This window comes from Papaver somniferum, chromosome 2, assembly GCF_003573695.1.
Source record: "Papaver somniferum cultivar HN1 chromosome 2, ASM357369v1, whole genome shotgun sequence".
Taxonomy (NCBI): domain Eukaryota; kingdom Viridiplantae; phylum Streptophyta; class Magnoliopsida; order Ranunculales; family Papaveraceae; genus Papaver; species Papaver somniferum.
In genome coordinates, this window is record NC_039359.1 from 157,668,917 (window position 1) to 157,741,005 (window position 72,089).

Genomic DNA, 72,089 nt, shown 5'->3' on the forward strand with positions numbered 1-72,089 from the left:
TATGCAGGTGTATGCTCAGGATACCCTATGAAGACACAGTCAACAGTTTTGGATCCTATCTTGGTTGCTTTAGGTTTAGGGATCTGAACCTTAGCCAAACACCCCCACACTTTAAAGTATGCTAAATAAGGTTGTCTACCTTTCCACAATTCATATGGAGTTTTATCTGATCGTTTAAAAGGTACTCTGTTCAGAATGTAGCAGGCTGAGAGGACAGCTTCCCCCCACAAGTTCGAAGGTAATCCTGAACTAATTAACATGGCATTCATTATCTCGTTAAGGGTGCGGTTCTTACGTTCAGTTACTCCATTCGACTGAGGTGAATAAGGAGGGGTAACCTCGTGTATTATGCCATGTTCTACACAGAAATCTCCTATAGGAGTCATGTACTCACCACCACGGTCAGACCTAATGGTTTTAATGGTAGTATTCAATTGGTTTTCAACTTCTAGTTTATACCTCTTAAATGCTTCTACGGCATCATACTTACCTCTAAGCAAATAAATATGACAGTACCTAGTACAGTCGTCTATAAAAGTAACAAACCATTTCTTACCGCCTCTAGTTTTAACTGATTTCATGTCAACTAGGTCTGAGTGAATTAATTCTAAGGGTTTAGAATTTCTATGAACATTTTTGCTAAAAGGTTTTATAGCATACTTTGATTCTACGCATATTTCACATTTGTGTTCCCTTTCCAAACTAAATTTGGGTATGCATCCCACATTGGCTAGTTTAAGCATTCATTTATAATTTACATGTCCAAGTATACCATGCCAAACGTTCAAAGACTCACAAACATAAGCAGAAGAATCATTATTATTCATTACAGCAGGGTTTACATTAAGCTTATACAGACCCTCAGTCTTATAACCCTGCCCCACATAATCCTTACCCTTAGTTACAACACATTTCCCAGATTCTATTACAATTTTAAAACCCTTATCATCTAAAACAGCACAAGAAACAAGATTTTTGCAGATGTCCGGAACATGAAGAACTTCATTCAAAGTGAGAGTCTTGCCAGAAGTGAGCTTGAGCCCAACTTTGCCTTTTCCTACAACCGCAGCTGCAGATGAGTTACCCATATAGAGTTTCTCTCCTTCCCCTACCTTATTGTAGGAGGTGAACATTTCTTTGTTCCCACAGACATGTTTGGTAGCCCCAGAGTCTACCCACCAGTCTCTCACATTTGTTACCAAATTTACTTCAGACACCGTGCCAGAAAATTCATCTTTGTTGTTTTCAACCAAATTAGCATTATTTTTCTTTTTAAGGTCCTTACGGTTTCTACAGTGAACCGCCATATGGCCAGGATTTCCGCAAGCATAGCAATCACCCTTAATTTTATTAATGCTAGATTTAGGTTTCTGAAACATACCTTTCTTGCCTGGAGGTTTCTTGGAGTTGTTTCGGTTCTTATCAGCATTGGAACCTTTGTGTTCAGTCACATGAGCTTTGTAAGACATGTCCCTTGAAGAAGATACATTTTTGTCCTTGGAGCACAACAATTCTTCAACTTGAATTTTCTTACCCAGTTCAACCATAGTAACTTCAGCAGTTTCATGTCTCAGTTTCTTCTTGTACTCGGACCAGGAAGTAGGCAATTTCTCGATAGCAGTAGACACTTGAAAAGTTTCATCAATCACCATACCTTCCGCAAGAATTTCATTCATAATTTGCTGGAGTTCAAGGAATTGATCAACCACAGATTTGTCATTCACCATTTTATACTCATAAAGCCTAGCTACCAAGAATTTCTTACTTCCGGCAGTTTCAGCTTGGTATTTCGCCTCCAAAGCAGCCCATAAATCAAAAGCAGAAAGTTTTCTTTAGCATTGTAAAAATCATACAAAGCATCCTCCAAGCAATTCAGAATATGATTTTTTAGACATGTAATTGTTCCTCTTCCATTCTTATAAAAAAGACTCACGACCAGCATCATTCAGTGATTTATCAAAAGGTTTCAGAACATATGAATCCAACTCATGGTAACTTAAAAAGAATAACATTTTTGACTGCCACCTCTTAAAGTCTTTTCCAGAAAACTTTGCAGGCCTTTCAACATTGTTCTTACCCATTGTTACAGACAGAAAACAGAAATATCGTGTTAATATTGTTGCGTCTGTAACAATAAAACACTCAAGAAAAATGTTAGAAAGATGTAAGAATAAAAGGATTAATTTCTGGAAAGTAAATAGACACTCAATTGGAATGCAAACAGAGGACAGAGTCACGTGTTCAACACGCTGTCCTTAACACGATATTTGACCGGTACGCCTCAAGAATGAGTGATGCCTATACCCTGTGGTCAAGTTCGTATCCAGGATAAAACTGCCTGTTGCAAGCATTGTTAGCACTACAGTACTTGCCCACTCTTACGACCTCAACAGCAATTGCGCACGGAATGAAAAATAAAGGACCACACAGGGGGAGAAGACGAAAAGAAGAGGATAGTAGCTCTTCTGGACACAAAACGAAATGAGAGAAAGTGATCGCTTTATATAGGGGAGAATAGAGAGAGGTCTCATAAACGCGCATTAAAACAATTTCAATTAATTCAGATTTTTTCTAACGGTTTGAAACGTTCATGCGTCATTATGTTTGATATAAAACGTTCATGCAAATTTAAATTTGAAGTAAAAACGTTCATGCAAATTTAAGTTTGATATAAAACGTTCATGCAAATTAATGTTGATATAACGTTCATGCATAGACATAAGGTCGCCCAAAGATTTATTTTGTTTGAAATCTTTTAAGTATTAATTCAAAAATTCAAAAGAAGTTTTGCCAAAAAAGATAAGTCTTGACCCACACCCGAGCCCGTTCCCTAAGTCCATTGCCTAAGTCTTCTCCGTCGCACAAAAGTGCTAATGACCCAAGGGCCACTCTAATATCAAAATTTTCAATATTTATAGAGAGGTATCATCTTTAGTTTTCCCTATGTGGGACTAAAGGTTCATTCACAAATAGTGAAAATGAGCTAGTGTCCTTACTGACCAATAGATCCTAAGTTCCAATCCCACCAAGACCAAAAACCAAACTATTTTATAAACTCATTTTCTCTAACCCTCCCGATATACATTTTGCCAAGACATCAGAAATTGGTGGCAAACAAGAAGAATTTGGTGCTCAGGTTAGTCTGGTAAGTAACAATAAAACTGCTCTTGATAACCATGTCACAAAATAGTCACAAAATAGTCAAAAGCTTTCCATCGGAAATAAAATAGTATTCCCCGAAGTACAAAAACAAAAACCTTTCACTAGTTACTAGTGCACAAATGTTCCACTCTACCACAATAGGTAGACTGTAAAGAAAAAAAAATCTACAGTCTACTAAATAAGTATTAAGTTGTAGTAAACATTATTAAGTTGTATTAAGTTGAAAAAAAAAGTATTACGTTGTATAAATTATTAATAGGCCGAATGGAAGTATTTGGCACGGTGAAAATAGAACCAAAATATTCGAAGAACGAAAGTGTTTCTGATAAGCAAAAATCATTTTCTATTTTTTAGAAAAAATGATATTTTGGTCTCTTAAAAATTATTTATCAGATGTATGCATGGTTAGAAAGTTCTGGATCTTGATCTTCTAGAAATTTGTAGTTTCTGATTTTGATTTCGATAAGAATGTGGAAGGATAAAATAGAATATATTGGAAAAAGATGACAAAAATGATTTGTAATGGCGCAGGATAAACTAGAAGGGAAATGGTGGTTGATTCTGGGAGGAAAATTCCAATTGGGTATTGGCCGAGTGAATTATTCCCCGCGTTTGCACTAGGCGCTACATCTGTTTTTTGGGGTGGCCGTGTTGTTTGTACCCTATTAAAATAGTGTACGTGCGTACCGCACAAGCTATTTGATATCAGTAAAATACGATTTATTATGAAAATCCGTGGGTTTATTGAGGAAACCTACATGGCTTATTATGGAAGCCCAATACGGTTTGTTGTAGAAACCGGTGGGTTTATTGAGGAAACCCACATGATTTATGGAAGCCCAATACGGTTTATTATGGAAACCCACAAGGCTTATTATGGAAGCCCAAATGGCTTATTATAGAAGTCATAATTCAAATCTTGCAGAGATAAATTTTATCTCTCAAGATAAATACAAATGTTGTGGGGATATACATAAAATCTTGAGATGATAATATGGATCTCTCGAGATATATAAATATCTTACAAGATAAATATGAATTCGCATAGAAATATGCAAATATTTGAGGATAAGTGTAAATCCAAATGGATATTCTGGATAACTGTGAATATAGGTCATTATCAAATCAGGGTTTTGTGCCTATAAATAGAGTCTAAAATACAACCCAAAAGGTACACAATTTCTATTCTTTTTCTCCACAACTCACCTGCTTGAGAACTCCCTCTGACTTTAGCATCAGAGTGTCTTTGCAGGTACCCCACCTTTTCAGCATCAATCGCAGTTTTCGTCAACAATTTTTGGAAGAAGTGGATCTACGAAGGAGATTCAATCCATCCACACACATCTCGAAGAGTGTTGGGGTAAATATTTTTGCACCAACATATTTTGGCGCCGACTAAGGGCACTACGAGTGAAGAATTGTGTTCCCCCATTGGGAGAAATTGTTTTCAAAGCGTTTTTGCAAATTAGGGTTACAAAAACACTGTGAAATAAAAGTTACAGAAACCTTATGAAGAAAAGTTGCAGAAAAATCTTACAAACGTTGTGAATGAAAAGTTGAAGAAGTTTCCAAAACGTTGTAAACACAGAGTTGCAGAAAGTCTCCAAAACTTTTCAAACAAAAAGGTGTAAAAAGTCTCCGAAACGCCAGGATCCAAAATTGCATAAGGTCTCGAGAACATCGCGATCCAGAGTTGGAGAAAGTCTCGGAAAATGATGCTGCTCAACCAAAAACTAAAAAGGAATCGGGGAAATTTTTAATTCTCAAGATATATATTTTTTTGTGTTGTCTGACAACATCCACCGATGAAAAGATTGGTTTTATATCTTTAAATTGTTTAGAACGGGGTTAAGAAGTATCCATTAGGCTAAGAAAGAATGGTTGGATCAAATAGTTGGATTCAGGGTCAAAGCTTACTTTTTTTTCCCTTGAACCATTACTCGAGGTGTTTTACAAGATTAACAGATGAACCTTGATTAATGCAAGGCTTCTGACCAGAAGTTAGCAAGCTGTTCAAACAGACGAAAGACTGAAGTTGGAGCGGGGCCGCTGGAGTATAACAAAAACGGAGGATTACGTGTTCAGAATCTGTGAAGAAAGTAGGCGCCGCCCAACAACGAAGCAGTAGTCTGTTCCACATAACTCCGTTATATTTTGCGCCCACTCATATAGACAGTGCATAGTGTCGTACGAGAAACAATACAGTACACGGGAAGTCGAGTTTAGTTGGAATCAAAATTCTCCAAGATACGTATAATGATTTAGGTTAAAGAAGTCAAAATGTGATACGGCGGAATCTTTGGCAATCACTTTAACTCATCGCGGGCCACGCGAACTTGAAAAATCACTTCCTGTTCCGTCTTTCCGCGGGCCACTATGGGGCACACTAATTACTAGCCTCAAGATACACACGGTCGTCCGCAAAGACTTGGGATCAGTAGCCAGCTACAAGTTCAAGTTAGGTTTAAAATGTAGAAAATGAAAAATGTTACCATGTGATCATATGGGCACGTTGTAAGGGAAATAATTTTTTCTTTTCTAACGCATTGATCCCGAACTTTCAAGGTTACAGGGGAGTTCACATACAAATGCCAAATAAAGGGATGCAGAAAGGGCTTGCTTAACATGTTAGAGAACATGATTTCTTGAGATGGAGCGGAGAAGATACATGTTAATGAGTTTATAGCCATCTAGTAGAGAGGAGTGGATATAATAGATCTATTTCCTGCTTTACCTGGCAGCGTCTTTGCTATTTGAAAATATCGTTACAGATAATGGGGGCGGCTAAAGTATTGCCAAGCACGGAATCCAGTCAGCAATGGGATCTGTGTCATAGTGCCATGTCAACATTTCCTATCATGTCAGCAGCAATGGTCCAGTCATTGATTGCCATGTCAGCATTTGGATCCAATCATCAATTCACATTAGTAGACAAAGTATAGTCGTCAGCAACCACGTCAGCCGTAGTGCCACATCATCGTATGCGATGCGTTTTCTGTAGTGGATCATTGTCGCCGCGCCACGCCAGCATGTTTGGTGCCACGTCAGCGTATAGTCAGCAGTCTATCCAGTCAGCGCGGGCATATCAGCCTCATCAGTCGCCATGTCCGCAATTGCGCTCTGTTATTAGTGCCACGTCTGCGACAGCATGCGCGCTTCCTGCAAAACTTATTTCGTCAATAGCTTCTTCGTTCTAAGTCCGAATTGAGTGATTTTTGGGACGTTTGAATTGCCTTTCGATTCCCTGCAACATGGAAGCAAAAATTTCTAATTTGAGAAACTTTTGTATGGACTTGGGACAACAACATGATTGAGTTCAAGGTTCGCTGACAGTAACATGATCGAGTTCAAGGTTCGTTGATAGTAACATGATCGAGTTCAAGGTTCTTTTGATTTATTGCTCGAGGTTCGTCAGCAATATAATCAATTGAAGATAAGCAGAAAAGCAAAGTTTTCATGTATGGCGAAAGGGTCCGGAACCGAGGGACACGCCACACCAAGACAACATTTTGAGGGCGATTCCAAAAGGAAAAATCACGATGAACCCAGAAATAAGATTGCAACGGAAAAGATATCATAAGTCCAGATCCATCTAGCAAGGGAGGATTAGATATTATAGATCTAGTTCCTGCTTCATATGGGAGCGTCTTTGCTATTTGGAAATATCTCTACAGATATTGGGGGCAGCTAAAGTGACGCCTAGCATGCAATCAAAATCAACATGGTTAAGGAAGTCAAACAATAGAAAACACATCATTTTCAATATCACTGGAAGTAATGGGGGCGACTAAGGTGGAAGGAACGAACACCTGGGGAGGTAAGTCTTCCCCGATTACATTATAAATCAAGTTTATAGTCACAATTGAGAACACTTTTTGCATGTATTTATTAAAGAAATACGTGCAATGTCTTTCTATAAAAGAGGAAGACAAAGACGAAGTATTTTGGTTATCAAGGGAATAATTGCAATGTCTTTCTAGTAAGAGAAAGACAGACGAAGATTGCATGTGTTTATTAAAGAAATACGTGCAATATCTTTCTATAGAAGAGGAAGACAGCGGTGAAGTATTTCGACTGTTAAGGAAATAGTTGTAATGTCTTTCTAATAAAGAGAAAGAGAATGAGAAGTATTTCAGTTAAAGGTGGGGCTAAAAATGAAGCGAAAGGAGCGAAAGGAAAATATTAAAAATTGCATGTATTTATTAAAAAAATATGTGCAATGTTTTTCTATGGAAGAGAAAGACAAAAACGAAGAATTTCAATTGTTATGGAAATAGCTGTAATATCTTTCTAATAAAGAGAAAGAGAAAAGGAATGTGTTACAACGTAATTAAGCTGAAGCTAAGATGATAGGTGGAGCGTTTTTCTATCGAAGAGAAAAACTAAAAAAATGAATTGTCATGCAAAATAAAATAGTTCTGGCAATATCTTACCAAGAACAATGGAGCAAATGGCAATAAATGTGCCCACGCAAGATCGGAATAGCTGGGCAATTAATGTGCCTAGTCAGGAACACGAGCTACCTGCGTTCAAATAAGGTAATTCTCTGAAATCAAAGTCTAGTTATTAATTTAATTCAGACACGCTAGAGTTTCATGAGCCTTGAGGATGGAAAAGTGATTAGAAGGTTTTTCAATTAAAGTGGAAAACGAATTGAGCAATATGAAAAAATAAAGTGACAGTTGGACACCAACTCGAAAATCCAATCGATTGAACAGTGCCAGCAAGGAGCACATCTGCGAAAGAAAACATTAAATGGTGCAACGAAGAGCACATTTACGAAAGCATGAAAGTGGGAGATCAAGATCCTAAAGAAGCCTACAGAGTGGCGAAATATTTTCTAAAATATCAACTACTCGTCACGATCGTTTGGTTCGTCATCTCCAGAAGGGTTCGTATGTTTCCTCATCACTGGAAGAATCATTGACGTGCCCTCCGTACCCATGAGCTCCAGAAAATAGCGAGGAGTCGTAGGAGTGATTGTTAGCAGGCGGCATGCACGATTTGATAATTCCACGAGCAACAGCGGGATCACTCACGGCAGAGTCCCTATAATGATAACAGCGCTGCTTGGCTTATACATTATAGGAAGGGGCCATCAGTGCCTGGGAGACGAGGAAGGGGTGACGGCATACGGGGCGAAGTTGCTAGAATATATTGAGGTGATCGAAGGATTTCTTCAGATTCATCATCACTTATAACCATTCATACGCATTCTGGGAGTATGTCATAAAGGACCGACATATTGTTTGAAGCGCCAATGGGATTGGTGGGTTCATCGGGAAGAGACATACTGTGAACAACATCAAAATGATAAATTCTTTTATAACGGGTGAAGTAAAAATGCATAGATATCTAATAAAGAGATATGTATATGTATACTGAAGCCGGGAAATTAGAAGAAGGAATAAGCAACTAAATAAAGGGTTAGCCTCATACAGTGCGAAACAAAGTGATCACGAGAGAAAGAGTGGTGATTCAAACCTTAATCAACACAAATCCTTGAGAAGATAATGTTGCTGCATGAAAGACATAAAATCCAGGAACATTCAGATGATTTTTCTTGTTAGAAAGGAATCGTAACAAAGGAAAAGGGAAAGGATTTACTTACCAGAGGAAGCTAGCGCGAGCAGAAGAAAACAGCTTCAGATGAGATTTTGCGGCAATCGTTCATCTATATTTATAAAGGAACAGTGTCGGGCTAGTAATTTTGGTTAAGAGTTTGATGAGAAACAGAACATGGAGTTTCAAGAGGAGTCAAATTCACGGTTCATTAAGTAATCGGATTGCTATCGTCCGTGGATACTGACGCTGATTGGCCACAGTATGAAACGTACCATATCTGGAGTACGTAAGGATTGGAAAACGTTGTCAACAGTGGCTGGTCACTTGTGTGAAGAGGTGGCACTAATTGGGTCATAAGGGGACATGTTTTTTCTGAAATGTAAAGGAAGAAGTTAGCACGTGGACTTATGACTAAGCCAAAGAATTAATAAGATTCCACTGTGAGAACAATGGAAGAGCTAAGAGCAACTGCACTGGTGCGAGTATAACCAAAGACCAAAGAGGAAAAAAAAGACCAAATTTTGGATTTAATCTGGTGTGTGACCCTATGGTGGAAAAACTAAATTTGGTCAGACGGACATTATACCAACGCCTGGTGTGGAGCGGAGAGTATACGTTCGCCCGGTGTAGAAAAAAAAAAGAAAAAAAGTGGGGCGAAGGTATTATGCCCGCCCCATGCATTTCAAGTTTGTAAAGAGTGGGGCGGAGGTATTAAGCCCGCCCCACACAAAAGATTAAAAAAAAAAAGACGAGGGTGCATTATACATTCGCCTGGTGTGGGGCGTGGACTATACGTCTGCCTGGGGTGGGACGTGGATTATACGTCCGCCTGGTTATGGGACGTGGACTATATAAACGTCCGACTATATTTGGGTTTGGTCTTGGTCGCAGACTAAATTTGGTCTGGATTTTAGTCTTTGATTAAATTTTGATTGATGGTCCGTCCCACTATGCCTATCAACTGGACACTATATTTGGGTTTAGTCGTCCATTGTGGACGCTCTAAGAAGACTTAAAGGACGTGTTAGCTTTGGGTCTCATGGTGATATGCACGGACCTGTCATGCTTCATATACTGATGGTCGCTAATAAAAGAAGTGATAAGGATTGTGATCAAGGAGGGGACGTGTTCTTTTTGTGATTAACACGTGGGCTCATGACACAAGTGGTGGAGTTAATAAGATCCTACCGAGGGACCGATGGAAGAGCGCATGGACACTTCAAGACTCGTATGCCGGTTCGTGCATAAATTTATATAAGAAATTTATTATTGGTACTTTGAAACGTGTCTTCAGTGTGCTAGGTACCTGTAGTATGCCGGTGCATGAAAATTTTAAGTATAATTCTTATACTTATAAATGTTGATATAAATCCGGACGCACTTCGTAAAGTTAGTTGCCCTAAATTCGCGACAAAATGATCGTAAAAGTAACAAGGGTCATCATAGGCACGCTGCGACGGATAGTCCGGATTATATTTTACTTAATCTATCAACAAGTTGATAATTAAGAGGGGGCGATGTTTGTACCCTATTAAAATAGTGTACATGCGTACCGCACAAGCTATTTGATATCAGTAAAATACGGTTTATTATGAAAACCCGTGAGTTTATTGAGGAAACCTACATGGCTTATTATGGAAGCCCAATACGGTTTGTTGTGGAAACCGGTGGGTTTATTGAGGAAATCCACATGGTTCTTGGAAGCCCAATACAGTTTATTATGGAAACCCATAAGACTTATTGTGGAAGCCCAAATGGGTTATTATAGAAGTCATATTTCAAATCTTGCAGAGATAAATTTTATCTCTCAAGATAAATACAAATGTTGTGGGGATATACATAAAATCTTGAGATGATAATATGGATCTCTCAAGATATATAAAGATCTTACAAGATAAATATGAATTCTCATAGAAATATGCAAATATTTGAGGATAAATGTAAACCCAAAGGGATATTCTAGATAAATGTGAATATAGGTCATTATCAAATCAAAGTTTTTTGCCTATAAATAGAGGCTAAAATACAACCCAAAAGGTACACAATTTTTATTCTTTTTCTCCACAACTCACCTGCTTGAGAACTCCCTCTGACTTTAGCATCAGAGTGTCTTTACAGGTATCCCACCTTTTCAGCATCAAACACAGTTTTCGTCAACAATTTTTGGAAGAAGTGGATCTACGAAGGAGATTCAATCCATCCACACACATCTCGAAGAGTGTTGGGGTAAATATTTTTGCACCAACATTGAAATCTTGTCAAGATGGAAATAGCCCACCAATGTGTAGTGGTCGACCAATAAGTGATAACGCTGCTGATGCTGGTTATGTTGATAATCTTCAGTACATTGACATGGAAGGTAAATTTTTAAAACCAGAAAGAACTGAAGATACCGTGGATTGTTCAGAGCATTATGAGGCAAAATATTATCCAGATCAGAACATTCTTCTCTTCGGAGGAATTGGTGGTCCCAAATGTAAATGAACTACGCTAGGTTTTAAGTGAGACTCTCGTGGTCGTGGGTCTGATGTGTGACTAGTGTTGGTTCTAGAGTTATTTAGACTCCTGAAGATCTAATCTCATTTTCTTCTTCTTTTTTTTCTTTTTTTTTTCCGACACTTAAACTCAGGTTAATTATAATTTTAACTTTAATAGAGGTGCACCACTTGTTATCCGGGGGTGTACATTCCTCCTTTGGTTACCGGTTATTTCTTTAAGAGCAAGTCTTATGGTGGAAGAGTTCCATCTTCCATCTTCCACACCACGTCAGCATTTGGAACCGTGGATGGAAGTGCAAGTGTAGCGGTGGAATAGTGAAAACGCTATTCTTAATAGCGCTAAAAAAAACGCTATTAAAAATAGCGTTTTTTTCTCAGCCGTTAGATTTCAACAACTCATCTAAATCTACGGACATAAAAAGAACGCTATTCTTATTGGCGTTTCCATGGATTCCACGAACCCTTCCACGAAACGGTGGAACCTTGCTTGGATTTTTTGTGGAAGACCCCAACTTGGAAGCCATTAGACTTGACATTTCATGATTTTTCCATATTTGGAATAGGACTTGCTCTAATACCGGGGTTAGTAATCAATACTTTATAACCTTTGTTGTATTAAGTCGGTATTTTATGGATGACCACATTTACGTAGGACCCACGTGCCCACTGTATGAAGACACATATACCATGACGTGTCTTGTGTGCGGGAATGCTTATCCCTTACATTGTCGGTTTAATTTCAGTCCCTCCGAGTATACTTCACCTATATATACTCCATCATATGTAAAGTTTAAGTGATGAATGAGAACGGAACTTTGGTTCCACCTTCCTCTCCGTTACATTATTTTCATTTAAGTTTATGTATACAGTGTCTTAGTACGAACCAGAAAATGGAGTGTATAGATGATGTTACAACGGCTGCCATTGATATTAATTGCCACTCGTTTATCTTTTTAATAGATAAGATTTTTGTCAGGGAAGTGTGGTTTCTTACTCCATGCAAAGACCTGATTGCTTATGATGCTAATTTGAATGTCTCCAAGACTGATTGGGTTTCCAAGTGGCTGTTTGATTCTTCTCTGAAAGATAAAGTTGTGGACGTCTTTACTATTGTTTGGTGTATTTGGAGAGATAGGTGTTCCTTCATCTTTCAGAATATTTCTCTTAATCATCACTCTACTCCTAGAACAACTCTAAAATTAGTGAATGATACTACACAATACCTCAATAGTGCTGTAACTCTGATTGATTCTATACCGGTACATCATGTTGGAAGGGACTATAATGATGTCGCTCGCAATCTGTCTGATGACTACACTATAGTATATTGTGATGCCTCCTTTGATAAAAATACTAATCTTTCTAGTATTGGGTTGATAATGAATGATGTTGGAGGGAACTTCCTCGGGTATAAAACCATCTCAGGTCTAACGAGAAACGCCGAAGAAGCTGAAAGCCTTGTTGTTTTAGAAGATGTACCATGGGCAAAGGCGGAAGGAAAGATTGATGTCTTCCTGATAAGTGATGCGAAAGTAGTTATAGATTGCTTGAATTTTAATAATAACCAATTAAGTTGGTTTAACAACTCTATTTTAGATGACTATAAGTCACTTATGGAATCTTTTAGTTCTATTAGATTTGAATTTTTAAATAGAAGTTTTACACACTTCGCGGACGTTGCTGCCAAACACTATAGAATTTCCAAGATCAATGGGGAATGGTTTGGAATTAAGCCAAATTTCCTCTATGAACAAATGAAATTCATTTCTGTTTTAATAAATTTATTTTTCCTAGCAAAAATAAATAAAATAATAGAGAATGGATCCCACTGGTGGTGGTAGGGCCCATCCCTATTAGTGACACGAGATTTTTCCCATTTTTTCCACGATCGACAAATTATTTCCGAAATATTAGAGCATTTGGCGAGTAGATAGAGGTTAATGTACTTCCGCTGGGTGCAACACCCTTTATGTACCAACTGGAATGGTGAAGCCAGACTAGGTGCATAAAAGAAGCTAGTTAAGGCCCCTTCCTATGCGGTGTGGAAAACATGATTGTTTTCCATTTAAGCATCCACTATGGAGGAGGCAAACTGGCCTGGCTAAGTGAAAAATTTGCCACTTAGCCAGGCCAGGTCAAGTTTCTACCTCTCGACCGCTCGGTCCAGTTTGCACCGTTAGGTGTTTGCTACACCGCTACCGGGTTTTATAAGACCGGCCGGTTTAGTTTGCACTGTTGAGTAGAATGTGATCCAACGACCATAATTTTCCCCCTATAAATACCACATTCCTCTACCATTATAACTCACACCTTCTCTTCTCTACTCTTCACATTTGTTAATCTAAAACAAATTTCATCATCTAACTATTTCATTCACTTGTATTGTATAATTTCTTTAATATGTATCAATCTAATACACAATCTAAACAACAAAAGAATAATATTATGGGTACAAAATTTACCATATCCAAAGATGAAAGTATTTGCACAAAAAAATGTGTTCTTTACACAAGATAGTATCGATGGTGCCAGTCAACAGTCCACCAAGTTGTGGGATAACATATTTGCTAAATTTCGTGAAGAAACTATGAACATCAACGAGCGTGATGCAAAAATGGATTGTCCGGTCGCTTTGTTACAATCAACGCCCAGGTTTCCTTGTATGTCACTGCTCTAATGCAAGCTGCTCGTGGTCGAGAGAGCGGTCTTGTCGATGTCGAACGAAAGTGCCGAACTGTTTGGCACCATAAACATGGGATAAATTTTGCTTATGAAAGTTGTTATCATATTTTGAAAGTGTTTCCTAAATATAATCCATAAGTGTTAGCAAACATGCAGAATGTACCTGCAAGTTCACCATACACTTCTTCACCTTCAACGCCAGCTTCACAACCATATCAATCATCTCATCCCCCTTTAGATAATCCATTTTCTTCACCGAAAACCACCATAAACAACAATTCCAACTTGAATGTCAATACTGCAATTAAGAGAAAATTATTAGGAAGAAATCATGCAAGAGCAGTGACAAAAGCTGCCCAAGAAGGAGAAGCAAGTGACGGAGGTAGTAGTACTATGGAAACTTTGATACAACATCAAAAGGTCGTCGAAAAACAAAGAGTTGTAGATCGCAAGTTATTGACTAAGGAGATGAAAAAACATCGACTAACTCAAGAAAAATTTGTTTCAGACTATGACAAGAATAAGATTCTAAATGCAAATACCGAAAAAATGAATCCCAGACAATTTATGGCATGGGAGATGGAGATGGACGGGTTAACATAGGAATTGGAAGAAAAAAGAAACAAAAGAAACATGGAAAACACAATTTGGGTTCAAGATGAAGATGAAGATGATGAAGACGACGATGAAGTAGTGCCACTTAATTAATTAATGTACCAACTTTAATTTTAATGAATATGTAGTAGTAGTTTGGTTATGGTGAATGAAATTGTTATGGTTTTTCCGTTACAAATTGTTCTAATTTTTTCATTACATTAAAATTTAAACTAATTTTTTTTTGCATTACATTAAAACTTAAACTTGACAACATCCATGAAAACATTATTAAGCCTAACATCCCATACGAGTTATTAAAAACTCCTTAAGAATTTGGTAATGCGCTTCGTATTCGAAATATTTTCGTTTCCATCTTCGCCACTCATCTCGAGTTCGTGGTCCCAATTCAGCATTGGTCTCACCTCTAAGACGGTATCAAGTGACAATCCTTTTCGTAACTATAAAATCCACAAGCTCTTTTTTGATATCCATGAATCTGCAAAACAAAGCAGCACGATCCCGATTATGAGGATTACCTGTCTCTGTGCAGAACGCATCGGGAATTTTACCCGAATAACTCATACTAGGTAAACTGTTCTTCCGTCGTTCTTCACCTCTCTTCCGGTAGTTTATTACGTAGTTTCTACAAAGAGATAAATCTTCATCTTCAGTGAATCTAGGATCATCCATAATTTAACCAGAAAGTAAAGAAGTTTTTGTAGAGAAGTGATGTGTGAGTTTGAAAGGAATGAAGTGAAGGATTTATAAGGAATGCTAGCAGTTGAGTCTAGACCGCTAGCGATTAAGTCTAGACCGCTACTTTTAATGACCGTTAAAAAATTTGAACTTAAAAACCAACTTCAAAACAAAATTATGGAACAACAACTGAAACTTAAACAATTTAAAAAATTAAAATAAATAACAAATGAAACAATAATAAAAAAACAAAAACAAATGAAACAAACACTACTCAATTCGTCCCCCATCTCTTCCAAACTCAGCCCACAGATTCGCTCTGAGATCTTCCCTCAACCTGTTATACAGAGTTCTGTTCTCGATATGACTGGTCATTTGCGCATAGTTCCTTGCAGGTAATACTCTAGCTGGTATAATCTCAGGCCTTAAGTCGTCATCTTGATGGTTAGCCCAATTCTTATTACGACAAGTCTCCTGGATAACCATGTTATGCATAATGATGCAAGTCAGCATAGTCTTATGCATTTCACGAGCACTTAAACTACGATAAGGCCCACAAACGATTGCGAACTTCCACTTCAGAATTCCAAAAGCCCGCTCCACATCCTTTCTCAGATTCATCTGTTTACTATTGAAATACGAGTATGAATAACCCATTTCACCGGCAGGTGGCCGACGGTAACATTGAACTAAAGTTGACCATTTTGGATACGTTCCATCTGCGAGATAATAACCATGAGTGTAGTGATTCCCGTTGATACTGAAATTTAGCTGAGGAGAAATTCCATACTTTAAATCTTCAAACAAAGGCGATTTGTGTAAAACATTTATATCGTTTTGAGATCCTGGGTGACCAAAAAAAGTGTGTCGTATCCAACAATCATAAGAAGCAGCGGCCTCAAGGATCACTGTTGGTTTTGCGTAATGACCCTTATAATGACCGACCCAATAGGGAGGGCATCCTGTCCATACCCAATGCACCAGCATTCCAGGAAATCCCATTTCCTTGTAGTTGCAGGAAATCCTACACTACACCCCTCATATGATTTTATTGTTAATCAACTCATTTTTAGGTTTACACTCTTAATTTTATTGATCAATCTTTGAATGTTTTTACAAGAAAAGATAAAGAAATCAAGAATGATCTCTGCTCTAGACTTTCTCTCTCCTATTCACTTATTTCTTACTAAAAAAGGATCTCCCTTTCTTTACAACTCGAATGACTATTTATAAGGAAACACATAGTGGATGACAGCTAATCTGTCCTTTATTTTCGGGTATGGTCTGCGACATTCTCGCAACCTTACAAATGTTAATTTCGGAAACTCTCTAATTTTCGCAGGACTATCATATATTTATTGTGATCTTAGATGACGTCATTTATTTTATCATTTCTGAAATTATTCTGCGACGCTGTTGTGCCGTGTCATTGATAATTTCGCTGAAACATTGTCATTGCGAGATTCTGATCCTACATCTTGCCTCTTCTCATATCTTTTCTGCGAAGTAGAGAATGATGTGAGAAATGTCGTAGATGTTCTCCTCTTCATATTCTGCATCTATCACACGTATTCTTTCTTCCATTTATTTCTCGACACGTCTTTTGTAACCGTTGCTTTTTAACCGCTTATATCTTTCCGTATTAATCGTGTTTATTTTCTCGAGGAGAAATTCCCTCTATATATATTCCTTCTCACTCTCTTTTTTTTTTTTTTATTTTCTCTGCAACTTCATCGTTCTTCTGCAAATTCCATTATTGCAACTTTTCTTCTTTCTTCTTCAATCTTTTTAAGTTCTTCTTCATCTTCATACTATTTCTTCTGCAAATCTTCATAGTTCTTAATTTTCTTCGAAACAATCTCCATGCTATTGTCTTCCATGGATTCATCAAGGTTAGTTTTCTTTTTTCTTCTTTATGAGTTTTGCTGAAATCGATCTTGTTTATTGCTTTATTTGATGTTGTTTATGTGATTCCCATATTTTTGCTATTTCAATAAAAGCACCTCCACCACTAGATTTACAGTTCAGAACCCCAACATTCTCAAATCGCAGCATAAGGTTGTTGCGCATAAAAGAAAGTCTGCGAATGAGAAGGTATTAAGAAACACTATCCTTTTCTAATAACAATATTTTGCCTATGTTTCTTATCTGGATTGTAATTCGCAGGGTGATAAAGATGTTAATAAACCTCTCAAGAAATCTCGCCACCTTAAAATTGTTCCAACTTCTGTTCCCTTCCACTTACTCATCTCTTCTAAATCTTCTGCGACATCTTCACAAGATAAACCTTTATCTCCAATTCGCGAAAAAGCTGCCTTAGACTTCATTTCTTCAGCTGACCTCTCAATGATTGAAACTCTCCTTGTTGATCCTGGTGTGAATGAAACCCTTTCTCTTCCCATTGAGAATGTTTCTCAACCTTCTATCTCTACCAATTCTCTACCTAAGTCTCTTCCTCTTTCGAAAGAAGCCGTGGAAGGGATAGATATTGCCTTCAAAGTTTTATCTGAAGTTCTGGATGATGTCAAGAAGTCTTCTATTGATCATATCAAGTCTAATATTTGCGAAATTCTTAGCAAGCATTTGGGTTCTGACAGGGCTGCTTCGCAGACAGCTTTGGAAAATAATGTAATGCTCTTCGTCTCGAAAATCAGAAGCTTCAGAATATTTTACTGGATCGTGACAATCTTCGCAAGAAGAATGATGAATTGAGAGGTATGATTTTCTTATTTGTGTCTTTAATTTGCCTTTTTAATAGTTTTATCCTTCCCATATTTAATTATCCTTGAAATCCTTCTTTCGCATGTTAAGCTTTAAACCAGAAACGAATAATGGAGAGATATCAATTTGAATCTGCTGTTGAAGAAGCCCGCGTTGATAAAGAAATCTTGATGGATCAATATAACCAATTAGATAACCTCTATTCATATTCTCTTGATCATATAAATAATCTCACCAATGAAAATACCTAATTAATTCAAAGACAATATTTATTAAGTAATGAAGTATCTCGTCTTTCTTATTCTTTAACTAAAGCTAATTTAGGGATGAAAACTTTATCAGATGAGAATAAAACCTTATCCCAAGAGAAGAGAACTTATTTAAAAAAGATGGCGATATCTTCGCAACAACTTAGTATTCTTCAAAAAGTATGTGATGACCAAGAACAATCTCTTCGCTCATTGAGAAATGAACTTAAAGAAGTAACAGAGTCATCTATCGCTGAAAGAGATACACTCATTCAAGGTAGAATATATTTAAGTGTAAAGGTGAATCAACTTAAAGAACAATATTCCAAATTAGAAGAGTCTTATTCTTCTCTTGCGAAGAAAAATGCCTTTCTTATTTCTAAAGAGAAAAATCTTCAGTCTCGACTTAAAGGTTTAGTTGGAGATAAATTTGATGACGCAATGGACCGTTGGGAGAATAGTTGTATGTCCTTGATTCAACACCTTATTTCGCAAAAGGAAGGTAGTCATAATAGTTTGACTGCCTTAATTATCTTTTCTTTGTCATATCTCTCTGAATTCTTTATCTTAATGAAATTTTGTATTCCATCTTTCGCAGAGTCTAAGAAGAATCTTCATTCTTCCATTTCTGTTTTGGAGGCTAAATATGCCAAAATTCGCAAAGAAAATGCACTGCTCGTCTCTACTCTTACTGGTTCTCGCGACCGAGCAAAAAGAAGACTTGATTGTCTTGCTTATTTTAAGGATATTCAAGATAGGAATCATCAGAGAGAACTTCTTCTCCAAGTTCATCTCCGGGATGAAGTCCTTGTAAATGACATTTTATTGTCCAAATATCTTCCTCCTACATCAATTGATCCTTTAGAAGTAGATGATGATGAAGTTCCTCGTCCTGCTGATAGTGATTATGATTATGAAAGCGGTGCAGAGGATAATTTCTTGGAAGATGAAAAAGAGTTTCCTTCTAGAGAAGCATCTGCTGGTGTTAATCATAATGAGAAAGAAATTTCTCCTGAAGAGGTAATTGCTGGCGATAATCAAGATGCTAGTCAAGGCGAAGATCAGAACGGAAATGAAGGAGAGGCTTGCGAGAATATTGGCGAAGAATTTCTGTTATCTCCTGCTACTGAAATTAATACTGAGGCTTTAGCTTCTTATCTAGCTTTGTCTTCTTGAACTTTCTTATTTATCACTTTTGCGAGGTACATTTTCCAACCAAATTTGGAGTCAACTTTTCCTTTTAATATTTTGTTGATGAGAAAGATAATGCTTCTTGTGTATTGATTCTCATACTTGCCTCTCATTATCTTTCTTGCAAAAAATAATCTGTTACGAATATTTATAAATATTTTGTTTCATCATATGGTCTTATTTTTCCTTCCTAATTAAAGTCTTATTATTCCACCTCTTTTCATTGCGACAAAATTGCAGGACGTCCTTGCACTTTCATGCAAAAACCCATTGATCTTGCCTTAACTTTTTCTTTTGTATTACGGCCTCTTCAGGAATGTTGCAACAATATGACAGGCCTAAATATTCTTGCGAAAATGAAGCCCCATGACATTGCCGTCTTGCACCGAAATCGCAGGACGTCTTCGCACTTTCATGCGAAAACCCATTGATCTCGTCTTATCCTTTTCTTTTGTATTATTGCCTCTTCAGGATTGTTGCACAAATATGACAAGCCTTAATATCCTTGCGAATAAAAATCCTCATGACATTTGCGTTTTAAGACACTTATCAGATCCCTAATGGAGGGTGTCGCCCTTATCTCCCCCCTGGTTGCCCCTTAAAGGAGGCGTACTTATACGATACAAGGTTAGCTCATCCCCTTCAGTCTTAACAACAACCAGTTGTTTTCGCAGCCTCTTATCCCTTTTACCTATAGGGCTTATGGTTACGAGACTACGTCCTAAGTGTGGTTTTCTTCAGGCCGAGTGCAGTATAAGCCAAGACTTGTCAAGAATGGCAAAGTACCCTTCAAACGCCTCTGGCACTCTTGACTCAACCGTGTACCTCGGCGCCTTGATCAGATCTGCACTCCTTGGGAGAGTCCTTATTACCTTAGTCGCCCAACCTAAGTCATATGCTTAAGCTGAGAATCCAAGGTGCCTCTCCCGGATGGGCTTTATTGACCCCAAATCTCCATGACTTAGGTTCCGGTGGCGGTGTAGCCTTTCCATGAGCCATGCAACAGGTACCCCCTAATATGACGTACTTTAGGTCTTACATTTTCCTCTTGCGAAATTTTATTCGCGAACTAGGGTGTACGCCATAAAGTTTCACCCCTTTCTTTTATGTCATTGTTCTGTGATTATCTCTGCGAAAATTTCGCACATCATGATCTTGTTTTGATATAAGTAATCCTGCGATTATTCTTTCAGAATCCATAACTTCTCAAAGCTTCTTACGGATAATATCTTTTTAAGTACAACCTGTTCTATGGTCTGTCTAATCTATGACCAACATCTCTTCCTTCTGGATCCATTAATCTATAAGCTCTTGTTCCAACTATCTCCTTAATGATGTAAGGTCCATCCCATTTTTCGCTAATTTTCCACCATTTTCTTGCTGATATATTGGTGTTTCTCGCAGAACTAAATCTCCTGGTTGAAATTCGCGTATATTGACACGTTTATTATATTCTCGGGCTAATCTTCGCTGATAATTCTCCATATGTTGTAAAGATTTTTCTCTTCTTTCTTCTTATTCATCAAGTTTATTTAAAATCAAGCCTGCACTAAGATTTTTCTCCCAAGCTTCTCTTTTTGTTGTCGGAATAACAACTTCTGTTGGTAACACCGCTTCAACTCCGTATGTTAAACAAAAAGGTGACATTCCAGTAGCTTCTCTTCTAGTTGTATTATAAGACCATACTGCATTATGTACTTGTTCGCACCATGCTCTGTGATGTCCTTCCAATTTCTTCTTTAATATATCTGCGATTGTTTTGTTTGTTGCTTCTACTTGCCCATTAGCTTGTGGATACAAAGGAGTAGACTTTCCACATTTTATCTTGAATGCATTAAGTAGCATTTCTATATTCTGTCCTTCAAATTGTTTCCCATTATCAGATACCAACTGTGCAGGAATTCCGAATCTGCAAATGATGTTTTCGAATATGAATGTAAAGATATCTTTGTCGCGAATATGCTGTACATCCTTCACTTCTGTCCATTTTGTGAAATAATCTGTTGCGACTATTAAGTATCTTCTTTGTCCAGATCCTGGTAAAAATGTTCGCACAATATCTAAGCCCCACTTTCCAAAAGGCCACACACTGGTTGATGATGACAATGGTGCTCCAGGTGCATGTATTTTCTTTCCATGCCGCTGACAGTCTTCGCAACGTCTTGATATTTGTTTTGCATCTTCATGCATATATGGCCAATAATAACCTTGCATTTTTGCTCTATGTGCCAAAGATATTCCTCCACTATGATTGCCAGCATCCCCACTCTGTAACATTTTTAGCATCTTTTCTCCTTCCTCTCGTGTCAAACATCTGAGTGATAGTCCATTAAAGGATTTTCAGTATATCAACCCATCTCTTAATTCATAATTCGTTGCACGGATTTTTAACTTGTGTGTTTCCAATCTATTTCTTGGTGTTTCTCCTTTCGCCAAATATGCATGAAGTTCCATTCTCCAGTCTGCGATATTGTTCATTTGTTCTTTTTCTTCATTGTCTATTATCATCGCGTCCACGTCTTCTTCTTCTTTATTGTTTGATGGTGACAGAAGTGTTTGTATTTTTATGCATCTCGCAGTTGGATCTGTCATCATGCTTGAGATGAAAGCAAAAGCGTCTGCGAGTCTGTTATCCTTTCTTGAAATGTGCCTCCATTTTATTTTTGGGATTTTCGCGGACAATTCTTTAACCAGCTTCTTGTATTTCTTCAAGGATGGTTCATTTGTAGTATACTCTCCCTTTATTTGGCGAATAGCTAGCTGCGAATCACTAGTGATCCTGGCATTTTGTAGTTTCATTTCTATTGCGAATTTTAAGGCATGTATCACAACTTCATATTCTGTTTCATTATTAGTGGATGCAAATTCCAATATGAATGAAAAAGCTATTTTTATTCCTTCTGGCAAAATTAAAACAATTCCAAATCAATTTCCTTCTCCATTTGATGATTCATCTACCAATATCTCCCATCTATCTGGCTCCGTTAATAAATCTTTTGGATCTCCATTTTCTTCTTCTACATCCATCATTTATTCTACTGCTTCATCTTCTTCTAAAGGAAATTCTTCCAAGAAATCTGCAACAACTTGTGATTTTGGTGAAGACAAAATTTCATATTTAATATCAAAGTGGCCTACTTGTGCATTCAATCTCTCCACTCTTCCTGATCTTTTAGAATTCTTCATCACTGATTCAATTGGTACTTTTGTTAATACCTTTATCTTGTGTGCTTGAAAGTATATGCGGATCTTAAATGATGCATAAACTAATGCTAAGATTAACTTTTCAATCTTTGAGTAATTCTTCTCGGCAGTATTAAAAGTTTTTCTAATGTAATAAATGGGTTTCTCCACTCCTGCGTCTACTCGCAATAACACAGCACTTAATGCATGCGACGTCGTCGCAAGATAGATCAATAATTCTTCTCCTGATTCTGCTTTTTGTAAAATAGTTGTATTCATAAGATGTTCTTTGATTCCTTGAAAAGCTTTTTCACATTCATCGGTCCATTTGAATTTTGCACCCTTCTTGAGTATATCGAAAAAATATTTGCATTTGTCTGATGATCGCGAAATGAATCTCCCCAGCGAAGCTAGAATTCCATTCAACTTTTGTACATCTTTTATTGTTGCTGGTTTTGGCATGTCACGAACTGCTTGCAATTTTTCTGGATCAACCTGTATTCTTTCTTTTGACACAATGTAGCCTAAAAATTTTCCCGATGCAACTCCAATAGTACACTTCTCAGGATTCAATTTAATGTTATACTGTCGCATTTGTTCAAAAATCTCCCTCAGATCTTGTACATGATCTTTAGCTTCTTTACTTTTTACTAACATGTCATCTGATGAGTGCCAAATATTGTATATATTTATCCCTTTTTGTTGGCATTTAACTCATCTTTTGTGCAGTAATTCTACATTTTATCCCATATTCTGTATTTTCATTGTTTTCAAGAATAAATATTTTTCTTACTTAATTTTGCATTTTTAGGTAATAAATAAAGTCTGGATGACTTGCGGAGCGGAAAAGAGCTAAAGAGTGGTGAAAAGCCGGAAGAAATTACGTAAGGAAGCCGCAAAGAATGGTGCGCACAAGACCAAAAAGCTAGGAATGGGCTCAAGAAGGAAGAATTTTTCTTAAAGAAGATATGGGCTTGGCATACCCAAGGCCCAAAACCCTTACCCAAACCCATTTTCTATATCCATACCCGCTTCCATTCTCCTGTAGCCGTCAGATTGGATCCATATACATCCAATGGTCGCAGCATCGTCAGTGCATCGAGGGTCTGAAGCTCCTGCTTCACACTACAGCAACCTAACTCCATCTGGTGCCGTAATTCGTTGTATCTCGCAATCCAACAGTCGCTTAATCCCGTATCCTTGACACCGTTCGATTCCTTCCAAATTCCACCATCCACCGCTTAGCTTCGCCGAACATCGAACTCGATGATCTCGCTACACACCATAGTGACCGAACCCTATAACCTAGCCAAACAGCCCCTTCTTCCCATTCTATCGACCTCCTCCTTCTTCTCCACCCTATTTGCAGACCTACCACCACCACCATACCTCACCTGCTACCACCTCGCCACTGCCATCGCCACCACCTACTCCATAACCACCTAACCACCCCTACACAGCTAAACCCATCATCATTATCGAGTTATACTTCTCCATCAACAACCAATTTCTTCTCCTCTCACGCCACTGCCCTAGGTGTGAAGTAGGTGAAATAGGTTGATGAGAATGAGAAATTGAAGGCATGGAGAGGTAGAGGAGGACAAATAGAAGCATGGGTCGACATCAAACTGGAGTGGTTGTGTCAAATTGGGTGAGTAATCCCTAACCCTAGCCTCAACTGTTTTGGGGGGGGGGGAGTTTGGGGAAAAATGTGTAGAACTATAAATTGAGCGCTGGGGTGTTGAAGAAAACTGTTCTTGGATTAACCAAGTAACCAATTAGGGTTAAATTTCAGTTTTGATATTTTAATTTTAATTCAATTTAGTTCCAGTTTCAATTTAGGTTTGTTTTAATTTTCAATTTCAATTTCAATTGTTATGTTTTAATTCCATGTGTGATGTTTAAATTCCTGTTTTTATGGTTTAATTTCATGTTAGGGTTAGTTTTAATTTCATGTCAGGGTTAATTTCAATTTCATGTTATGTTAGATTTTAATTTTAGTTTCAATTTCAATCTTGTGCTATGATAATGATAGACTGTTAGTCACTGTTTAGGGTTATGATCATGTTTAAGTATAACTGTTAGTATTATGTTAGTGTAAATATCACTCTTCTTTGCTCAAATGTTAGGCTTAGTTTACTGTTGTGTGTCAATGCTAGGTTAGAGCCTTAGAGCATTGAGTTGATTGAGCAGTGGGGAGAAACTAGTGCTCACTAGTGACTGTGAGCAAGCTGGTTCTCTTCCCACTTTAGATGAATGCCTAAAGCCATTGCCTTGGCTTTGCTTTTTTTCCTTTTTTTTTACTTCACTGTCTTCTTCACACCCCTGCCCTTGGCTTAGGCCTTGGTTCCATTGTTCTTGTTTAGTTTCATTGTTCTGTCACTGTCACATTTACTTCACTGCTTTGGTTTTTCTCTTTGCTTCATTTCCATTGTCTCATTATTTCACTACCATCTTCATTGCTTTGTAAATATCACAGTTTCACTGCCACTATTTGCTCTTGCTTCTCTTTTGTTTCTCCTGTTCTTGTTACTGCATTCACTGCTTTTACTACTTGCTACTGCCTTGTTCTCCCCTAGTGCTCTGCTGCCTTGTCTCCCCCTGCTGCTGTGCACTTGCCCTTTGCACTGCTGCTGCTCTCCCTTTCCCTGCTGAGCATCTGCTGCTGTGCACTGCTTCTGCTGCTGTAGAAGCCACCACTGCTGCTGCTGCTTCCTCTCCAAGGCCCAGACCACAGTTCAGGTTAAGGCCTAAGGCTCAGTTCACTACACTGAGCCCAAGCCCAAATTCAAAATCAAAGGCCCAGTTCACATTACAAGGCCCAGTGCAATTCCAAAGGCTAAAAGCCCAGGTTTATAGCTAAAAAGCCTAGCTCTAGTTCACGGCCCAAATCATTCAAAAGCCCACTGGGCCTAAAGCACTTCATCATTACAACAAACCCATTAAGCCCAATTTACTCAAAGGGTATTCCAAGCCCAACAGTTCCAAAGGGTATTCATAACCCATTGGTACCACAACCCTTTGATACCTAAAACCCAATATCCAACTAGAACCCAAAATAGCTAAACACTACAAAACACCCCCAGTCTCTGTGGATCGACCCGTACTTGCACGAGCTACAACCGACAACCGTGCACTTGCGGTATTACTGTAGGCCCGTTTCATTGCGCTTAATTTTACACATCTCCGGGCCCACCATCATCCACGTATACTTCTAATGTTTTATGTATCCATTTTGCTTACACCTTCTCTACCATTCTTTGGTATGTCGCTCCTGCGTTTCGCAAACCAAATGGCATTTTCGTGTAACAATATAAACCTCTAGGGGCAAAGAAAGCAGTATGTTCTTGATCTTCTTCAGCGAGAGGGATTTGGTTATAGCCTTTGTATCCATCTAAAGACGATACCCTATCATTTCCCGCTGCGGATTCCACCATTTGAGGAATATCTGGTAACGAAAAACTATCTTTGGGGAAAGTTTTGTTTAAATCAGTGAAATCTATGAAAATCCTGATTCCTTTGTTTTTCTTTGGGACAATGACCATATTCGCTATCCATTCTGGGTATTTAGCTTCTCTTATGATTCCCGCCTCAAGCATTTTCTGTAGTTCTTCTTCTATTTGGGAATGAGAACTGTTAACTTGTTGCAACTTGTGGCATGCAATTGATGGATCTATTCCTGGTATCTCATCCATGCTTCCTGCGAAAACATCTTTATATTCTCGCAACAAGTTAACAGTTCTTTCTTCTTCCATATCCATTTTGGTTCCAATTCTCAATATTAGAGGTTCCTCTATAGTTTCAATATTTATTTCTTTTGTTGGTTCTGCAGCAGTGTAACTGGGTTTAGGTTCTCCCATTGGTGTTGGTTCTTTTATTGTTTTCATAGGTCCTTCTCCTTCTCCTTCTTCCGAAATTTTGCTGGGTTTGCCTTCTTTTGCCCTTATCATATATACTTTAAATTCTTCTTCTTTCTTTGCTTCCTTTGCCAACTTTCTGCGAAATTGTTTCTTTTTTGCTTGTCCTTCATAATGCTTTACTTCAATCTGATGACATAATTTCGCATTGTCAACATCTCCTCTGATTTCACCTATTCCATTTGGTGTGGGGAATTTAATACATTGATGCAACGTTGATACCACAGCTTTTATCGCATGTATCCATGGTCTTCCTAATAGCATATTATATGGCGATTCCATATCCACCATGCACAACGTTACATGTGTTTCGATTTCTCCAAGTGGAATTCGTACCACTATCTCTCTTTTAGGTTTTGTTGTGGATTTTCCAAAGCCGTGAACAAAATATGTTGAACTGGACATTTCTTCATCTTTAAATCCCATTCCCCGGAATGCGTGATAAAATATTATATCCACTGAACTTCCTGCATAGATTAATGTTCTGTTCAATATCCATTCTCCTGTGGATTTTGTCGTTGTCTCCTTCTCTTTTCGCGTAATAGGAACTGTGATAAACAACGGAGATGTGTGATTCAAATTTTCTTTTGGTATTTCTGCCGCCATGAATGTAATTTTTTGCCTTTGCCAATCTTTCAAGGGTGATGTCTTTTCTACCGCCATAACTTTCCTTCCTTCAAAATTTCGTTTATGTATTCTTCCTTTGATGTTTTCATGGAATTCATTAATCATCGTTTTTGTTATCATATTACACTCCAATTTTTTGTCATCTTCATTAATTCTATTCATCTTTCTTCTAACTGATTCACTGATTTATTAATCACTTTCTTTATTTGAATATTCTCAACAACAATCTTCAATTTTCCATCTTCGATTCCCTGTTTCTAGCGCCATTATCTAGTTGCAGGAAATCCTACACTACACCCCTCATATGATTTCATTGTTAATCAACTCATTTTTAGGTTTACACTCTTAATTTTATTGATCAATCTTTGAATGTTTTTACAAGAAAAGATAAAAAAAATCAAGAATGATCTCTCCTATTCACTTATTTCTTACTCAAAAAAGATCTCTCTTTCTTTACAACTCGAACGACTATTTATAAGGAAACACATAGTGGATGACAGCTAATCTGTCCTTTATTTTCGGGTATGGTCTGCGACATTCTCGCAACCTTACAAATGTTAATTTCGCAAACTCTCTAATTTTCGCAGGACTATCATATCTTTTTTGTGATCTTAGCTGACGTTATCATTTCTGAAATTGTTCTGCGACGCTGTTGTGTTGTGTCATTGATAATTTCGCTGAAACATTGTCATTGCGAGATTCTGATCCTACATTCCTAATTCATGTTTAATATTTCTCTAACATCTGCATCAGTTGGTTTTCGTAAATAGGTAGGACCAAAATGATTAATCATTGTTTTGCAAAACAACGCAAGATACTTGTATGCAGTTGTTTTGCCAATGCGAAGGTACTCATCATTAGAATATGGAGGTCTGCCATATCCTAAAATCCTCAAAGCCGAAGTAACTTTTTGTTCAGTGCTATGACCCCTAATATTCAGTGCAGCATACTGATAATTAAATTGAGGTTCTACCTCACAAAGCTCACCAATAATCTTTAGCACCAAATGTCTGGGCATGCGGAATCGTCCTTGGAAATTTTCATCAGAGAACACACATTCAGGAAGAAAATAATCGTGCATCAGCTTCTCGTGCCATTCATCCCGACCCCGGTACGTATATCTTCTTGTGAAGACTTCTCTTGGCTCTGGATCTCTAGGTATTTTCCCCGATGAATATAGATGCATCAAGTTGTTGGTTAGTTTTCTATCTTCATCTGACTCATCATCAATTTGATTCAACGCCTGAAAGAATATTCGTTGTTGTTCTTCAAATCGATCCATATGAATACGCACTCGTAAGATGATTAAAGTACAAAAGAGTTGGAAAAAAAATTAAATATATGATTAAGGTACAAAAGAATGAGTAAGATAGAGTTAATGAGAAAATTAGGTGTGATTAAATTGAATTGAATGAGATGAATTTATAGGGAAACATGGGGGGGGGGGAATAGTCGTTATTTCACTATTTAATAACCGACCGGTTTTAAAGAGACCGTTAGCGGCTGAGACTGGACCGTAACGTTCGAAACTCGACTGCTAGCGGTCTTTTTAAGATCGGTCGGTCTTTTCTCAACCGTTCGGTGGAGACTCGACCACTTATGTTTTCTCCCATAATGATTCGTCCAATTTACCAGGCCAGCTGGCATGTTTAGCCATTTGCCATAGGAACCGGTCTAAGAATTTAAGATCATGCGACAGAAAGGTAGCCGTTCGTTCTTTTAATATATCTTGTTGATCTTCATCTTCATTTCAGTCATAGAAAGTGAGTGGGTACCCCTGACAAGAGTATATCAGACTTTCAATTACTTTCCTGACCTTGACTATAAAAGAGAAACGTAACGGCACACAGTAAATTTACGGAGACAATGAGTGAACTTTTGGATTGAGGTGAAATTTTGAGTTATATAAATACTCTGTATCTTAGCAGTAGATATCGGTTCAACTTTTTAACCTTTGTTGCCGATTGAGGCACTAGGACGGCAAGAGTTCAAGGTTTCCCTTTTCAAACAATCCTGTTAAAGTGGCGGCATGATTTATTAGAGGGGCGGTAATCTAATAAGACAAAAAGGGTCTTTACATGGTAATTCATGCCACCTTTATCAAAAAAAAATATGGAAATGATCAATTAACGCTTATTATTAATAATCAAGATTAGTGTTGATAATCAAGATTAGTGTTGATAATTAATTTTCACTTATAATAACTCTAAAATCAGATTTTTAGAGTTGAAAAAAAAGTTGTGAGGAGAAGAAAAAAGACATTTTTGTGAAACCCTAGATTTTGATTCACTCAACCAAAATGAGTGATTCCGGTGACAAATTTGAGATGGGTGAATCTCTAAATTAGTTCCCATTAACTCAAAATTATCTAAAATACGTAAAAAAATCGAAATTTTTAAAATTTCAGAAGAACTTACGGTTGGAATTTAGCTCGTTACCAACCGTAACTCTCAGTTACGGTTCCAAAATTATCGAATACCAACCGTAACTGGTTCAATTTGGGGAAAACCCAATCGTAATACCAGTTACAGTTGGTAGAATGACAACATATAGCAACCATAACAAATTACGGTTGGTAACTAATGAATCGAGATCAACCGTAATTAACCTACGGTTGGTAGGGTTATTTGAGTTACAAGTCGTATCTCAAATACGGTTGGTAACAGTGATGCAATTACAAACCGTATGTAAAAAGAAAATAAAACATCCAGGACAACTTACGGTTCGTAACTTAAGTAACGAGACTACGTTTGGAAAAAAATTCGTAACTGAATATTTTATCTCAAAATCAAGAACTTACGATTGGTATTTGAGTTAAATGAACCGTAACATCAACCCAAATCTATAGTTACGGTTCCAATTGGAGTTATTACCAACTGTAACTCACATGCAACACAGAAATTTTAATTTCAATTTTGATCCAAAACCATAATTTTTGATACAAAACTAACTTAAATCAAACACAATAAACAAAACCCTAACTGGATCTTTTGGAAATATAGTTTTGAATCAACGATTATCAATTTTTCAAATCGCTGATTAATCGAGGACGATGAAAATTTCAATTTTAATGGAGGAGGAGAGGAGAAGAGAAGAGAAGATGAAAAAAATAAAAAAAAAAACTGTTTTGATTTTTCTGATTCCATTAGGTTAAAAATAGGAGTAGGGTAATCTGATCAATTTACATCCCTATAAGACATCCCCTAACCAATAAGAGGGACATTGCTATCACCCTTGTCGGTCCTCCAATGGAACATACCGCCACTTTAACAGGATTGTTTTCAAAAACCAAACCGGAGCCGGTTTTCTGTTAACGCTGGTTATGGGACCAAATCGGTGGCAGTCTCTACATTGGGTTAAATGCATTATTATATACAGTAGTTACTTCCCCTTATTATTGAAACGGGTTTCTCAATCTTGGTCACACACCCCTTAAAGTTTAGGGTGTTTGTACCGTTGTACGTGTCTTCCTTAAAACGTGCCTCATTGCTTTTTTTTTTTTTGAGTGATGTTAGACGGACCGAGATTTTGTACCGCGATTTGCACCGAGTGCAATCGGATAGCCACAGTTGATCGTGCAATGCATTGAGATGGTGGTGCGGGAGGAGTGGGCCCACCACACACTCACACGAAGCACTTTCGATTCTTCTTTCTTCGGTCAATTAATCATTTTCGTTTTTTTTTTTTTTTCCTGAAGAGAGATCTTTTTGCTATATTCTGTATTCTTGCTAGTTTCTCCATTGTACTTAACTTCGAAAGTGTAAATTCCCCAAAATCAAAATCCAGTGCATCTTTGTTCTTTTTTGAATTTGGTTTTTGATTTAGGGGAATTTAGGCATTTCTGGCTACAAGATGTCCTTCTCGATTGATTTTCCTGCTAAACGTAGTGATTTATGTGGGAGATGGATCAGGCAGGGAACCCATCACAATCTTAATGGTTTCCAAAAACGGAAAGATGAAAAGGGATGTTTGATGTTTGTATCTGAACTACTCTTTCTTAGAATTAATTTGAATTCTAGGAACCCATTCACTCTTTCTTCACTCACTCTTTCTCACTCTCTCTATCATCACCATCATCAATAGTTTAGATCTGTTTGTGTTTTAAGGAGGAAGAAGTGCTGTTTGCTCAGAGATCTTGATTTTCAAGTGTAAGAAACTTTTGATTCTTTGATTTACTCGAATTTTTGCACGTTTTAGGCTTTGATTTTGTTAGCATACTGAGTATGTTTGTTTCTCCCTATTCTCTTGTTGATTCTGAGTTGGTGTGCTACTGTTGCTTGGAATTCAGAGTTTGTTTAGTTTGATTCATAGTTTGTTCCTCCTGATTTTCACACTAGTTAAGTATGATTTTGAGTATGTTTAGTAGTATTTTACATGGAAAATTTGGGGTTTGAAATCAAACAAATCTTTCAATAAGAAATCTGTAGTTCATTGGTTTATGGAGACTACCTGTTCAGTGCTTTTGATTTGCACATATGAAAATGACTTCAAGGGATTAGTAGGAGCATCTATTTTAATTTGTAACTGTGTGATTTTGTGTTTATTGAGTAACTTGTTAATTTTATTTGCTCGATAGTGTTATAATTGGATGCTAAATTAGAAACTATTTTGATTTTCAGTTCAGGTACTGGGATCTGCATTAACTTGAGAGTGAAGAAAAGAAATGAGGTACTCACATCTGCTTTCTCCTTGGGATTTTGGTTAATAGACATTAGAAGAAATGAGGTACTCAGGATTATCAGTTTGTTGTTTTCGGTGTTTTTAGGTTTCAATTGTTCATCATTTTCATGGTCATGAGCTTCATCGTGGCGGCCGGTTCGGTTGATCATGTAAGCAATCGTCTGTATTCAGATAAACTGAATTCTAACTCTGTTAAATTGAATTAAATATTCGGCATTTTTATTCTGTAATTTAAATGTTAATCCTAGGTCAGAAGGAGATCATAGCCTGTATTTCCTTGTTGAAGTTAACAGATTAATCACTAGGGTACAATTATCAAACATAAGTCTTATCACCAGGGTACAATTGTCATCGGGACAGAAAATTTGCTTTAATTCAGTAGATAATGTTGCTCAACAGTATTATCCAAAAAGTTGCTTGATTAAAGACTTAAATATCAGTAGTTACATTTAGCATTGTTATTATGGGGGATGTAATGTTCTTTTTAGGGTTGCTTCTGTTCTTTATTGGGCATAACATGTCTAAATTATTGCTTTCTATTCGAGTATTCTTAGATAGAATTATACGAATGCCCGCTAATTCGGTTTTACATTTAACACACAGAATACTAGTTGGCATAATGGCGAAAGTAATCAGAATTCACCAACTTGGAGAGAAGAAAAGGTAATGTTGACCTATTAATTACATAGAAAACCAAACCATGCTGTATAATTCTAGGTTATAATTATCATGGGAACAAATAATTTTTAGTAGATCCACATGGAATCCAAACACTAAATTTTTAGTTGGGATTTAGCAGACAATATTTAGCATGGCCAAAGCGTCCCCAGTATGCGATTTTTCTTTTGCGAAAACCTGAGTTTTCGTTTCTTTATGCCAAGTCAAGGGATCATTTAACTTCAAACATTCAACCAAAAAAAGCATTGCTTTTTCTCAAGTTTCGATTATGGTTCATTGGACAGCTTGAAGCAAGGAAAATTTTGAAATCATTCCAAGCCGCAAAAATTACTTTTTTCCCGGAATGGCAAAAGCGATTTTGTGTTTTACCATAGAAAACTGATTTGTTTTCACTTGTTCTTTAGTTTCTGCTATAGTTCTATATACACATTTTGAACGACTTATGAAAAGAAAAAATTTGTTTTTGAGAAGTTCTGTAATGGGTCGCATGTTTATAACCTAATTAGTGTCTGTAATGGATCGCATGTTTATAACCTAATTAGTGTCTGAGTTGTCAAATATGCTCTTGATGCAAAAAAAGCATAGACTAACCAAAAATTGGTTTACCGTTTATATTTTTACTAAACTACCTTATGAAAATGATATGTGATATTTTTTTCCTTGCATATATTTAAAGTTTTTATTAAAGGGTTTTCTGTTTATGTTTAAGTTTTGCAAAAGGGTCAATAGCTTGACCAAATTCAAAACGTCACTAACTATTGACTTGACAGCCAGGGATCTGTCTACGATCCAATGTAGCACCTATGTATCTCACTAGACTTGCTTTGTGAAGACATCATAGTTAGAAAGCCCTTTTCTCACTTCCCGAAAGCATGATCAGATATCTCAATAAGGCAGTAAAATATAACCCTTTTATAAGATATCTTAAAAGAAAAATAATTGTAAAACAGAAGCACTTTTGTTTCTGGTACACGAACATGTTGTAGATTATTGTATAACTATTTTAAAAATCTTTGATGAACCGTCCGAATGGACACTACCAGAACCTTGTAGACCCAACCAAAACCCGAAATGGGGCCTCCTGTTTTTCCTGGTGGTGCGGGGGCCACCCATCATGTATCCACATGGTTTCTAGGTAGTTTAATTGGACGGTCTGTCCCGGTACCTTGACTTGGTAGTTTGCACCTTGTCTGGCGATGGCAAAAGGATAGAACAGAAACCTTACGGTCTTGGAAACTACAACAAAAATTATTATACCATATGCAATGGGGATATGGTAAAAGTAAAAGTTGTATTTAACTTTAAATTTAGGTTTGCATCACTAGTAGAGGGCAGCTAATAAAAATTAGCTGGATTCTATCGGAGATAGAGTCTCATACCACAGAGTCTCATACTACACTCACTCTCAAATCCAGCATGATCACATGTTTAAATGCTAATTTCAATGGAGCACCATTTGAGATCTAGTCTGCTAACCAGACTCGCTTCGAGATCGACTCTTGCGCGGGCGTGGCTCGCTCTCAAATATGATAAGATTATAATTTCTGATACTTGATCTCAGAGCATTGCTTTGTCAAAACTTAGATTGTTATTTAACTTTTGTAGGAATTGATTGTACCTTTTCCGTCTTTTACTAGGGGACCCCATGAGATACCAGATGAGGTACATCATGGATTGTCTACCAGGGATTGGCACTGCGATAGCTTTATGCGCCATAGCAGTTGGATGTGGAGTCTGGTTCTATTGCTTTCGCACTCGCGCTGCTTTGGGAGGAGGAGGAGTACCACAGCTACAGTTACAGCCGCAGCTACAGTTACAGGTGCAGCCACAACCAGAGTTACGACTACAGCCAGCAGCGCCACCACTAGAGCCAGCTGGAGGAGCTCTGGGAGACATACATGGTGGCGTTTCGGTAGCTGACAGTGAGAGTTCCGTTAATCGGCCCATGAGTAGCAGTACTAGCGGCTTCACAGGTTTTAGCGGACGCTCATAGGATTATAGTGGCTTCTTGTTTTCGGATCATGTTAATTCATCGCACTCCTTAGTACTTGTTGGTTGTTGCTTTTGGACAGAATCAGTCATTAATATGAAATGTTGGGAACCAAAAACAATGACAGAAAAATGATATGAGATACTCTAAACTTAGGGCCTATGAACTACTGTTTTGTTAACCTTATAGGTGCTTCAGGAGGAATTTTTCTCTTATGGAAAGATGGCATTCAGCTAGATATTGTAGATGCTACTACAAAGTTCATATTTCATTGTTTGTCATTCTCAAATTGATGCCAAAAGTAGTAAATCTTTAATAGTTCTCATGTATGGTGCTCTGAATAGTGTTGACATACAAGATCAATGGGACTTTCTGTATAGACTAGCTGGTGCATTTAGAGCTTCTCCAATGGTGTTTAGAGCTTCTCCAATGGTGAATGTGAATATTTCATATGTGGCATCACTTTTAAGACATCATTTGATCATAAAATCCTAAATATTTGGAAAAAATAAAGTTTTTTGTTGTAACCCATACAGTTTCTATTATTTGTTTCCATACAGTTTCTATTATTTGTTTACTTATTTGTAGGCATATAATTGGTTAAAAATCCTTTCGTTTTTATTTTTAATGACTTTTATTAATAAAAGTGTGACTAGGATGGGAAGGCATCCTCTAAGTCAGTCTAAAACTAGAGATTCACTTAGAGGATGTCTAATTTTTTTCTTGCCACATTATTTTGACATCAATAGGTTGGAAATTATTTTTTATAAGTATTGTTGTGGATCCTACGTGGATTAGGATTTTTTCCTTCACACACATCCTATTGGAGAGACTCTTAGTTGTCCTTGGGTGATTGTTTAGTTGTCCTCGGGTGATTGCGGGTGATGTCAATTTCATAACTAGAAAAGAGGATAAATTAGGAAGAAATGTTCCTCGTCATGTCTGACCTATAGATGCTACAAATGAGCACCTAAATAATTTGGATCTTCGTGGATTCCTTCCATAAGAAATCCTTATATACTTGTTCAAATAAAAATGGTCAAATAAAAGGGGAGAACCAAAATTTGATTCTAGAAAGATTGGGCAGGGGTTATTTGTAATGGCGAAAATGTGTAAGAAACCGGAAGAAATCCCGTGGCACTAATAGGAGTGGGTCCCACCACGTGGGAGAAACCGAACACGGTGGGCCCATCCCTATTAGTGCCACCTGATTTCTCCCAGTTTCTTTCATGGTCATCGTAGCACTATTGTTTGTAAAGATGATTGCTTTACATATTTTCCTTATGGAGCGGTTTGTCATCTTATCCCTTATGGAAATGACTATTGTCCCATCCTGTTAGTTTGTGATAGAGATATAAGTGATACTAGTAAACCTTACGGATTTAATAAATGTTGGTTTCTTGATGTGTCTTCTGTTGACCTGATTAAAACCCAATTGGGTAACTAATGAAAAAGTATCAACGCTTTTAGGTTTATTACATTTCTGAAACATGTTAAACATCCTTAAGGATTGGAACCGCAATAAGTTTGGAAGCTTTCAAACTCAAATTAGAGATGTGCAGTCTCAAATCAATAATCTGGGTGAATCTAGTAATGTCAATAGTACTAGTAATAGAATTAAAGTACTTGAATCAAAACTTGATTGTTGGTATCAAAGCCGGCATGACTCCTATATGCAAAGAGCCAAGGAAAAAATGGCTCAACTTTTGGTAATAGGAATACTAAATACATGACAAAGTTTAGTATAAGAAGAGAAGAACTCAGATCGAGTCTCTTTAGTTGGTGTTTGGCTAACTGATAGAAAATGTATTTCCACTAATCTTAAGAATCATTTTTCTAGTATTAATAACTCCACCAATCTACCTAATCCTAATGATATTCCGTGTGATATAATACCTTGGAATACTCGGGAGGAGGATGATATGCATATTAGGATTCTTAATGTCGGGGAGGTTAGAAATGTTGTGTTCCAAATGCAACCTTGGACCTCTTCAGGTCCAGATGGTTATGCTCCTAGTTTTTACCAGAGAATGTGACTTGTGGTTGGTGATGATACTGTTAAGATGGTTCAGTCTTTCTTTCATTTAAGCATATGATGAAGCAACTAAATCACAGTTTTATAAGCTTGATTCCTAAAACAGTACACCTAAAAAACCGCATGACTTTAGGCACATTTAAGTAATATGTCTTATAAGATTTTTAGTGAACTCATTGCTAATAGACCTAAGGCAGTTACACACAAATTTATTAGTCCTTATCAAGCTGGTTTCTTAATTTCTAGACAAATTACTGATAATATAGTAATTGCTGATGAAATTGTTGATACATGAGAAAATTTAATGCAAAAAAAAACTTAATGGCAGTCAAATTATATATGATAGAATGAGGGTTTTTTTTTGATAGAAATTCTTAGAAGATTGGGTTTTCATAATGAATGGTGATTCTTGAATGCATAACTATTGTCTCTGCTTCTGTGTTGCTTAATGGATCACCAGGTGAATTTTTCCATCCTAAGGGGTCTTAGACATGAAGATCTCTTGTCCCCCTATTTATTTATAAGTTTTATGTATTGTTTACTAAGACTTATGATTAAGGCTAAAGATGATATACTTTTTCAAGGTATCAAGGTAAATATTAATAGCCTAACTATTAGTCATTTCTTTTTTGCAGATGACTGTCTGATTTTTGCTAAGGCTTTTCTTGAAGGAGCTAGGAAGATAGTTGGATAGCATCATTAAAAACTTCAGTAAGGTCAATGGACAGTCTATCAATTTGGACAAATCTGGTATGGTTCTTAGTCCTAAAATGGATAATAATGTTAAGAGGAAAATAGTTGATATTCTAAATATTAAGACCTTAGGTCTCAAGGATAAATATCTAGGAGTTCTCATTCAGTCATTTAATTTAACAAAGTAAAATGGAAACATTTGGTCATTTACATGATAAATTTTAGGAAAGGCTAGTAGCTGGAAAGGTGGACATATGAACCAACCTATAAGAACTGTAATGGTTCAGTCTGTCCTAGGTTTATTAGCTTCACATCACTTAGTTGTGTTTCTAATATCAAAGAAGCTTACATATAAGCTTGATGGTATTCAAAGGAATTTTTGGTGGAATAAGAAACAAGGTGGTAAAGGTTTGTTTGTTAAGAATCGGGAATTTTTAGCTAAATCTAAACCCCTATGAGGTCTTAATATTAAGAAAAAGGCTGAATTAAATACTGTTCTTTTGGAAAAACTTGCCTAGAGAATGCGTGCTGAAACTAATGCTGAGTGAGTTAGGATCTTAAGCCTAAGTACTTTCCAGACCATAATCCTTTACATGTTAGTATTGATAATAGTAGTTCGGTTTGAAAAGGAGAATATTAGAAATTATTAGGAAACACTACTGTTGGGAGGTCGTGAATGGCCAGAGCATCGATATCTGAAAGGACATTTGGCTTCCAACCATTTCCCATCTTCTGAATTCTAGATTTATGTCTAATAATATGAAAACAGTGGATCAATTCTATATTTATGTCTAAACTCTGTTTGATCCTCATATTGTTAATAAAATTCGTAAGATTACAATTCATGTCAATGGTGAGGATAGGTTAGTTTGGAAACCAGTTGAGAATGGTACTTTTTCAGTTAAAAGTGCATATAAAGATGTTGATGCAGGTACTTATTCTGCTAATGGACCATCAAATTTTCCGTGGGTTCCACTCTGGAAAATGCTACTTCCTCCAAAAATTTACATATTCCATGGAAACGCTTGCATGGATGCTTTCGTGTTAGGCGTATGATTGCTTTGACTTTTGCATAATGTGGACACTAATTGCCCTTTGTGCAAGCAGGAAATAGAAATTGTAGATCATCTATTCTTAGAGTGCTCAGAAACTGAAAACGGTTGAAGGAATAAGGACAAGAGAAGGAATTAAGATTTCGATTTACATCTGCAGTAAAAAAACGACAAGTTTGGCTGATAATTAAGGTTTCGATTGACATTATAGAGAAAACTTTGGCTGCAAATTGAAACTTTGGCTGCAAAGAGTTATGCTCGAGATTTAAGCTCAAAAATTTCAGCCGAACCTAGGTATATTTTCAAAAAACATAGGTTCAGCTGACAAGTTATCAGCCGAACTTTATTCTGTAACTGATGAATTTAGGTTCGGCTGATTCAGATAAAAAATTGAACAACCGAACTTAGTGTATTTTTTAACAAAGTGTTCCGCAACCATTTCATTGTTTAATTATCATCCAAAGTTGTCATCAACACTTTCAAAATGGAGAACAATGAGCAATTCGGTTGATAATTCATTTCAATTTGCCGCCAAAGTTTTCTCTATAATGTCATAACACCCTGAATTTTTCGGTTTAAACCTAACAAATAAATCAAACACTAGAAAATAATACATGGGATTATAGGAAATACTTACCACATAACCTTACTCGATTTGATTTCTTCTTGTTCAGTTTGCGGGTTATATGAACAATTAAAGTGATTACAATTCTTCGTGTAAATCATTTGTTGCTATGTTTAATCGCCGATCAAAGTTTAATCAATTGAACGCGATTTGAAATCGGTATTTCACAAATAAGTTTTTTTGGGAAGACAAGATAAAGAAAATAATATTAATTTTGTGGTAACTAAGTTTATGATTTTAAGATTTTAAATTAGGTTTCTAATTAATAAAAAAAAGTATTTTTGTGATTTAAAATATTCAAGGATATCTAAGTAATTTACTACCTATAAATAACCCTTATCATCCCCACTATGTATAATAATTAATTTGTATGCCTCAAATTTTTTGAGTATGCCCCAAGACAAGAATTTATATCCTTGCTGGGTCTGAAAGTGCAATAAAATATCTTCCTCTTTAATTTGGCAATGGGCCTGATAGACATTATTTTGGAACGATTTTTTTGGGGCCATGGTTTTTTTGGGGGACCATGGTCCTATTAAGCCACCTACACTATAGTTATAAGGGGTGTCCTAAAGCATTGAAATGACTAACCTACCCTTAACCTAATTTAATTTAAAACCAACCCAATAACCACCTACATATATATATATATATATATATATAACCACCACCTCCTCCCACCATCGCCGATTACCACCACCACCACCTCCGATTATCACCACCACCAACCACCGATTACCACCACCGCCCACCACCACCGATTACCACCACCGCCACCTCCGATTATCACCACCACCAACCACCGATTACCACCACCACCTCCGATTACCACCAACCACCACCACCACTTTATATATATAGCTTAATTTAAAACATTAACAAAGATATTCTCACAAACCCATTACTTGTCATTCGTTTTTGGTTGAATAAATGAGAAGTAATCATTAAAATGAGTTGAAAATGGAAGTTGCAGAGAGGTTTAATGGAGGTTTTTTTTTCCAGAGAAAAGTTCGGTTATCAAGAATTAATTTTTTCTTAACCGAACTCAGAGTTCGATTGATTCGCAAAAAATACTTTTAACCGAACTCCTTGTATTAGAACAACACAAGTCCATAAGTTCGGTTCTTTCGCAAAATAAGGATATCACCGAACTTTAGCTTACGAAAATAATGAGAAGTCCACAAGTTCGGTTCGTTCGCAAAATTGTTAAGTTTTCTTTATAACCGAACTCTACCTTTGAAACTTCATAACCGAACTCTACCTAATTCTCCAAGAAATAAATTTCGTAGTAACCGAACGTTTGCCTAATTGCATATATGCATATATAAGCCCAGTTCGGTTGATTCACAAAATATGTTGAAGTTTGCGAACCAACCGAACTTCTAACACAAGATGTACCCAAATAAATTGTTAAGTTCAAAGTTCGGTTACCTACCATTTTATCCTAGGTAACCGAACATTACACTGTACGACCAAAACCTCCATTAACGAGCAAGTTCGGTAACCTGCGTGTTTGGAAAACGTAACCGAACTACACTTTCAGGTGTGTTTGGTTACATGTTCTTGACATATGGTAACCGAACTGGTCCAAATCTACGTAAAAAATTTCATTTTTTTTGAAAGTTTAGAGCAATTCAACCAACATTATCTAAGTTTGAAGCCTACCTGGGTACCCAAATACCCTTCCTCCGGTTGTGGTCTGTAAAATCCATCGTTTTTCATGTTTTCCTTCTTCATCTTCTCTAACTTTACTCTCTCAATAATTCGACTTCTTTAAAAAAAAACCATCTGATTTTTTAATCTCACTAATTATCTTTAAATTAATCATCTCACTAATCATTACACTAACTATTATTAACACTAACTAATCATCACCCAAAATTAATCAGGAGGGTAATTTAGGTATTAATATAAATATATAGATAAGGGGTGACCTAGATTTACTTCTAATGTCTTTACCCAAAATAAAATCATGGTCCCCAAAAAAATCATGGTCCCAAAAAAATCGTTCTTATTTTGAGGTTTGATATTTTAGGAACAATTTGCAAGGAATTTCACATACAATTTTCGGTTTTAAAAATTAAAATTAAAGATGAAGAGAGGGGCAGAAATGAGAACCGTGCTTCCCTACATACATTTTTCATCAGACGCTAACTAGTTTCGCGTTAAGTCAAGCATGAAACCATTATGCATTTTCCCAAGTTTTCTCGGTGCTAAACCATCTCGCTGTTGAACTGTTACCATTTGGCGCTTTTGCCTTCACAGCTTCACAGCCGCAAGACTCAAGTCTAATCTTCACAGTGAGCTCTTTGGTAGCGAAGGTTGATACATAAGAACAAGGGCCATTTACAAAAATGGTCATACTTTCTGTAATTCGGTTACAAAATGATCATCCTTTTGTAAATTGGTTACAAATTGATCCTACTTGGTCCGACATAACAGTTTTCCAGAAAAACGGGGTTAGTTGTCCCAAAATACCCTTACTCTTAACTCAACCAAATGTTAACCACAGTTAACCCATCGCTGACGTGGTGGACATCTCGCTAACGTGTTGGCAACTTGCTGACGTGGCAACAATTTTGTAACCAGACCCTAGCAGATTGCTCAGGCTGACTAGTCTAATTGCCAAGGCCTGAGCCATTTGCGTTCATCTTGCAACTTCCCTGTAATGCAACTCTGCTTCTCTATATCCCTTCCATCTATCAGTAAACACCACAAGAATCTCAAACATACTGCAACTCACTAAAACAACACTTCCATCTCATAGCAACATCAAGCTTAGCTGCGTTAAGACTTCAACTCAGCTGCAACCATCACCACTGCAATCCAGACCTTGCTCTTGTCCTCAACTGCAACACATCACCCATCTTTACATACTAGCACCAGCTTCACATTCATTTGTATTGCAACTCCATCTCCATCACCAGATTCATAAACCACTTTATAACACAATCACTGGCAAACCCATCCAATTGCACATTGGAGTCCCCATCCATCTCAGCATCACCAGACTTCAGCCTTGTATCACAACTCCATTACAGACAACCAAGCTCTTTTATCTACAGCTTCGCCAACACAAAGCACCGCATCAGTCACCATTAAGTTTCAGTTACTTCGCATTGCAGTTCAGCTCACATGCAAATTCTCCCCTGCAATTCAGCGCACACACAATCCCTAGCTCCATCTTCTTCTACACAGCACCACCATCAGCAACTTCTCTAAACTCACAGGGCTAGCCATTCACCATTTCAGCCACAGTTTCACCACCAACAACACCAGTTCATTCTTCCCTGTAACTATGAATTAGAGAAACCCACTGTCCTAAACATTCATCTATTGTTGCTCCCGCAACCATCTATTGTTGCTCCCGCAACCATTCTGCAACCATTCTGCAATCTCATTAACTCAGCTGCAACCATTCACTCAGACCATTAATTCATACAACCCATCAATTATCTTACCAGAAACATTAATTTCTCTACCATCTTCTTCTCGATCCGAATTCAATCATTATCTCCATCTCTTTCTCAGTTTAAGTAAGCATCAAATCAAACCCTAACACGAACTATGTGAAGAAAACCTCACTGTTGATGATGAAACTCACTCGAAATCTCTCATTCTTCACTCAATCGCCATTTTTGCAGAGCTTGAAGAATAGAAATAGAGGCGGCAAAAAAAATGAAGAGGAGATGAAAACCCTAACTGTAATAGGATTTGTTTAGTTGTGATTAATCTTATCCGTCGAAATAGTTCTTGAGATGTGATATAAAAATGATCTAAGGTAACAGATGTAGTGTAGTTAGGCTAAGGATAAATTAGTAAATGCACCAGTCCATTTTACTCTGATTTTGTGGGGCCCATCGACTTAACCGTGTTACAACGGAAGTACGACTACTTTGTAAATGGTTTGTAACACTATGACCGTTTTGCAAGCCGGATCTTAATAGTAGGACTGTTTTTTAATTCGCCCTAAGAACAACCATAAGACTCGGTCTTAGTATGGACCGGATATATCCGTGCATCCATACTCGATCATTGACCGGGTCTTTCACGAAATTACCTCATCGTAAAATTCTGCCTGTATTACAAATTAACACACCGAGAGGTTTCGTGCTTATATTCTTGTTGGGTTTAATTGATAGTGCAAGTAGGAATGTAAACACTGAAATAGTTTCCACTTAAATTTTCTGATGGGCCTAATGAACTTTATTTTGCAACAAGGTTTGACAAATTTAGTCATTCGGATTTAGGAACATTTTGCAAGGCATTTCATCAGATGGTTATATTGTTTTTTGAGTGTGCAAATTTTGAAGTTTCAAAGAGAAATGAGTCTCTCAACATGCAATTGGTTACTTCTGGGTAGTCAGGTGAGGCGAATAACTAGTCGTGCCATCCCTGGCATTGTTAGGAGAGGAGCTAGTACCGCTCAATCTAACCGAGACTATTCTACGGCATTTTCCGGTAGCCGTAAGTCAGATTTTAGACGAGATCCAGTTAGGTTAAATAGATTTTTACATTTATTAGTCTCGGGTGGACTTGGATTGGTCCCACACAAAACTTAGGTGGTCATGAATATACAATGAAGTTGCAGAAACCTTGATACATCGGTTCAGCACTCAATTTTCTGAAAATTAAGTACAAATTTGGATACGCCTAACAAATTTTGATACAAAAATCTCATTTGATACAAAAATCTCAAATCTGTTAAAAGTTTGACATTCTCTTAACTGCATGATGGGTACGTAAGATGATGCATCTCCATAGGATAGCCTAGTTTTAGTTAGAAGATCAACAACTACCCAAAAGCATATTTGTTTTCAGAAAGTCATGATGAACCGAGTGAAAAAACCACATAAAAAAAAACCCGACTGACTCATTATATGTGGCCCCTACTAAACTCCTAGAGGCGGGGCCTACTGGGACCGCAAAATTCTGGAAGTAATGTAAGAGGCGGTTTTTTCTTGGTGTTTTTTCCATGATTCGTATAGAAACACTGATTTCTTTTTTAGATTGATTTCCAGAAATTGCTCTTAATGGGGTATTGCCCTTTACTTTAGAGCAACTGCAGTGGTGCGATCAAAACCAAAGATCAAAGATCAAAAAAAAGACCAAATTTTGGGTTTAGTCCGTGTTATGACGCAACGGTACATGATTAAAATTTCGTCAGGCGGACTGTTATGGCTGCGCCCCATTTTACACTTTCATCAGGCGGACCTTAAAAGTCCGCCCCATTTATATTTTTTGTAACTTTCATCAGGCGGACTTTAAAAGTCCTCCCCATTTTTTCGTAACTTTCATCAGGCGGACTTTAAAAGTCCGCCTCATTCTTTTTCTTTTTTATTTAATTTGAATTTTCATCGGGCGTAATTTAAATCTCCGCCCGTTAACAAGCGTACTTTAAATTTACGCCCAGCAACAAGCGTACTTTAAATTTACGCCCGACTATATTAGAATTTGGGATTTGGTCGCGACCATATTTGGTCTGCAATTTGATCTTTGGTTGGGATTTGATCTTTACTCCGTCCCACTGTGTTACGATCTCATCCCAAATTTTTGGTTATACTCGTCCACTGTGGATGATCTTAGAGAAGGAAAATTGTGGGGTCTTTGAACTTGCATATTTTTGGCCTTCACATCTCCCCTCTTTGTGGGGCAATTTTTCTATGTTCTTTGTTTTGTTCGCGTCGCTAATAATTGGTTTTGCATTTAACAATCCACCATGTTCAAAAAAAAAAAAAAAGAAGAAAAAAAGGAAAAAAGAAAAACTTACATATATTAGTTATATATTTTCGACAAATGTATAGTAACCAAAATCTTGGGAAGCTAAGTCAAGTGGATATCATGTACCAAGTAAGAATCGGCCTCATGGATTTTATAAATATGAAGATTGACGAAGTTAACAAGCTAATTGCAGTTATGCAGTTGGGCATGCAGAATAGAACCGTATTCAGAAGCCAGTGATATGGGAAGAGGATGGAATTATTATCAAGATATATAAGTGGCAGGGAGAAGAATTGGAAATTCAGTTGTCTAGAAATACTAAGGAAAAGGAAGTGGCAGCGAAAGCAAATAAGACAAAAAGGAGGAACGATCTGATGATTCCAATTGAGACAATAAGCTCTGCAGAAAGGCGGGTAAAGAAAGAAAAAGATGCCCTCACTGGCAGGGTACATAAACTGAATTTATTAGAAGAAGATGGTGCTTTGTCGAGGCAACAGTTAGAAGAAAGAATTCATTGCAAAGTTAAGTTGAGAGGTATTGAAACTATGGAGGTGAGGAAATGGCAGCTAAGGGCTAAGCAAAACGAATTCAAATGGGGAGATTCAAATACAAGATACTTTCACAACATTTCCACTGCAAGAAGAAAACGTAATACAATTGCTAAATTTCAAGTCAGAGGGGATGACTGTTTTGATCAAAACGTTATCAAGGAAGAATTACAAAGTTTTTACATCAATTTTTCTCTCAACAGGACGAGGTAAATTCTTGCATGGAGAATCTTAGCTTTCCAAAAAACAAAGAGGAAGATAAATACCTCCTTGAGCGAGAGTTTACAGAAACGGAGGTATGGGATGTTGCAAGGAAATTGGGTTGTAATAAGGTTCCAGGACCGAATGGATTTACGGCTTAATTTTTCAAGAGATATTGGAGTGTGATTAAAGAAGATTTCATGAATCTCTTTAAGGATTTACACCACTTCGGTTCCATAGATTGGCATTTTAATTGCTCTTTTATCACCTTAATACCGAAGAAAGAAGATTCTTGTACCCCAAAAGACTTTCGACCGCTAAGTCTCATTGGCAGTGTATACAAGATCTTATCCAAGTTGCTCGCTGTCAGGTTCAAGAAGATGATGCCGGATTTAATTTCAGACTTTCAAGATGCTTTCATTCACGAAAAACAAATTCTCAATGGGGTTCTTATTGCCAACGAGTATGTTGACAGTAGATATTGAAGGCTAAGAAACCTGGATTTCTTTGTAAGCTTGATATGGAGAAGGCTTTCGACAATGTTAATTGGCATTCCTTATTTCTGATTCTTGAGAAGCATGAATTTGGTGTTAAATGGATTTCTTGGATCAAATGGTGCGTAACTTCTTCACTTCTTTCTGTTTTGGTTAATGACAGCTCTACGGAGAAATTCAAACCAAGTAAAGGACTTAGACAAGGTGACCCTTAATCACCTTATTTCTTCTTATTAGTTATGGAGGTTCTTTTCAAGTTGATAAATGATGTTGTAGAACGAGGACAACTTACTGGTTTTCAAGTTGTGGAGAATGGTACAATTATTTCGCACCTCCAATTCGCGAATGATACTCTTATTTTCTTAGACGCAAGTGTAGAAGAAGTGAGCAAACTTTTTATCATCTTGGAGGTTTTTGAATACATTACAGGAATGAAGTTAAATTTGGATAAAAGTACCATGATTAGTGTGGGAGCCGAAGCGGTGATTGAGGCGTTTTCAAAAGAGCTTGGATGTAAGACAGAGAAGTTGCCTTTCAAATACTTAGGAATGCCAATAGGTGAACATTGGCATAGTACTACAGTATGGGAGTACGTTTTGACAAGAATGAAGCAGAGGTTGACAACTTGGAAGAAAAGAACCCTAAACAAAGCAGGTAGACTTGTCCTAACTAAAAGTTGTCTCGCAAACTTACCTATTTATTACTTGTCTTTATTTCATTTTCCGGTGAGTGTGGAAAAGCAAATGTGAAGATTATGCGAAATTTTTTATGGGGTGCAGTGGAAGGAAGAAGAAAGCTTGTATGGGTTTCTTGAAAAAAGGTTAGTTTGCCTATAAAGAATGGAGGTCTAGGTGTAAAAAATCTTAAGATTACCAATAAATCTCCATCAGTTAAGTGGATTTGGAGATTCTTAAGAAACAAACATAGTCTATGGAGGAAGATTGTGAACCAAAAATTTAAGAGGAACAACAAATTGTTAATGCCGGATATTGATAATAATCTACAGTGCCGGAGTCAGTGGAAGAATGTTGTTAATTTGGTCCATGCTATTCATGATTTGGCTGTCTTTACAGTGAGAAACGGAAGGGATATTCGGGTTTGGAAGGATAAATGGATGCAAAGGGGTTTTTTGCAAGATACTTTCCGGTTGTCTACAAAGCAACAAGAGACAAGGAATCTCCAATTGCCGAGCTGATTGTCAATGGGAGTCGGAAATGTAATTTCAAGAGGAGAGTGAATGCAAATGAGAGACTTGAGTGGGATTTGCTGTTTCACGACGTTCCTGTTCCAACTTCGGAAGATGGTGACGACCAGGTGTTGATGGTGGTTTTTAGTTTAGGGTTAAAATCGTAAAACTGTACATCCGACATGACGTCACTATGACCATTAGCACATTTATTGAATCAATCAGCATGCCTACGTAAGAATTACCGGGGTACCTTTTTTTTACATGAGTCATGTTCCACGGCAAAACCCTTAATATTGACTAACATCATCCATGCGAAACCCTAATTCTCATGCTACCACGCCAAGGCATGCCAGCCGCACCATTGTGCCAATGGAAAACCATGCCAGCCACATCTTCGCGCCAAGGCATGCCAACAATGCCAGCCGCACCACTGTGACGATGGCAAACCATGCCAGCCACATCTTCGCGCCTAGGCATGCCAACCATGCCAGTCACATCTTCGCGCCAAGGCATACCAACCATGCCAGCCGCACCACTATGCAAAGCCGTACGCACCATTCAGCCTTGGCCCCACTATGCCAAGACCTTCCGCACCATTCAGCCTTGGCCGCACTATGCCAAGCCGTCCACACCATTCAGCCTTGGCCCCACTATGCCAAGCCGTCCGCGCCATTCACCCTTGGCCCCACTATGCCAAGTCGTCCGCGCCATTCAGCCTTGGCCCCACTATCACAAGCCGTCTGCGCCATTCAGCCTTGGCCCCACTATGCCAAGCTGTCTGCACCATTCTGCCTTGGCCCCACCATGCCAAGCCGTCCAAACCCTTGGCCCCACTATGCCAAGCCGTCCGCGCCATATGCCTTGGCCCTACCATGCCGGCCTTCCCTATGCGGCTACCAAAACGAAGGCGTGCGACGATCAACGACCACCCTTCAATCCTATACGCAAATCCTAACCGTCCAAGGTCGCCAGACAACGCATGGTAACCTTTGGCCCAAAACCCTAGTTTTGGCCATGCCAAACCGTGCCAAGGCATGCCATGTCATGCCACATGTGCCAATGGCATGCCAACCAACTTGCCACGCCACGCCATACCGTCCTTCCCTATGCGGATGCCAAAACAAAGGCCTGCAACGATCACGACCACCTTTTCATCTAAGATGCATATCTTAGCCGTCCAAGGTTACCAGCTAATGCATGGAAACTTTTGTCCCTAGTTTGGTCGCGCCTAAACAAAGCCAAAACCCTAACTTTTGGCCGCGCCTAAACTAGGCCATATTAAAGCCATACCGAGCATGCTTTCATGCCACTGGCTACCAAACGAAGGGTTGCAATAATCAACGGCTACCTTTCCTCTTAAGATGCAAAATCTCGACTGTTGAAGGTCACCGAGCCGGCAAGTCTCCCAAGCTCGACTTGCCAGACGGCAACAACATGCTACATGTTTTCCATGAAAACACTCGAGACATCAACGCATGTCACAAACTGGGGGATGCTCATTGGGTATTGTTTTGGCGGTTTATAGCGTGCGGCGTACACTACGCCCGTTATAAGAAAGTATCATAAGGATGAGGCGGTTATTAAATACAGGGAGTAATGGTGAAACGCTTTCTTTATGGAACATCAATTCCAGGCGTTACCGGTTACCACCTCCTCCCATTTACTCACCCGCTTTCCATTTCTTAATGAGACCAGAGTACGTTTCACTTCAACTTGTACAAATAGGCATTACCTATTTCCACCAAAGAACAAGTTCAGGTCAGGAGCATACAACACTCAGAAAATATTTGCTAGCTCTCCATCCGTTAGCTTCCCACTTTCTGATACAAGTCGTAGAAATAACTACTCTTCCAGAATCAACTACTCTGGTCTCAACACTTTCTTCGCTTCCCTCCCCGAAACCAACCCTTTTCCTTCACTTTGTGACCGAAGCAAGTCTGGAACGGCCATTTCTTGGTTTAGGACGGATTTGTACAAATTGATCTCTCGAATCTAAATTACTCCCTTGCAGTACATTGTTTAGGGTTTAAATTCCTTTCTCACCCACACACCCGAAATCACCAAAATCAGCAGAAACCGTTTTCACCCTCAAACACCTTTCTAAGCCCAAGTTCCAAGCTCCTCCACCATTTAAAGTGGAAGCACATCTATTGATTGTCCAATATTTTGCAGAAGCCAAAGAATAAAGCTAAGGAAATTTAGTAGCTAATAGTTGATCGCCTAACCAACGATCTTCCCAAAACAGTATCGAAACCCCGTCTCCCACCATGATAGACAAATTTGACTTAAAAAGTTGAAGATGCTTATAAATGTTTTTCCAAACCCCACAACCATGAGCTTGTTTTGGTGCTTTTGTTTCCCTATCAAAGCCTGAAGATCCGTACTTAGAAGCAATTCTTCATCTCCATAAGGCTTGTTTTTCTATATTGAAGCGCCGCCACCACTTACAAATCAAGGCCTTATTCAAACTTCTCACAGATTTGATACCCAACCCCCCTGTTGATAGAGGAGTTTGCGCCTTTTCCCACTTTACCGGGTAATGATTTTTAATGGTTTCAATCTTATCCCCAAAAAAATATCTCATCACTTTCTCTATTTTATCTATCACCTTCACGAGAGCCGTAAATAAAGAGAACATATAAATTGGAAAACTAGATAGCACGTTCTTTATCACCCGCCTTGTTCAAAACCGACTCTTTCCAAAAGGGAAGTCTTCCCTTCACTTTCTCATATATTACATCCCACTTATGATCTCCCAAAGCATTATCACCCAAAGGGAGACCTAGATTGTTAGTTGGAAGATTGTTGTGCCTACAACCCAACATACTTGCAAGAGAGTCTATGTTTGAGACTCCTGCCACTCCATGCATGCTTGATTTGGAAAACTTTATCCGCATGCCAGAAACTAATTCAAACAGAAGAAGCATATACCTTAAGCAATGTACTTGCTCCATACGTTCGTCAAGAAATACCAGTGTGTCGTTTGTGAATTGTAAATGACCAATTTTAACCCTGTAGGACCAAGTTTAAAGTTCCCCATTCTACCTAGATTCTGACTAGCTTGAAACATAAGATTAAGAGTTTCAGAAACAATCAAGAGAAGAAAAGGGGAGATTGGATCTCTGATAGACGACTGTATATTTTTTTTTCTTTAACACAGAGGGAGTATGTTTTAAGAATTCATATAAGAATTACATATCATTTTATTTATGATTATTCAGGAAATCCAGTAAATGCATAAAATACAGGGCAACGACGAGTCCCTTATTACAAACAATCGGATACATATATTGTGTACATAATGCAAAACCAAATTAAGCTATTTTGTTTAGTTACCAAACTTAGACTTTATGTTGGCGATGAGTTTCTCATCAACAAGGAAGTTCTTGGCCAAAAGATCATTAGGAATTTCTGGTGTTGAGCCAAAGAGGTTAAAAGGAAGTCCTGCAGCTCCAGGCGATTGACTATTGAACATAGCTACCACGACAGCCTTACTCTTTCCAACGTTCTGTACAAAGTGCACAAGTCCTTTAGGAATAATAGATACCTCTCCGGATGTAATAACCTTTGAGTGCAAAACGTTATTAGTGGTTAAAAACCCAAAAAAGACTTTCCCTTTAATGACTAAATTAGCTTCGGTTGCTCGAGGGTGTGTGTGAAGTGGAACAATGCCACCGGGTGCTAGGTCGAGTATGTTTATTGAAAGTCCAAAGGTGTTTAACCCAGGAAAGCTGGTAACATCCCCTGGCCTCACTCCAAGCCCGAAGGGATTCGCTGTGCTTGATTCATTCACCAAGCCGCTATAGAAGAAATCCTCTGTTGTAACTTGAGACATCGGTTTACACGGGAACCCATTCATAACAATGGTGGTGGAGTTCAAGTCAGCAACACAAAAGTCTTGTAGCTCGTCGGGATCAGCAAAGCATGATAAAGTAAACACGGTTAAACACAGAACTAGGAAGAATGATGATGTAGTTTTAATAGTGCACTTGGTAGCCATGGTTTTTTTTTCTTTGAGATTTTGGGTATTAATTAACAGGTTTAGCTAGATCGAAATGTTTTGAGTTTAGTATGAATATTATGTGGCTTATGCCATTATTTATAGTGTTTTGATTAACCCTTTACTAAGCAAAAGATCGATGTTGCTTGCCAACTTATTTAATTTCTCTCTTCTAATTAAAAATGTTGCTTGCGAAAATGCAATTGATTTCCAAATACAATGACACGGAAGATACACCGAAAACTCTGTCAAACTGACTATATTTTGGCAGACCACCATAATTTTAATCGAAAATATCACAGTAAAACCGAGGAGATCTTTGATTTGATTTAGTTTTTAGTGATTTTCCATGAGAAGACGTAAGTTATGACTAACCGAGGATTCGGTCGGGAGAAAAATCCCTGTAAGGAATTATTTATATGGTTTATAACTTCAAACTTTGGTTCAACTAGTAGAAGGTTATGCCATTGTTTATATCGTTCAAACATTTTTCAGTCAAAGGTTATGCCATTGTTTATACAGTTCCAACTTCAAACTTCCCCTACCATATCATTAAGGCAAATGTTCAAATTTAATTAAATTCAAATTCTAACAACCAATAATAAGGTTGTAACTTGTAAGTGCCAAACTTCGTTAACTGATCATATTTTATCAAGCTAACCATATCATAATCGATTAAGTAATAGTAAAAATAGAACCCATAATTGGAGGATACCACCAGAAAATAGAACCCATAATTGGAGGATACCACCAGAAATTGGGGATACTCACAGTTATATATGACTAGATTTTAGTTAGGGGTACTTTTTCTAGTGATGAAAAGTCAACAATGTCCTTCACTTTAATATAAACTAAAAAAGGATTATTAAAAGTATCCCCTTGTTTTCACGATTTCATCATTGGGAGATGACTTAAGCTGAACTGCAATCTATTTCTGCTTCCTTTTCTTGGCATTTTGGTGACAGAATGAGTCATTTTTACAAACAATATAACCAAAGACCAGTAGAGAGCAAAATGGTAGAAATCAAGGTAACAACTTTTCGTGATTTGTTTCAAGCAAATTCTTAAATTTGTGATCCGACTAGAACACGAGTTAGGTAGTTAGTGACCCTGGTGAAAATTAAAGCCAAAATAAGAATAATCTGCTTCGAGCACCAACTGCCTGCGACGCTTGAATACGAATAGATAAATGCTCATCAAAAATTAAGTTAACATTTTAGCTGTCGGTATTGTTTAGAGTATGAATGCAATACCAACTGGAACTATCGGTATTGATTTTGGTTTAAACTCAATATCAAATGCAACTGTCGGTATTGGTAGGTATTTGAAGCCAGCACCGAAAATTCTGTTTGACAATGCTGAAAAAGAGATTGAAATGAGGGTAATTGAATGAATACTGTTAAATTCACGCATTAGTTTGAAGAAGCTAGTGGATATGAAGACCCCATTCCTGGTATTGGATTTTTTGAAGGACTTGATGATATACTTTCTTAGAATTTAAGAGTGTTTATATATATTGCTCCGTCCAATGCTATCTAGTATCTAAAGGTCCTCACCACACAATTCAGCGAATTAGTGATACTCACGCATCAATTTGATGCTTGGTGAATCCTAAGTACATGCATAGTTTTGTAATATAGGCAATGTACATGAGTTGGCTACAGCTAGACTTACAAGGTTAAACTCGATCTTCAGTTTTTTTTCATCTTCTTCTCTCTCTATTTTATTATTAACTAAAAAGATAAAATCAATATCTAAAGTTTAATCTTAATGGGGATACTCAAGGGTGGTTTAGTCATTACCTATCTTTTGGATAAAGGTTTTTTTAAATTACTTCATAATGTTTTATTTTTGTTTTTTTAGTATCCCCCAATTTCTGGTAGTATCCCCCAATTGTGGGTTCTAAAAATACCTTTTTAACCAAAACTTAGGGAATTATTTATACACAAAATTGGTTAAAAAGACCAAAATCAACAATTCCTAGGTGAAAAGGACATTTAGATTTTGATTGTTTAAATGGACTAAAATGTAAAAATAGCCAAGTTGTAAACAGTTTAATCCTACCCATTTTCAAATACTTATTTTTATTGTTAATTTACATCAGGATGCATACAGTTTCATCCTTACTATCTTTTAAGTTTAAGTCAGGATGAATCCAGTTTCATCTTGCTATTTTTTTTGTGCCCGTTTCACCCATACTAATTTTTACTCGTCCATTTAAACCATATTTTAAAAATATTTGGACAAATGATCCATTTTCCGTTATTTATACGATAGATACAAGCCCTAGATACAAATATATTGTGAAATTCGGAATAAATATTACATGCTTGTTTTTTTCATTTTTTTTTTCTTCTTCTAATCCAATAGTTATCATTTGTTCTTTTTTCCTAAGCGCATAAAGTCTTGAAGTATCTTCCTATCATGGGAAACCCTCTTCTTATCTTCGTTCTCTCTCCGTAAATTGTAATCAAACAAAGAAGATACATTTTTATGGGTGTATCTCCTTTATCGCATGCACTCAAGATGATCTTTGGTGTAAGGCCTTGTTTGGTAAGATCCTCCGCGAGATCCTCAATCTTCACATACCATATACCATCTATTCTAGCTCTTGGATGCATGCAAAAGCTAACTTAAAGATTTTCTTAGAGCATCTCCAATGCAAAGGTAAAGGTCTTAAATTAGTATGATACCTAAGATTTAAGACTTTTTGGACCAAAGTTTTATCTCCAATGCAAGGATGGGGTCATAGAAAAATATGACATGGCTTATTGGGGGTAAAGGAGAAGGTGGAAATAAGACTTTCTTCACGACCCTAGGTCTTAAGTCCACATCATCTTCTATCTCTTAATTTAAATAAAAAGTGTAAGATAGTACCTTGGATATTGGAGATGAAAATTAGGTAGAGAGTGTTATTTTTATTTTATTTTTGTCATGTAGTGAATGACCCACAAACAAAAGGTATAAATAACACCTCCACATAGAATGATCCTGACCTCTAGCATTGGAGATGCTCTTAGTGGATCTCTTAGGCGGTCTTCGATATTTATTTATTGCGGCCGATTCACCACTTGTCTAGAAGCCGATTTAGACCTTGATAACCTGTTGTAATGATTTCCAATCATACAACTCACTGCCGTAGCTCCCTGCTTTTTTGTTGCTTTGTTCTCAATTATCTACGACCCAAAAAACTAATAAAAAGAGATGTTCGTAAATAGTTTTCTTAAGTACTATCAGACTGTTGTTCGTCGGAAGGTTGGGAACTATTAGGTTGTGTTTGATAGGAGTTAATTCCATGGAAATAGGCATCTTTCTATGAAAATAGCGTGTATTCCGTCGTTTGGTCAAAAATCTGTTTCCACGGAATTGCAATAAAAGCGTGGCCTAAAGTATATTTTAAACTCAATTCCGTGGAATTCCATGAAAAGTCTTTCCTTGCCTCCCACAGGAAACTGATTCCGTGAAAACACTTTCTATGGAATTGTTTCCTTTCTCTGTTATCAAACACAGCCTTAGGGTCACATTCGTCTAGATCACAGGAATCCTTAATGAAACCCAAGTTAAAAGAACCACCATTGGCATTGATTGATTCCGGAACCAAGTTCCTTGTAGAACTTATAGACTATCAAATTGGCAGCATTTGGTGTTTCGACATACCTTGTAAAATTTAAATTATGAAACCATCATGCGGAAAATAGTCCACGAGGCTCATTAGCAAATGCAAAGCCAAGGAGAATGCCACTTTTATTTATTTATTTTTGATGAGAAGAGAATGATATATTAAAAAGAGGAGAATTTACAAAGGTCTACCAAAGATAGACACAGCAAAGCAGGAAATAAAGAAAGAGAGACTCAGTAGAACCCGGTCTCCCAATTGTTTACAGAATTTGTAAAATTCAAATCTACCCTATTGCCAGAAGCACTTTCCCAGGACAGCACAAGAGACTTGACATCTACTACAATTTCTGAATCCGTCTTGAAGCTATAATTGTCCTCAAAGATGTGACAGTTTCGTTCTCGCCACAGAATCCATATGATTGCCAACAGGGTAAGATCCCAGCAGGGCCGTCTCTGAAGTTTCGGCGACCTTGTGCGAAAGAGATCGAAACGCCTGTCTATCCAAAAAAGAAAATTTCACACATAAATAGAATGTACTTAATAGCATTGAAACGAAATAATTTGTGTCGCAATTTAAAAAGAATGTATGATAAAAAGTGTCAGGAAGTTGGGAACTTTCCATCAAAAATGAAAAAAAACACATAACTACTTAGAAATAAACTACGCTGATTAACAAAATGAAACAAAAATAAAATTTGAGGACTAAACTCAGGGCCGTTCCTGAGTATTTTTTGTCCCAAAGCCAATATATTATGTTTTGCCCCGGTAAAGAGAATATTAAGCAGAAACTCGATCACATTCATATCATTTTACCACTGTGATTCACTATCATTATCATCACATTTGTTTTCAAGAGCTTCAAAATGAGTTTTTTCAATGTGCTTTGGCATGCAACGAATAAGTTTTTGTATACAAGGTTGGTACAAAAATAAAACTGAGCGACCGAAGTCCGCTCTAATATTTTTTTTTTCTCTTTAACGACAAGTATTTGTTACATATTGTTTAGTAATCTTATGCTGCACAAACGGCTAACTAATCGTAAGGATATAAAAAAATATTTATAACCTAAAAAAAATACTCACCAAAGCATCATGTATGTTAAAAAAAATGCAATAAATTGTATATTTTTTTCTAAACAGGAAATAAGACTATGCATGCAATTTTCTAGACAGTTTCAATCAGTTATTAGTAAATTAAAATTTCGATTCTCTAAAATCAATCAACCATATAAAATTAATGTTTCATAGAAAAAAAATGATTTTATTTTTTTTTAAAATTTTCAGTTATAATCAGAAAATAATAATTTGTAAAGAAAAACTAAAAAATGCAAACAAAAGATGCAATCAAATTAGGACGGAGGAGTATAACTATTTAAGTGCTAATTGACCTATTTTTCCCATTATATTTTATGTAAATTATATGCAGGTCCCCAATAATTATTTATTATACAAAGAACTCCAAATACTCTAAACCCCAAACCCCCCACTTGTATAAAAGATATATTTGGTTCCCCCTCACCCCTTGTTGCCCCAAAGCCCCACTTGTCCTGCTTACCCTTCCCTCCCGTCCCTGCTAACTGCATCCAAAAACAGACTAAAGCAAATAGCCATCAGCGAATACTCTTTCACTTCAAAATTTGCGATGTTGTTTTTCCGCTCTAGGTAGTTCTTGACATACCTGCAGTAAAAGAAGAAAAGAGCTCAAACAAGGAAACTAAAACGAAAAATGTTGCAGTCGACAAGTAATTAGTAACTTAATACGTACTAAATTGCAAGTAGATGATTGACCAACTCTAGTCAAGCATTTTATTTTAGCATATATCTCATGATCCAAGAGTATTAATTTAATAACTACTGTCTTCACAAATAGATATGAAATCAAAAAAGTAATTTCATCAATTACCTACATTTATTGTATAAAAGAGATAAACAAATAAATACTGTATGCACTCAACCCGAGTCTCAAAATCAAATCAAATAAGTATAGATGATAGATCACAATTAAAATTGAAGTACTAACCTGTTAAATTATGAACAAAGAGAAGAGACTAATCTGTTGGATATAATTTTCTCTTCTCTCTCTGGTGTCAATCTTGTTTTGAGATGCCTGTCGATTGCCTTCTAGGATTTTCGTTAGATTTAAGAGAACTAGAGAAGTTAAATTATCCAATGGGCTTTTTTAAGTTCCATTTCAACCAAAAGATATTGTGAATCAGTTGGCCCAATACTGAACACCGCATAAAAATACGCCTTCATGAATGGGACGCCTTGTGCAAGAGCACACCTTGCACTCCTTCAAAACCGGCCCTGGATCCCATACCACTTTTCCGCTGTTTGAAAGAGAATTACGAGACCATGTATGAGCCAGAGAAAACATAGTCTCCGGAAACACCCAAACCCAATGCTTATTAGGAGTAACAGCCATCCAAGTGTTGTAAGCAACTTTACAGTGCAGTAGAAGATGGTCCTGCGACTCATTACTATCACCACATAGAATGCAAGAGCTGTAAACGTCTATCCCTTTGCGATGTAACATGTCTAAAGAGATTAACTTACCATGAACAACACACCATAATAAGAAGGAGACTTTTGGTGGAACTCCATCCATCCAAATAAACTGATGTGGGAAGTTGTCAACACCATCGACAGATATGAAAGTCTGGTATAAGGTTTTAACTGAAAAACACCCTGAGTTGTGATGTTTCCAACGCTTAGTATCATGTAGGGTATCTGTTGTAGGGGGATTGCTTCCAATAATGTTGAGTAACCCTGCTAACTGGGCCACTTCTAAGTTATTTAAAACCCTCTTGAAATCGAATCTCCAGGCGCCGTCAGATGTAATGTGATCAGCTAGAGTGCCAAACTGAAGTCTGTCTAGCTTGCAAAGAAGATTAATATTATTTTCCAGAGATGAAGTACCCACCCACTTATCATACCAGAATGAAATCCTAGCGCCAGAATGGACGCACATAGAGGAGTTATTATTAATCAGATCACTAGTTTCCGAAATAGTTTTCCAGCAGGATACTCCGTGTGGGAAATAAACCGGACCTGGAACCCATTGAGAGAAGTTGCATCCATATTTGTCAACTATGAGATTATAGCACAAGCTATTTTTCTCTATCCCAAATCTCCACCTCCAATTTGCTAGAAGAGCCAAGTTCATGAATCTCAAATTGAGCACTCCTAATCCTCCTCTTTCTTTATCCGCATATACCACTTCCCATTTTATCAAATGAGAAAAACTGCTATTTCCCCACAGAAAAGTTCTCATTTTCTTTTCTAAAATCTTGATCACTGAAATTGGTGCCTTGAAAAGGGAAAAGTAGTACATAGGAAGGGAAGTTAAAATGCATTTCAAGAGAGCTAACTTTCCTCCTTTGGTAAGAGAAATCTGATTCCATATAGAAAATCTTGTATCATACTTCTATATAATAGGTACCCAAATTTTCTTAGAGTTAGGCTTTTCTCCCAGAGGCATACCTAAGTACATGAAAGGAAATGTATCAATTGCACACCCCAACTCTGTAGCCCACACATTAATTGGAGGGACATCTCCAATTGCAATCAGTCGTGTTTTAGATTTATTGACCTTCAAACCTGTAATATACTCAAAACAATGTAGAATGGAGAATAAGTTGGTAAGTTCATCTTTTTTGTTGTCAACAAAGAAGATAGTATCATCTCCATAGTGAAAATGATTAACGACAGAACCATTCTCCACCATAGAAAAACCATTGAATAAACCAGAGTTAGCAGCTCTATCAATATATCTAGAGAAACCTTCCATAGCAATGTCTAACACCTCTTGAACCGCTGAAAAAACCAAAAGGAGACCCATTAATGAGAACAGAGAATGTAGCAGTAGAATAACAATACCTGGTCCAATTGATCCATTTCCTACTAAAACCCATTTTTCTCAACATGAACTCCAAATAACTCCAGTTGATTCTATCAAAATCCTTCTCAAGATCTATTTTACATATTACCCCTGGCTTCTAAGCTTTTAATCTTGAGTATACCAACTCATTAGCAATTAGAGTTCCATCAATGATTTGTCTTCCCTCAATATAAGCACATTGTACACGAGAAATAAGTTTTGGCATTACTAACTTCTTCCTAGAAGCGAGTACTTTGGATAAGATTTTATAAACACTAGTAAGAACTAAGAAGACATATTGTCCTGCAATCTTTAATAGTTTCTATATGATATTTTTTAGGAACCGAAGTAATAAAAGTGGAGTTGTGCTTGGTGTCTATACAGCCTGTATCACAGAATTCCTTCATTGTTCCCATAATGTCAGTTTTAATGAAACTCCAACATTTATGAAAGAACATAATGGGGAAGCCGTCTGGGCCTGGCGCCTTATCATGTTCTAGATCTTGAATTGCTTGTAAAACTTCAGCTTCAGAGAAGTTAACATCCAGAATACCCTATTCAATAGAATTGATGTTATCAAAATTAATACCTTCCAAAACAGGTCTGATAATCTTCTCTTCCCTAAAAAGATTCTCATAAAAACTTACAATATGTTCTTGCAGCTTTTATCTGTCGTCAACCAAGACCCCATCAATGTACAATTGCTTGATTCTATTATATCTTCTTCTTGCACTTTCCTTCCTGATAAAAAAAGCAGTATTCTTGTCTCCTTCATGCAACCAACTAGTATTGGATTTAATCCTCTAGGAAACCTCCTCCATTCTTGTTACCCTTTCAAAGTCAGCCCACCAACTCTTGCATCTGTGAATCAGATAAAAAAGTACCTTCAGCCAAACTATCAAGATCTTGGATTTCTGACAACAATAGATTCAACTTTGTATTTGTGTTGCCAAAAGTGAGCTTGTTCCATTCCTTAAGTTTTTCCTTCAGTGCTTTAAGTTTGCACCAAAGGATTGTACTTAAGTTGTTCTAGAGTGCTTCAAGTTTCCTTCTGTGAATGCCACTTTTATTACTTTCACCTTATATATGTTTCACGAGTTGGATATACGACTTACATACGACATACCATTTTATCAATTATATTTAGGAAATTTGCTTAATGCATGAAGCAAGGGGACGATGAGTCCCGTATTACAAACAATCGGATAAATATACAGTTTACACAAGGAAGAATCACAATTAGTTATTTTGTTTAGTTACCGAACTTAGACTTAATGCTGGCGATGACGTTCTCATCAACTAGGAAGTTTTTAGCCAAAAGATCATTAGGAATTGCTGGCTTAGAACCAAAGAGGTTAAAAGGAATTACTGAAGCTCTAGGCGATTGACTATTAAAAACAGCTACCACGACGGCCTTTTCCGGTCCAACATTCCGTACAAAGTGCACAAGTCCTATAGGAATAATAGACAGCTCTCCAGCATTCAGAACCTTTGAGTACAAAACATTATTAGTAGTTATGAACCCAAAAAGGACTTTCCCTTTTATGACTAAATTAGCTTCACTTCCTCGAGGGTGTGTGTGAACTGGAACATTTGCACCAGGTGCAAGGTCGAGTACGTCTATTGTGAGATCAAGGGTGTTTAATGCAGGAAAACTGGTAACATCACCTGGTCTTATCCTAACCCCAAAGGGATTGTCCGTATTTGCTTCATTCACCAAGCCACTATAGAAGAAATCATCATTTGTAACTTCAGACAGCGGCTTGCAAGGAAACCCGTTAATCGTAATTTTGGTGGCGTTCAAGTCAGCAACACATAAGCCTTGTTACTCTTGTAGCTCGTCGGGATCAGCAAAGCATGACAAAGTAAAAGATAGAATCACGGTTAAACACATGACAAATCCTAACAACCAATAACAACGTGCTAAATGTCAAATTTGGTCAACTAGTTATATTTTATCAAAATTAGTCAAATCCTTCTAAATTAAATATCTAAAACAAATACTATATATATATATTCTCAAGAGATACGTAGACTGTAGACAAAATAGTAAAAGGACGAAATACCCTTCTAACGAAAAATTACGAATTACATTCATTAATCATGAATAAATACACAAGTATCCCTAACATTCAAACAATGTGGAGTACATGTTTTTGTTTTAGAGTGATATACTGATATCTATAACAAAAATCAAATTAACCTAAATGAGCACTGAACTTTCTTTGGAAATACAGTGCCTGGAAATATGGGAGTAATTACCAAGGCGTATCACATTGCCTGGATAAGGATAACTCCAAAAATTGTGAACGGATAGTTTGATGCTTGGAATAGAAATGTTCCATTTTCCAATTTTAGTAGATGTGGAAAAAAAAGAGAAAGGAATAACCAGGTGTTTGGGGAGTGTAAAAGGTCTGCAGCAGAGACCATTGTTTTAATTAAGCAGATTATAATTATGATAAATGTCTTGGTCTCTGCCACTATTTTTTCATCTTGACATGAACTTTTCTTTTCAAAAATAATTACGCCGTTTCCAAATTTATTTATTGCTGTTGTTCACTACTTATCTTGCAGACCAATCTAAACCTTGATCGCTTGTTGTGATGATTTCTAACAATCGCACAATCCACTTTCGACTAGTCATTGAGCATTATTTATCTATTATCTAACTCCTTTAAAACCCTAAGCTCATTAGGCTTCACGTTCAACGTTGACCCTCACCGTCTCACAGAATTACTCCGTTTCACTTTTCTTCAAAGAAGAGAAAAAAGAGGAATTCCCACGCAAATTTCGCCCGCAAAGCATAAAACCAAAAAACAAACCCTAAGAACCAGTTTTCTGTTTCGCTCACAAAACATTAAAAAAAATAATACTCTAAGAACAGACCCTAGGATATGCTTCCTCTCCTCTCCATGTTCTCTCTGTAGTATTCTTCCTCTCCTCTCCATGTTCTAATTCTCTCTGTTTAATTCATCATCGTTTTCCTTTTTTTTTTTCCGATTATATACTAATTGTTTATTTTACAGATTTTGATATGGTTTCGGGATAGGATGATTCTGAACACTGAGAAAGTCGAGCTAACGGGATAGCACAAGAGGAAGTCGAGCTGCTGGTCTGTTAGTGACTCTTGGAGATGGAGAAGTGAATTGTTGCCTAAGAAAAACCTAAGAAACCCTAGGATCAAACCTAGATTTTCTACCGTAACATATCGTCATTAATTTTTCTATTCTCTCTGCAGCCTTCTTCCTCTCCTCTCCATGTTCTATTTCTCTCCGTTTAACTCATCATCGTTTTCATTTCTTTTTCCCGATTATATTCTTAGGGATTACAGGTATTCAAGGTAAGGCTATCTTTTTGTTAATTTTTTTTTGTGTTTACGACATCTATTGTTCCATGGTTTTGAATCAGTTTATATTTTTCTATAGGAATTCGAAAATTACCTTTATATTTGTTTTGTGTTTATATATTCTGCATTAAACTGAAGATATTTGGATGCTGTGGAGTATAAAAAGGTAGTTGGTAAACAGAGAAAGGATATCGAGAGTCTGGGAAAGAAAATAGAGAGTTGCATAGCAACTTCTCTGCTGCTGCAGAGAGAAGAAGAAGATCTTTGACGCCTACGGACTGTCGCAAGAAACTGTCGTTTATTGACAGTACTTGTAACATTCTGTCTGGCACGCTTAATTTGTATTTGCAACATCTATTGTAACAGTGATTTCTGTAAAGCCGACACAGCGTTGCAGATTCATTGTATTATTAGTTTTCTTTAATAAAAACACCATTTGAGCTACAAATTATATTTTTGAGTTTGTATTTATCATGAGAAGCTAAACTCCAACACTGGGTCGACGGAGGAAGACGAATTTCATACATGGGTAAAATTATTTAATTCTTTATAAGACTTTTGCATTAATTTTAATTGAAATATGATTTGAAAAAATTAGTTATCATTTTATTAGATGGGTCATGCTTGCTTAGATGTTTGATGTCCCGTGCTTACGATTTATAACTAATGTTTGGAGAATCTACCTTGGCAAAAATAAGAGTCAATATTGTTTTATTTATTGAGCGATAATTGTTTGAGAATGAATAATTGAACCTCTTGATATGAGTTTGGTCGAATCCTAGACCCAATAACTCTCTATTTTATTCCTTTAAAATTAAGCTTAACAAGTCTTAGAGTTCGAATCCTTATTTACTACAATCACAACGACAATAAAAAAAATATTAATCATTGCCTCACCAAACCATGTCATGCCTTGCACCACCGTCCGTGCATGCTTTTCCTCACCAAACCGTGTCATGCCTTGTGCCGTTGTGCCGCGCCATGACTTTCCGCACAAAAAAAAAAAACTCGCCAAGCCAGCGTCACGATTTTCCCTAACCCAGCCAAGGTGATGCATGTCCAGACTAAGCCGACAATTTTCATCTCACAACCCCACGGTCTGCACCACCAGTACAATTTATGCAAGGCCGCCAACACGGGAAGCACAAACTCTCTTTACATCTCGAAAAAGGTTAGTCGGACTTTCCTGACCATCTTATCACGACTTGTTGTTTCGATTTTTTGTCCTATCCTGTCACCATCTTATGCTTACCTCGCAACAATGCTCCTGTTCCGAGCTAAGCAGGGGACTTAATGTTGATGGTGGTTTTTAGCTTAGGGTTAAAATCGTAAAACTGTACATCCGACATGACGTCACTATGACCATTAGCACATTTATTGAATCAATCAGCATGCCTATGTAAAAATTACCGGGGTACCTTTTTTTTACATGGGTCATGTTCCACGACAAAACCCTTAACGCTGACTAACATCATCCATGCCAAACCCTAATTCTCATGCTACCGCGCCAAGGCATGCCAACCACGCCAGCCGCACCACTATGCCAATGGAAAACCATGCTATCCACATCTTCGCGCCAAGGCATGCCAACCATGCCAGCCACACCACTGTGCCAATGGCAAACCATTCCAGCCACATATCCCGCCAAGGCACGCCAACCATGCCAGCCGCACCACTGTGCCAATGGAAAACCATGCAATCCACATCTTCGCGCCAAGGCATGCCAACCATGCCATCCGCACCACTGTGCCAATGGAAAACCATGCCAGCCACATCACCGCGCCACGACATGCCAACCATGCCAGCCGCACCACTGTGCCAAAGGCAAACCATGTCATCCACGTTTACCGCGCCAAGGCATGCCAGCCATGATGGCCGCACCATGCGCCAATGGCATGCCAAACCCTTGGCCCTAGCCATGCTGTCCGCTCCATGCGCCAATGGCATGCCAAACCCTTGGCCCCACCAAGCGCACCTTGCCTTGTGTCACGCCTTCAAATGCTCCAAGCAATTTTTCGCGAAGGTATAACCCGACAATACAATGGTTCAGTGATCTCTTATCACCCACTTGTATTTCAGCCTTATAAGATTGTACCAATACACTCATCCAACTCTACCAAGAGTATGCAACGGAAGTCTTACTCAGATTTTCTCTACCAAGCAATGTAGCCCATACTACATAGAGGTTCTTTCCATGTTTATGCTTCACAGAATTGGGGGAGTATAATCAAATCAACAGAGAACCAAAGCCAAACATATAAGCCAACAACTTACTTTTATTAGCTTAAGGGGAAGATACAAAAACGTCCAACCAATGGACTTACAAGCTTATTCTATAAGCCTACAACAAACTCACTCTCTACTGCAAATGGTTCCTCAACACTCGAACTACTGAATAACTTGATTTGTGTAGCTTCTCTGTCTATTTATAATGCCAAGAAGACAAGGCCAATCCGTATGCAACTCTGTTGCACGCCCTATGAACATCCATCTGTCCATGGGTAGTTCCCTAACCGCCAGTTCCACCTTTTTAACTGGTATCTTTAGTGTTGGCTTGCACAATGGAGTCACACCTGTCTTCAACGGTTAGGATATGCCAAACTCGGTTATAAAGCACTTTATAACCGTCTCTAACTTCCGCTCTTGCTCTGGCATGTGTGTGATGCACACACACTCGAAACTGACAGCATGAACTCAAGTCCGACAATCATTATGCGTCACTGAACTTTGGCCCAGCCAATGTTCGATAATGATTGTGCATCACTGTCTCTTGGCCTACGCCAAATTCCCAGCAATGATTACACTTCATGCAACTTGCACTTCTGCCAACCTTCAACAATACTGCTATTATGGCTTGTGTTGCACTATTATGACTTGCATTGCACTATTATGGCTTGCATTGCGCACTTAGATCATTTGGATGCCAACATCCAAATATCGTGCCAACTGAGTCTTGACTTGATTAATTCAACTTCATGCTTCATATGCATCACTCGCATCTCTTTTGGCGAACAGTTATCACCAATGGTGTGTTTGGCATCACCATTGATGCACATGCACAGTCCAAGTCTTGGCCAAAGCTTAGGACCATGCCAAAGTCATTCCATGACTTTGCATATCATCCTTTATTCCTTCCTTGAGATAGGCTAACTCTGAATAAGGATATGCAACACTATCACATAATGTTGCATGTGCAAAGTAACCTTTCTTGTCTCATCCATGTTGGCGCTACATAGTTGGATTGTGCAGCTCCATCTGCCAGGTTACAAGTTCTGTGACGCACGAGGATTGTGCACCAATATGCGGACCGGTCATAGACCTCCCCCACCTATTTCATTCAACGTCCTCGTTGAATGCAACATCAGTTCATCCTCTACTGAACTTTCCTTGGCCTTGTACGCTTCCGAGTCACCCTCAGAAATCAGCAACTTAGTTTAGCCTTTAACCTTGCTAAACCACCTTTTCCTAGTACTTTACTCCACCACTTAGTTTGTTTGCTTTGCCATTGAGCCTACGAATTCCAGCTTCATTGTTACATCGTCAACTGTGCTTCAATCTCCACTTCATTCACATCTCAACACCCAAATGCTACATGCAATCTGTTTCTATGCCTCTTGGATCAACACAAATTTTTCTTTCAAGCCATTTCGTTTCTAAGTGTACACTTCAAACAGCTAACATATCACTGTGATATGCTTAACTTAGTTTACTTGCCTTCAATTTCGACCGATATTGCACACTTGCAATCCAACATGCCTTACTGTAGACTAAGTGTTATTCAATCTTTTGCAACCCTCTTGTGCAAACTTGACTGAAATGGATGACATAATCCATGACTTAGGATACCCCTGACATCAGACCGTCTCTATAGAGACCAGGCTCATCTTCACGCACCTTTGAAACTAACAAGGCCTCACTTGTTCTTTCAAACTGCTACACTTTAATGTAGCGGAAAAACAACATCATGTTCTCCCTAACTATGAGTTACTCTTAACTCATATGCTTGATGGACTTACATCTTCATTCTTGTTGCGTTAATCCATGATATCGCTGCCAAATACTGTCGCACTTCTACGTAACTCTCCCAACAGCAAACTCGCCTATGCCACCAACTTTACTTCTTTGCTTGGTTTTGCTTTCAGCGTTTCTTATTGTATACTTTGGATAAGTATACTTGTAGTGCTTACCCAATGAACTTAGCTTTACATTAAGCAAAAAGAGACAAGGTTTTTTCTTAAACACCTCCTTCATTCATTACACTAACCTTACATAAGAAACATAGAGACCATTCCCATTACACCACGGCCAACAGTCGGACAAACTGAAAGAAAATACATCACCAAAGAAAATATACCAACTAAAGTGTGTTATCTTCAAAGACCATAAGATTAGAAACACCCAACTTAACTTGAAAACAGAAAAAACAAACAGATAATAGGCCAAAGTCTCCATACTTCAGCAACCTTGCAGGTTCAGGCACTTGCAAACAACAATGCAAGGCCCCTACTTCATACATACGCTAATCACGGTGAATAAGGGATGCTAAGATCCATAGGATATCCAAATTCCATATGAATTTCAGCTAAGCTTTCTTCAAACGAGCGGACAGGAGCAAACTCACTTGCCTTTCCCATATCGCACTTCATATCAACCGGGCTAACTTTCCTTACGCCTTTCACGAAACAAGGTGCATTTGGACTCTGTATGAAAATCCCGCCAAGGTGAGGCACAATGTTGCCTCTGCTTCTTTGAAAAAGTTGTTACCAAGGATCATCTCAAAGTCATTGAGATGCATCACCATTACGGAGATCTGGCCACGCCATTCTCCCACTTCAACATTCACCACTGGCATCCCCTTGATTGGATTAGCTATATCATTCACTGTCTTCATGCAGTGACCATCCTGATATACTTCTAAACCCAAGTACTCTTCCAATGACAAGCTCATAACAGTATGCGACGCACCTGTATCTGCCATGCCCCAGAGACAATGATTGTGTATGCCAACATTCACATAAACCAGGCCAGCGCCACTCAGCCCATGCTGTACTGCTGCCGTTTGTGCTACTATGTTGCATAGTTGAATAGGATTAACATGCTCCACTTGATCAGCTTCTTCTTTGTCACCACTACACTTAGTGACGATTACGGACAATTTTTCTTTCTTTGGACAATCACGCGCAAGGTGAGGACCCTTGCATAAGAAACAACCACCGACCTTGTTCTTTACAGCCAAACTATCATCCCTTTGATAGATTTTCTCCTTAGCCTCAGAACTTTTCTTATCCTTGTCCTTACTCTTCTGGTTCTTCTTGTCCTTGCCCTTCCTATTAGCATCAGTTGAGGTATTGACTGATCTATAATCAGCAAGGCTGTCCACGATTGCAATGGCCTAAGGTAGGTCTTTGGCACCTTTCCTTCGCACTTCAGCCTGAGCCCATGCTTTCAAACCAGATCTAAAATTGAACAACTTGTCTTCCTCCGACATGTTGCAAATGTCTAGCATCAGAGATGAGAACTCTTTCACGTATTCCCGTGGTGTACCGGTATGCCTCAGCTTACGCAAGCTCTCTCTGGCTAGCCAAGCAGCATTGCTTGGTAAGAATTGACTCTTCAATATTCTTCATGACATCCCATGTCATGATGCCTGGACGACCAGCAGTAAGGTCATCATCAGTTCTAGTTCTCCACCATAACTTTGCATCAACTTTCAGGTACATGCTAACGAGAGTAACCTTTTGATCTTTCGGGGTTCTGGTGGCCTTGAAGTATTGTTCCATGTCCCACATGAAATTCTACAATGCCTTCGCATCTCTTGCGCCAGAAAATGCCTTAGGTTCTGGGACATTAATCTTCGTAAAGTCACTGCCACTACCACATGCAGTAGCTTGATCCGATCCAATCACACCCACCATACGCCTCAAGACACTTAACTCATCAGTTATTTCTTTCAAGTCTCTTGTGAACATGGTATTAACAACATCGATTTGGCCTTCCAAATCATCATACTTCTTAGTTGTTTCTTGGTTTGACTGCAGCATATCAACAACATACCCGTCAAGGGCCTGAATGCGAGCCATAACCGTTGCTTTATAATTGGTATCATTGGGATGGTGCACCTCTCCGCCAATCCTATCTTCCAAGTTAGCAATCCTATGAGTCAAGGTATCTGCCTAACTCATCTTACCAACCATTATCTCTAGCAATTTCAACAACCAAACTCGAGCAAAACAGAGAAAATCTTCCAACAAAAGCTAAAACAGAGCAATCTGTGCTATGATACCCGTACAGTCACGCCTTCAAATGCTCCAAGCAATTTTTCGCGAAGGTATAACCCGGCAATACAATGGTTCAGTGATCTCTTATCACCCACTTGAATTTTAGCCTTATAAGATTGTACCAATACAATCAACCAACTCTACCAAGAGTATGAAATGGAAGTCTTACTCAGATTATCTCTACCAAGCAATATAGCACATACTACAAAGAGGTTCTTTCCATGTTTATGCTTCACAGAATTGGGGGAGTATAATCAAATCAACAGAGAACCAAAGCCAAACATATAAGCCAATAACTCACTTTTATTAGCTTAAGGGGAAGATACAAAAACGTCCAACCAATGGACTTACAAGCTTATTCTCTAATCCTACAACAAACTCATTCTCTACTGCAAATGGTTCCTCAACACTCGAACTATTGAACAACTTGATTTGTGTAGCTTCTCTTGATATTTATAATTCCAAGAAGCCAAGGCCAATCCGTATGCAACTTTGTTGCACGCCCCATCAACATCCATCTGTCCATGGGCAGTTCCCTAACCGCCAGTTCCACCTTTTTAACTGCTAGCTTTAGTGTTGGCTTGCACAATGGCGCCACACCTGTCTTCAACGGTTAGGATATGCCAAACTCGGTTATAAAGCACTTTATAACCGTCTCTAACTTCCGCTCTTGCTCTGGCATGTGTGTGATGCACACACACTCGCAACTGACAGCTTGAACTCAAGTCCGACAATCATTATGCATCACTGAACTTTGGCCCTGCCAATGTTCGATAATGATTGTGCATCACTCCCCCTTGGCATACGCCAAATGCCCGACAATGATTATACTTCATGCAACTTGCACTTCTGCCAACCTTCAACAATATTGCTATTATGTCTTGTGTTGCACTATTATGTCTTGCATTGCACTATTATGGCTTGCATTGCATACTTAGCTCATTTGGATGCTAACATCCAAATATCGTGCCAACTGAGTCTTGACTTGCTTCATTCAACTTCATACTTCATATGCATCACTCACATCTATTTTGGCGAACAGTTATCACCAATGGTGTGTTTGGCATCACCATTGATGCACATGCACAGTCCAAGTCTTGGCCAAAGCTTAGGACCAAGCCAAAGTCATTCCATGACTTTGCATCTCATCCTTTATTCCTTCCTTGAGCTAGGCTAACTCTGAATAAGGATATGCAACACTATCACATAATGATGCATGTGCCAAGTAACCTTTCTTGTCTCAACCATGTTGGCGCTACATCGTCGGATTGTGCAACTCCATCTTCCAGGTTAGAAATTCCGTGACGCACGATGATTGTGCACCACTATGCGGACCGGTCATACGTTGGCCCTACCATGCCAAGCCAACCACACCTTGCTTTGTCCCTAGCCATGCTGGCCGCGCCATGCGCCAATGGCATGCCAAACCATTGGCCCTAGCCATGCTGGTCGTACCACGAGCCAATGGCATGCCAAACCCTTGGCTCTAGCCATGCTAGTCGCACCATGCGCTAATGAAACCCTTGGCCCACCATGCCAAGCCAACCGCACCTTTCCTTGGCCCGACCATGCCAAGCCGTCGAAACCCTTGGCCCCACTATGCCAAGCCATCCGCACCATTCTTCCTTGGCCCCACTATGCCAAGCCGTCCGCACCATTCTGCCTTGGCTCCACTATGCTAAGTCGCCCGCACCATTCTGCCTTGGCCCGACTATGCCAAGTCGTTTGCACCATTCTTCCTTGGCCCCACTATGCCAAGCCGTTCTTACCATTCTCCCTTGGCCCCACTATGCCAAGCCGTCCGCACCATTTTCCTTGGCCCTACCATGCCGGCCTTCCCTATGCGGCTTACCAAAACGAAGGCATGCGGCGATCAACGACCACCGTTCAATCCTAGATGCAAATCCTAGCCGTCCAAGGTCGTCAGACAATAGATGGTAACCTTTGGCCCAAAACCCTAGTTTTGGACACGCCAAACCGCGCCAAGGCATGCCATGCCACATGTGCCAATGGCATGCCAACCACCTTGCCGCGCCATACCATACCAGTCTTCCCTATGCAGCTACCAAAACGAAGGCGTGCGACGATCAACGACCACCCTTCAATCCTAGATGCAAATCCTAGCCGTCCAAGGTCGCCAGAAAACGCATGGTAACCTTTGGCCCAAAACCCTAGTTTTGGCCACGCCAAACCGCGCTAAGGCATGCCATGCCGCATGTGCCAATGGCATGCCAACCACCTTGTCGCACCATGCCATATCGGCCTTCCCTATGCGGATGCCAAAACGAAAGCCTGCAACGATCAACGACCACCTTTTCATCTAAGTTGAAGATCTTAGCCGTCCAAGGTTACCAGCTAACGCATGGCAACTTTTGTCCCTAGTTTGGTCGCTCCTAAACAAAGCCAAAACCCTAACTTTTGGCCGCGCCTAAACCAGGCCATATTAAAGCCATACCGAGCATGCTTTCATGCCACTGGATACCAAACGAAGGGTTGCAATAATCAACGGCTACCTTTCCTCTTAAGATGCAAAATCTCGACTGTCGAAGGTCACCGAGCCGGCAAGTCTCCCAAGATCGACTTGCCAGACGACAACAACATGCTACATGTTTTCCATGAAAACACTCGAGACATCAACGCATGTCACAAACTGGGGGATGCTCATTGGGTATTGTTTTGGCGGTTTATAGCGTGCGGCGTACACTACGCCCGTTATAAGAAAGTATCATAAGGATGAGGCGGTTAGTAAATACAGGGAGTAATGGTGAAACACTTTCTTTATGGAACATCAATTCCAGGCGTTACCGGTTACCACCTCCTCCCATTTACTCACCCGTTTTCCATTTCTTAATGAGACCAGAGTACGTTTCACTTCAACTTGTATAAATAGGCATTACCTATTTCCACCAAACAACAAGTTCAGGTCAGGAGCATACAACACTCAGAAAATATTTGCTAGCTCTCCATCCGTTAGCTTCCCACTTTCTGATACAAGTCGTAGAAAAAAACTACTCTTCCAAAATCAACTATTCTGGTCTCAACACTTTCTTCGCTTCCCTCCCCGAAACCAACCCTTTTCATTCACTTTGTGACCGAAGCAAGTCTGGAACGGCCATTTCTTGGTTTAGGACGGATTTGTACAGATTGATCTCTCGAATCTAAAGTACTCCCTTGCAGTATATTGTTTAGGGTTTTAATTAGTTTCTCACCCACACACCCGAAATTACCAAAATCAGCAGAACCTGTTTTCACCCTCAAATAATGGGCGACCACAATGGGAGATCAATCTCTCGGTTGCAATATCGATTTCAAAATTTCTGATACCACCTTTCACTTACAACTCCAACATGGTGGAACTCAGATCCGGATCAGTTGCTGAGAACACCAACGCAGAATTTGTCTCTGGTGTTAACACTACTTCCAACAGCATCACTACGCCACCTACTGACCACAGTAATATCGAAACCACTCCTTCAGGTATAACACCGCCGATCACTAGGGCCAGAGCCGCTTTCGCCTCTAATGTCCCTGTGCAACTTGCTAATCCTGGCAGTACTGAAAGCGCTCATTCAGGCGTTACACCACCAGTCACCAGGGATAGAGCTGCCGCTATCGCTCCTAACGCTTCGTCAAGCATGGCACCTCCAACCGCCGCTAAGACTCCAACTACTCCACCAACGGGACGACAAACTGGAGGAACCAGAGGAAGCCGACCCTATATCACCATCGCTGATTTGATGGAATGACAGGAGGTTCTCGCTAGAACCCAGACGGATATGGTTTTGACACAGAAAGAAGTACTCGTCTTTCTCAAAGCCCTGACAGAGCGGCTGCCGCGTGAGTCACCCCCTCCAGAGCCGATTAGAAATGCCTCCAACGCCCCCGACGCTAGCACCTCGGCGGAACGTGTCTACACTGACGAGGAGATTCGAGTCAGAACCCCATTGGAAAGAAGTCAGCCGTCCAATTTTGTCA

General features: G+C 38.2%; 5 protein-coding genes across 6 annotated transcripts; 3 read left to right on the forward strand and 2 right to left on the reverse strand.

Moving 5' to 3' along the window:
• Nucleotides 1-15,470: 15,470 nt before the first annotated feature.
• LOC113352322 lies at nt 15,471-16,202 on the reverse strand. Its single transcript, XM_026596155.1, has one exon. It carries the CDS (start codon nt 16,200-16,202, stop codon nt 15,471-15,473), a length of 732 nt encoding a protein of 243 aa, XP_026451940.1.
• A 14,592-nt stretch (nt 16,203-30,794) lies between these two features.
• Nucleotides 30,795-34,904, forward strand: LOC113349544. Of its 2 annotated transcripts, none has more exons than XR_003360250.1 (5): nt 30,795-31,235; nt 31,707-31,755; nt 31,853-31,916; nt 32,371-32,430; nt 34,083-34,904. XR_003360250.1 is itself a non-coding variant. In XM_026593517.1 (5 exons), the coding sequence occupies exons 2-5, from the start codon at nt 31,751-31,753 to the stop codon at nt 34,363-34,365; spliced, it is 444 nt and encodes a 147-aa protein (XP_026449302.1). In that variant the 5' UTR covers nt 30,795-31,235; nt 31,707-31,750; the 3' UTR covers nt 34,366-34,904. The 2 variants fall into 2 exon arrangements, 1 of the variants encoding a protein (XP_026449302.1); XM_026593517.1 differs by having other exon boundaries at nt 34,051-34,904.
• Nucleotides 34,905-44,935: 10,031 nt separating this feature from the next.
• Nucleotides 44,936-46,019, forward strand: LOC113352323. The gene is made up of 3 exons (XM_026596156.1): nt 44,936-45,112; nt 45,313-45,405; nt 45,789-46,019. Exons 1-3 carry the CDS (start codon nt 44,936-44,938, stop codon nt 46,017-46,019), a joined length of 501 nt encoding a protein of 166 aa, XP_026451941.1.
• A 24-nt stretch (nt 46,020-46,043) lies between these two features.
• On the forward strand, nt 46,044-46,999 carry LOC113352325. The gene is made up of 3 exons (XM_026596157.1): nt 46,044-46,458; nt 46,556-46,624; nt 46,878-46,999. Exons 1-3 carry the CDS (start codon nt 46,044-46,046, stop codon nt 46,997-46,999), a joined length of 606 nt encoding a protein of 201 aa, XP_026451942.1.
• Nucleotides 47,000-50,159: 3,160 nt separating this feature from the next.
• LOC113354179 (germin-like protein subfamily T member 2) lies at nt 50,160-51,048 on the reverse strand. The gene has a single exon (XM_026597593.1). It carries the CDS (start codon nt 50,991-50,993, stop codon nt 50,322-50,324), a length of 672 nt encoding a protein of 223 aa, XP_026453378.1. The 5' UTR covers nt 50,994-51,048; the 3' UTR covers nt 50,160-50,321.
• Nucleotides 51,049-72,089: the final 21,041 nt, after the last annotated feature.

Bases quoted from the DNA above. Each gene is read 5' to 3' on its own strand.
- LOC113352322 (XM_026596155.1), bottom strand. From the start codon at position 16,202: ATGGGATTTCCTGGAATGCTGGTGCATTGGGTATGGACAGGATGCCCT.
- LOC113349544 (XM_026593517.1), top strand. The intron at 31,917-32,370 runs GTAAGCAATCGT...TTTAACACACAG, and splicing joins CGGCCGGTTCGGTTGATCAT to AATACTAGTTGGCATAATGG. The intron at 32,431-34,050 runs GTAATGTTGACC...TAACTTTTGTAG, and splicing joins CAACTTGGAGAGAAGAAAAG to GAATTGATTGTACCTTTTCC.
- LOC113352323 (XM_026596156.1), top strand. From the start codon at position 44,936: ATGATTCCAATTGAGACAATAAGCTCTGCAGAAAGGCGGGTAAAGAAA. The intron at 45,113-45,312 runs GTGAGGAAATGG...TTCTCTCAACAG, and splicing joins GAGGTATTGAAACTATGGAG to GACGAGGTAAATTCTTGCAT. The intron at 45,406-45,788 runs GTATGGGATGTT...TGTTGACAGTAG, and splicing joins GAGAGTTTACAGAAACGGAG to ATATTGAAGGCTAAGAAACC.
- LOC113352325 (XM_026596157.1), top strand. From the start codon at position 46,044: ATGGAGGTTCTTTTCAAGTTGATAAATGATGTTGTAGAACGAGGACAA. The intron at 46,459-46,555 runs GTAGACTTGTCC...GCAAATGTGAAG, and splicing joins AAGAACCCTAAACAAAGCAG to ATTATGCGAAATTTTTTATG. The intron at 46,625-46,877 runs GTTAGTTTGCCT...CTGTCTTTACAG, and splicing joins TATGGGTTTCTTGAAAAAAG to TGAGAAACGGAAGGGATATT.
- LOC113354179 (XM_026597593.1), bottom strand. From the start codon at position 50,993: ATGGCTACCAAGTGCACTATTAAAACTACATCATCATTCTTCCTAGTT.